Source organism: Triticum aestivum, chromosome 7A (assembly GCF_018294505.1).
Source record: "Triticum aestivum cultivar Chinese Spring chromosome 7A, IWGSC CS RefSeq v2.1, whole genome shotgun sequence".
NCBI lineage: Eukaryota > Viridiplantae > Streptophyta > Magnoliopsida > Poales > Poaceae > Triticum > Triticum aestivum.
In genome coordinates, this window is record NC_057812.1 from 8,384,880 (window position 1) to 8,456,233 (window position 71,354).

Here is a 71,354-nt window from a genome sequence, read left to right on the forward strand (position 1 = left end):
GTAACACTTAAACTCGATGGTCGTCTGCTACTTATTTGCTACCTTGTGATGCAAAGATAAATTCCGCATGTGCGACGATAAATTCCGCACTTAGATCATTTTGCAGACGTCCATTTTCCATTATGCATGTCATTATCTTCACATACCTTCACATGCATAATGGATTGTCATCATAAGTTGAAGAGGATCTCCACAAGTACAACCTGCCATGTGCATTTGCATTCCAAAAGCAAATTACTTATATGCACATCTTCAGGGGGAGCCCTTACAACTTATGAAGACAATTCCTTATCCTTTACAATTTCACATATTATATTCCCCGTTGAAAACTTCAACTAGTTTATCATCAATCACCAAAAAGGGGGAGATTGTAAGTGCATCTAGTGCCACCCCTAGTTGGTTTTGGAGTATTGACGACAAACCTAGTTGAGGGACTAATGTGTTTGTGAGAATTGCAGGATAACACAGGTAGAAGTCCCTCATTGATTCGGTTTTCCTACCAGAGGTGACCCCTAAAAATGTATGAAGACATTGAAGTCAAAGGTGGTATGTGAAGATATTCACATTGAAGACTATGACAAGAGAAGACATCGCATGAAGCCTATGGAGCTCGAAGACTCAGATCTTTCATAGTTCTTTTTCTTCTTTATTGAGTCATAGGAACCACCGTACTGTTAAGTGGGGTCCAAGAGAACCAGTCAGAATGACTGAAGTGATGCTTAACCAAAACCTATGTCTTCGAGTGAAGACTATGAGAGCGAATCTTGTCCAGAGTCGGACAAGTCAGCTTTGCTTGTAGCCCAAGTAAAGTTGCCGTGTGTGTTTGAAATCTGACCGTTGGAACACGTGTCAGTTCCTTAGTGACCCAGGGTCATTTCGGACAAATCAGGTCGGGTTGCCTAGTAGGTATAAATAGCCCACCCCCTACAACCAGAAACGGTTGGCTGCTCAGAGTTAGAATACGGCTTTGTCATTTGAGAGCAACCCACCTCGAAGCCTTTGAGAGAGAATTCCTTGCGAGGATAAAGCCCTAACCATCCAGAGCCAAAGAGTGTTAGGCATCACTTAAGTCTTCTTGTCTGTGTGATCTGAAGACTTATTACACTTGAGGACTGTGAATCCTCCAGCCGGTTAGGCGTCGCGTTCTGAGCATCCAAGAGCCATTGTGGATCGCCGGTGAACGAAGTCTGTGAAGGTTTGGGAGTCTACCTTAAAGACTTACCAGAGTGATTGGGCGAGGTCTGTGTGACCTTAGCTCAAGGGGTATACGGTGAGGACTGGGTGTCCTGAGCTGCGTGTTCAGGACTGGGTGTCCGGGACTATGTGTCCTCAGATTTAAATACCTAGCCGCCCTAACCAGACGTACAGTTGTCACAGCAACTGGAACTGGTCCAACAAATCATTGTCTTCAACGAGTCACTGGTTTCATCCTTCCCTTCCCTTTACTTACTGTTGCTCCTTGTGAAGTCATCATATGATTGCACTATCTTTTGTCTTCACTGAGTGACTGCTTGTTCTGATTAGCTTCATAATATCTTCCTACCTGATCCTTACTACCTAGCTGCTATTAGTCATTGTGCTTTCACTTCATTGAATACTTGACTATGGTTTGCCTACTGTAGTCTACCTTCCGCTGCATGGTAATAGCTTTATTTCTATCGTTTGTCTTCGAAACTTCCACGTTTTGAAGACTTTCATAAAAATCGCCTATTCACCCCCCTCTAGTCGATATAACGCACTTTCACTAACAAGACTTGTATGGTCAATAAGATACATAACTAATCTCTCTCATTGCTAATTGACCTTTCATGTCGGATTTTTTTATTAGCTAGCACTTTTAGATATAGTACATGTCAACATGCATGATAGAGAGATTGTACTGTTTTTCCCATTGATATGCGTTTGGGACTTCTACAAATAGAATATATTTCTTAGTCCCAGCTTTAATCATGCTGTATTTTATACTGTTTCCATGTGAAGCAAGTTCATTAGTACTATGCTAATTAGCACTAAAATCCACGAATGGCTGCCCAAACCTTGTCCACATGGCCACGTCCATGAGCCCACAACGACAAATGCCAAAGCCCACGCTAAAAACATCTCTGGTCGCAGCAGGAAGCACAACACTTCTCTTCCTTTAGTCCCACCTCGCTAACCGAGGAGGCATTCGACCAGCTTAAATACCTGTCTCCACTCTCTTCACTCGCTGAGCTCAGTTGCGAGAGCTTGTAACCCGAGTGGGGGCATTAAGGTGATGTGGACGCTGTTGTAGTGTTGCGGGCCTGGTCTGGGTGTGCTATTGCTGGCCCGCCCGTTCCAAGTTGCGTAGTGGACTCGTTGGGGCCTATGCGAAAGCCGGGCCTCACGATCCATAATGTGGTAGGCACAGCGTGAGGCTGGCTTCACAGAGCACCTTGCAGCCTACTCCAACGAACCATCACTTTTTTTAGGTTATCTTTTTTCCAATCATCAAGGCGGTGGTTGTGAGGTTGAGTTTCGCCTAGTTAGTGTTTCATGTTTCAACTTTCCGTGCTTCTGATCTTCTTCTTGTTACACCTTCATTATAATGTTTTGTTCATCACTCACACTCAGCTTTCCTGGTTCATGGAATGCAAATGATTAGCATAAATGTGACACCTCAAGAAAAATGCAGAGGTCCTATGACCAATCACAGAAGACAGCCATGCATTAAATTTTCACCAAAAAAAATTGTAGAGCACAGGTGTTCAGCCAAAGACCAGTCAAGGCCAACCACCAGACTGCAGCACCCACTTCATTGGACAGGAAATAGCAAATGATTAGCAGCAAGCATGAGACAGGAACCTTCTTACCGCCCCCAATTTACAAGCATAATCACAAAATCAACAATCATAATCACATATGCTTCTTCATGGACAGATTAATACTCTAGATCCGGAGACATGACAGGTTGGCAGCCATTCTCTGCTCTGCACATGTACGTCATACATGTACTAGACACCACAGGTGTCCAAAATTGGCAAATCATTTGGCCTGGCAGGTGCATAGTGTTTCAAGAGTCAAAGATTGGCAGATAACACAGGGACAAACAGCCCCAAATCATGAATGGAACAAAACACATCAACAGAAGCTTTCCCATACCAACAGACAGACACTAGAGTCTACATGCAGGGTTGCATTTAAAAAACGAACATCTTCAAATACAGTCGATGGCAAAGGAGCAACAATCTAGCTGGCATGTCTTGGATCCGGATACAACTCCCTGAAGCTTTATAAGTAGACCACCACGCAGGGAGCAAAGAGCAGGCAAGCAAGCAACCAAGGAAACTCACAGAAAGACAACTTCACCACCATGGGCGAGAAAGTTTGCGCCGGCGATCTCATCGGAGTCTACAAGGGTGAAAGGCGCAGCGAGGTTCGGCCGCGGCCGCGTCGCGGGCAGATAAAGCTGAGGATAGTGCACATCATGATGCACTCCGTCGCTTCGGCGCTCCTCAAGACTACATCGCAGCTTTCAGTTCTGGATTACAAGTGAATGTGACTGACTTTGTACATATTAGGATTCGTTGTAAACTGCTCATCACAGTGTGACTATATTGATCTGCTTGAGAAATTTCCTCCTCTTCTGCACATGACGGTGTGGGCTTCATGGATGATGGTCTGGTTCCTTCTCACTTTCCGTCAGTTGCTCGTCTTGCATCCTTTTGGTCCTCATTCCGATCACCACCAGACTCCCGATTCACTCTCGTCGTCAGATGTTTCATCATCTGAACTCGACGACGCCTCGTTCATAAGACTCGTCGATGGCTTCATACCGGCATCTGATGGTGTACCAGTCAAATATGTAGAGGCAGCTTTACATGCCGTAAGAATCTCCTTTTTTTTGCTTGTCTGAACTGTTTGGAGAGGATTGGAGAAGAAGAGAGACTAGTGAACAATGAGGTGGACGCGGCTGTCATTAATCTCTCTCTTCACTAATTAACCTTCCGCATCGAATATTTTACTAGCAGAAGCACACCACTTTTGGATATAGTACACGCTACCAAGTGAAATATGCACTGTTTATCGCAGTTCATATATTGATTCCCTTTCTGCTAAGCAAGTTCGATGTGGTAATTTTTTTCAGGGGGTTCGCTGTGCTAATTAGCACTCTGTTCGAAAACCAGCAATTGACTGCCCAAACCATGTCCACATGGGCACATAGCCACGTTCACGAGCCCAAAACGACAAAGGCCGAAGGCAGAGAAGCCCACGCTAAAAAAGCTTCTTTCAGCCCACAACGCTCCGCCTCATTCCGCAGCTGAATCACTACACTTCACTTGTTTTAGTCCCATCTCGCCAACCGAGGAGGTGTTCGACCAGCTTAAATACCTGTCTCCTCTCTCTTCACTCGCCGAGCTTAGTTGCGTGAGCTTATAACCCGTGTGGGGGCATTAAGGTGATGTGGACGCTGTTGTAGTGTTGCGGGCCTGGTCTGGGTGTGCTATTGATGGCCTGCCCGTTCCAAGTTGCATAATGGACCGCTTGGGGCCTATGCGAAAGCTGAGCCTCACGATCCATAATGTGGCAGGCACAGCATGAGGCTGGCTTCACAGAGCAGCGACAACTGCCCGCTTCTAACGGTGGAAGGATAACAGGCCGCTGCACTCCGGGACCATCATTTTTTTCTTTGTGATGCGTATAAAGTATCCTCCTACATACTCTTTTGGCTCTTGAATATAAACCGCGGGTGTTTCTTCTTTTTTGTGCAGCACGTAATAGGTTTATTTGCTTACTCTTTTGCCTTGAGTGTAAACTGTCAGTTTTTGTGTGTTGCACATTAAAGATTTCTTTGCTTCTTTTTTTTGGCGGGTGAGAAATTTATTTGCTTCTTACAATTTTCACTCTTCAGTATAAATTTGACTCAAGAATATAAAATGTGAGTATTCTTTTTTTGTGTGTGTGCGCTGAACATGCATAGGAGTAATATTTGTTTGCACTTTTCACTCTTGAATATAAATTGTGAAAAAAAAAATCTTGCTGCACATAACAAGTTTATTTGCTTAACTTTTTGTGCTTCTGATCATTTTATCCGATAATACAGGAACAAAGCAGCAGTTCGACGGTCTGCCTTGCAATGCCTAGGATAAACATTGATGATTACAACAAAGCGACAATTCTGAATTTGCAATTCTTTTTGCATTGAAACAGTAAGTATGTTACCCACAACGACCTTTTTTACTTCTAAAGTTATCAAGGCAGACACTCGACAACACGCTCCTTATTGTTACAGTTGTCACTTAGAGATCCAATAGCCTCATCACTTGGTGCAGCAAGAAGCTCGATACTATATAGTTGAGCTACTCTGTCCCAGCCACTGAAGAAGCAGCCGGTGCGATCGAGTATGAGCACTGTTGCAGTGTGATCTGGTTGACGGCGAGCGTGTCGGTGGGGAATGGGCAGGCGCCGCCGTGGCTGCCCTGCAGCAGCGCGCATGGCGCCGGGGTGACGCCGGCCGAGACGCCCTCGACGTCAGCGCAGTTCCATGACACCTTCTCTGATCCTTGGTCATCTCTGCGGTGACGTTGGCCATGCAAATGCCCTTGAAGGGCGCGCCCTGGATGCCCTGCATCCTCGCCGCCTCCTTCCATACGTCGGTGGCCACCACGTCCTGGTAGCTGATGTTCTCCACCACGGGCACGGCCGTCTTGACTCGGGGTGGGACTTGTAGTCGCCGGTCATCCAGAAGACGCTCTACACCGGGTGGATGTTCCACGCCGGCGAGTTCAGGAGCGTGAGGTTGGAGATGAAGACGCCGTCGGTGTTCATAAAATGCAGATGATTGATCTATCATCAGAAGGTTGACTGGACTGGAATGTCATCCATACAGATACAGGTGTTGAACCAAGAGCAGTCAGTGCAAATGATTAGCAACAAAGTGCTGGGTGCATAACAAGCATAAGCACAGATTACTTACTAATGCTCTGGATCTGGGGACATCACAGGTTGGCAATCAGCAGAAGCTTCTTCTACCAAAAATGCATCTGATAAGCTGCTTGTTGAGCCACCTGCAACCGATGGTGTACTTGACGATGCATCACTCAAATATGTGGAGGCAGCTTTACATGCAGTAAAAATATCTTTTTTTTTTCTTTTTGCTTGTTTGGGCTGTTTGGAGAGGGTTGCAGAAGAGAAGACTACTCAACAAGGCGGAAAAAATATCCCAGCTTTCAACATGCAGCAATTTATATTTCTTTCCATTCCTGCTAAGCAAGTTCACTATGCTAATTAGCACTAAAACCCACGAATGGCTGCCAAAGCCTTGCCCACATGGCCACGTCCATGAGCCCAAAACGACAAATGCTAAAGCTGCCAAAGCCCATGCTAAAAACATCTCCCACACAGCACTCCTCTTTCTTTAGTCCCACCTCGCCAACCGAGGAGGCACTCGACCAGCTTAAATAGCCACCTCCACTTGCTTCATTCGCCGAGCTCAGTTGCGAGAGCTTGTAACTCGAGTGGGGGCATTAAGGTGATGTGAACGCTGTTGTAGTGCTGCGGGTTTGGTCTAGGTGTGCTACTGCTGGCCCGCCCGTTCCAAGTTGTGTAGTGGACCACCTGGGGCCTATGCGAAAGCTGGGCCTCACGGTCCATGGGCCTCACGGTCCATAATGTGGCAGGCACAGCGTGAGGCTGGCTTCCAGTGGACCATCACTTTTTTGTGCGTGTCTTTTTTCCAACCATCACGACAGTGGTTGTGAGGTTGATTTTGACCTAGTTAGTGTTTCTTCTATTTCACCTTCTTGTGCTTTGGATCTTTTTCTTTTTACACTCTGTTTAAAAAGAGTCTACTTTGTTAGACCAGAGTAAGCATTCTCCTTACTGTTACAGTTCTCACTTAGAGATCCAGTAGCCTCGTCACTTGGTACAGCAAGAAGCTGGATACAATCTAATTGAGCTACTTTGTCCCAGCCTTTATCATAATTTCTTGTTTCATCACTCGCACTCAGCTTTCCTGGTTCATGGAATACAAATGATTAGCATAAATATGACACCTCAAGAAAAATGCATTAATTTTTCAACAGAATGTTGACCAAAAAAATTGCCTTCCATTGCTACAATAGCACAGCACAAGTGTTCAGCCAAGACCAGTCAGGGCCAACCACCAGACTGCAGCACCCACTTTGTCAGACAGGAAATTAAAACTGATTAGCAGCAAGCATGAGACAGGAACCTTCTGACAGCCCCCAATTAACAAGCATAATCACACAATCAACAAACATAATCACAGATGCTTCTTCATGGACAGATTAATACTCTGGATCTGGGGACATCACAGGTTGGCAACCATTCTCTGCTCTGCACATATACATGATACATGTACTACACACCACAGGTGTCCAAAATTGGCGAATCATTTGGCCTGGCAGGTGCATAGTGTTTCAAGAGTCAAAGATTTGCAGATAACACAGGGACAAACAGCCCCAAATCATGAATGGAACAAAACGCATCAACAGAAGCTTCTCATACCAACAGACAGACACTGGAGTCTATTACAGGGTTGCATTTAAAAAATGAACATCATCCAAATACATTCGATGGCAAAGGAGCAACAATCTAGCTGGCATGTCTTGGATCCGGATACAACTCCCTGAAGCTTTATAAATAGACCACCACGCAGGGAGCAGACATCAAGCATAAGTGCAAGCAAGCAACCAAGGAAGCTCACAGAAAGACATCTCCTTCACTACCATGGGCGAGAAAGTTTGTGCCGGCGATCTCGTCAGAGTCTACAAGGGTGAAAGGCGGAGCGAGGTTCGGCCGCTGCCACGTCGTGGGCAGATAAAGCTGAGGATCGCACACATCGTGATGCACTCCGTCGCTTCGGCGCTCCTCCTCAGGACTACTACGTCGCAGCTTCCAGTTCTTGATTACAAGTGAATGTAACTGACTCTGTACATGTTAGGATTTGTTCTAAACCGCTCCCACTTGTAACCATTTTTATCGGTTCAAGAAAGTTGCTTCTCTTTCTGCACATCATGGTGTGGGCTTCATGAATGATGATTGGGCGGTTTGTTCTCGCTTTTCGTGCCTTGATCTTCTTGTCTTGCATCCTTTTCGCCCTCATTTTGATCCCTACCAGGCTGTTTACCATCTGTTTCGCTCTTGTCATCAGATGTTTCATCATCTGAACTTGACGATGCATCATTCATAAGGCTCTTCGATGGCTTCATACTGATGCCAATAATGCTTCTGATCCATGCCCCCTCGAAAAGAGTATTGCTTGCTGAGCCAGCTGTATCATCCGCATCTGATGGTGTACTCGAAGGCGAACCAGTCAAATATGTGGATGCAGCTTTGCATGCAGTAAAAATCTCCTTTTTCGCCTGTTTGAGCTGTTTGAAAGATCAAAAGGTCAGCATCTAATCAATGTATGCGTCTCAATACATAAAGTGACAACACTCAGATTGTATCCAAGCCGGCACAGCAGATAAGGCTATTGCTATTGTTCCTAGGTCTGAAGCTTTCGTCAGAAGTACCTTTCTGAACCTGAGTGACGGAGAACAACAATTTCAAAAAGAAATTCTTCTTTCCGACACATAACATGAATATTTATTCTTTGTTCAGTGTTCCACAGTGTTTCTGATTTAAAATGGCCATATTCAGTGATTTATTTAAAGGTTGATTAACAGGGTCATACGATTCTTGCTGTGAAGTTGCCCAGCTATGAGGTTCTGAAAAATTCTAGTAATACATGGGACTAGGGAGACTTACGAGGGCAAACATGACAAATTCTAGTGATAGTGCAAGTAGCTAGAAAATCCTAGACAGGACATAAAACTAGCAGAAAATCCCAGAAGGTATGCACACCTTTTCCGCTGTAGTTTCAGCAGCCTCCAGAGCTGCGTCTCCAGCATTAGCAAAGCGATTGACCCAACCTGAACATGTACATAGTTAGAACTTTGTTGCAAAATCTGAAGCAATTGACTAGAATTTTTTTAAATCATTCTTCATCATAAACATGAGTATAGTAAGGTAATCACTTGGATTAATACATAAGTTGAAGACAACACAGCATTAGAATTCTAGCTTCGACAGGTTATCTTTGGCTACAGAGTTTTCCTAAAAGGATCTTTTGCTTTCGGCAACCATCATCAAACAGGAACAAGTGCGTAATGTATCTGAGAATAAATAAATCATCAAACAAAAGAAAAGAACCTGGAAGTTTTGGCACGCCGAGCTTGTCGCAAAACTCGTTGCAGAAGTGGTTGCAGTTCCTCGAGAGGAGCTCGTATGAGGCTCCAGGCCATTCCCGGCTGAGCTCCCGTGCTATCTGATTTACTGTGCGTGGCGAGCAGCTCGTCTTCCCCAGCACAATGGACTCGCGGAATGTGTACATGGGGTTCTTGGCCGGGGGGCAGCTGAAAACCCCGCTGCCGTTCTCGCAGTAGCCGAATGACCATTCCTCGTTACCATAGACCTGTTGGCGACACGCAGCAAGTTGATCAATAACTAGGCCTAGCGCACGACTTATCTATGAGCCTCGGGTAACCAAGAACCAACATGCAGTAAGGTACTATTAACCAAGACTTGATTGCACATTATAGCTGCTCTGAATCAGAAGATTTCATAAAAGTAGCAGCAAGTAGATCAATGTATATTTCTGTCCAAAGATGACAGGTAAAATGTTTTCCGCGTGATCCCTATCAGACTGACACTTGTTCCACCAATAAACTCAATGTTTTCTGCATTTCTGACTGAAAATGTTTTCTGCATTTCTGACTGACTGAACATAAAACCTCAAAGTTCCCATTGAGCAATTCAATTTATGAAAACACGCATCAAGTAAATCTGTCACGGCCACATATATCAACGAATTCCATACCAAGAAACCACCCAGGTTGTGCAGAACCTGTACAGTTTTTTTGGGACGGACTGTACCAAGAAACAACAGTTTAGGCGGCGGATGGATTCGCCTGAGATCCAATCTCCTTGGCACCGGAGACAGCGCGGAGGAGAAAGAAACGAAGAGGGGAGATGCGGCGGCGGCGGGGAACGGAATGGGGACGGACCTGGATGGCGGTGTGGAAGATGCCGCCGAGGCCGATGCCGTCCTTGAAGATGCGGTTGATCTGGAGGACGGTGGCGCCGCCGCCCCCGGCGCCGTCGGGGCCGCTGCAGGCGACATCGTAGACGTGCGCCACCACCTCCTGCTCCTGCCCTGTCTCCGGCTCCGGCTCCTTGCCGGAGACGACCGCGGATCGCTGCAGCTGCAACGTCATGCCGGTGGCGGGGTCCGCCCGTCGGTGACTGGCCGGGTCCGGCTCCGGCCCCGTGTGGCTCTCTGCACATTCTGTTTTGTTCGCCATTTAATTTTGCACTGGCTGTAAGTAACCCCTACAAATTTATCTGCAGTTAACCACCCCTGTAAGGGGAATTTGAGGATTTGCCACACCTTATTTTGCAGTTTGAGGATTTGCCCCTATTTTAACTGTAACCCAGAATTCGCCACATCTTTGCTGAAAGATTGAGGATTTGCCCCTGATGTATTGTTTGAATCATTTGGCACATTATAGTACAAATTCTGTGACCAAAATACACCCAACCCAATCTGTTTTAGTTATCCTCATCAATCGGGCATGAGCTCGCTGTTCCCGTACTCTGTTCGCCCTGGCGGCTGGCTACCACGCAACGTCGGCGGCGTGCAACCTCACCGTGGCTACACCGGCGTTGGCAGTCTCCCCCGAGTTCCTACTGTGCCTCCCCGAGCTTGCTGATGACGCATCGTGTTATGCCTTGTTTTAGTGTGCATTTGTTCTAACTTGTGAACTAGTAAGGGCTAATGTACCTTCTGATGTCACTAAAAAATGCAACTGTAATTTGTGATGTTGTGAACTAAGAAGTGTGAATGTACTTTGTGATTAAAAGAAAAGGTGATGAAACTTTCCCAGAAGAATACTCACTAGTTTTTTTTTTGAAACGGAACTCACTGTAATATTCTTCAGTGTGTCTTCAGTCTATATGTTCACTATGAAGTGTGAATGTAATCTCTAAATTTTTTTAGATTTTCTCCATACGTTCAGGAGCGGGAGGTGGTCGAAGGAACGTAGGGTAGTAGCCGATCTTACCAGGTTGCCGCCGTCAGGGAGATCGAGGTCGCTGTCGTCGTAGCCGCCGCAGATCGCCGACGCCGACACAGGTACAGGCAGGATGAGATGGGAGAGTTATCGGGGACAACATTTGGACCGGGTTCCTCTCACGTAGGTAAACACAAGGGCATTTTGGTCATGTTGTTGTGGGCCAGTCGTGTTAGGGGCAAATCCTCAATCTTTCAGCAAAGATGTGGCAAATCCTGGGTTACAGCCAAAACAGGGGCAAATCCTCAAACTGCAAAATAAGGTGTGGCAAATCCTCAAATTCCCCCTGTAGTAACTGCAAGAAGTTTAAGTGGTGGTGTGGCCTCTATCCTTTTCATTCAGAAGACTGAATAGAATGGAATTTTTTCTTCTTCTTTTTTTACTCCTCTATACCACATGACACAAACATAAACACGGTGCATCAACTAAAAATCAATCGGGCCGGTAGCCGTCTGATCCGCCAGTAACCATTAGATGGGGATCAATGCACCATTATTCCTCTCTCAAGTCAGCGAACACAATATCACACGATGAAACTAGTACCATGGCAGCATGGCCCACGATGTAGCGTCGCCCTGTTTGGTCGTTTGGTGGAGTATTGGTCATTCGCTCGCAGCAGCCCGCCATACTCTAGTTGCTTCGTAGTAGCCGACCTTGCAGCAGCAGACCACCACCGACAGGGGCGCGGCTCCGGCCTGCGAGCACTGTGATATCGCCGCCCGCCCCACAGCATCGCCGATGCTGGCGTGTGTTGCATGGCAGCACCGATAGCCGTAGACAATAGATGCATCGTACCACCAGTGACCCGCTGCGGCGTCCCGGTCCCATATGGCTTGCGGCCATCGGCGAGTGTTGCATCATAGCACTGGTGACCCTGTAGCCGCCGCTGACTACTGCATCGCCGATGCCTCTCTGCATGTTGCGACCCATCAAGCTTAAAGCCCTCAGCCTCACAACATAGGCGACACCGATGAATGATGGAGCGACGCAGGGTGCTTGAGGAAACAACACTCATGGCAGCGTGGTCGGGCTTGGAGCACTGTCGTCATCTTTCTTTTGCGGCAAACCCCAACCCACTCCCCCCCGGCACATCTCTCTCTTTTGTGCCACGAGATTTTTGCAGCAGAGCTATGTATTTGGATGGTGTGTGGCGTGCTTGTGGAGTTGGGAGAGTGGGTGAGAGGGATGGTTTTGACGGAGGCCGCAGCCATGTGATGGTGATTATTTTCGTTGAGAGAAAGGTGAGAAGAGATGGGATGGAGGGCGCGCACCAGGAAAGAAGTGGAGAAGATGGGATAGTTCTAGTGTGGATATAAGGTTGGATGATGCGGGATCATGTGGGTCCCATTCGATACGTGGCAAGCTACGAAGTCGGTTGACAACGCGAGTGATTAATCAGTCGAATGTAATCGAGAGTTTTCTAAAACATAAAGGAAGTGCACATGCCAAAATATATGGCAGTAGAGAATAATCCACAAAAAAATTCCTTTCTCTTTTTTCAAAAAATAGTTTACTGTGTGTGCAACATTGCTAAACTAATTTTTGGTTACATATAATTATACAAGTCGTACTCTCTTGGATACATATAAATGGCGAACAATCTTGGCTCTTTTGTCAAATTTGACAAAAGGTGACGGAATTATTGTCATGCTCTTCTAGAAAACTTGATATCCAATGAAAGGTTTTCACACTAATGGCATGTTCTGATCTCCTCCAGCTCCATGCTTCACAAACTCCACAGATGAAATTGTCCCGAACGTTTGGACTGTGAGAAGTTGGCTTCTCGAAGCTACGCCCGATGGCAGTGCAAAATCGTGAAGCAGCCTCGACCCAGCTCCACCGATACGGAAAGCTGGAGTTAGCCAATATTAAAATTGAACTGCCACCGCCAAGTCAAGCCTTCGAACCGGTACGCTCGCTGGGACATATCCCTCCTCGTTCCCTCGCTCGTGCCCCCTCACTGTTACTGCAGGTGGCTCGATTTGGGCTGCCTCTAGTCGGCCCAACTAGCCCGAGCAGGCCACAACCCTCCCAGTTGGGCTGTAGCACTGGGAGAAGCTGCAAATCGAGCCGAACAGATTTTTCATCGCCGCTTGGAGTTAGAAACCACTGTGAGAAGCTGGATTTGTGAAGTTTTGAGAAGCTAGAGGAGATCAGAAGATGCCCTAAATGTAAACTTTAAATGAAAACTGTGTAACTTGTATAGATTCGGTTTTCCATACAAACACAAGGAATCTTTTCGTCCCCAGTCTGGCAACCATTCAAAAGAGAGAGAAAGATGAAGTTGGCCGAGTTGTAAAGGCACAATTGTACGTAAAAAAACAAATCTTGACGTTCAAATTTACACATATACAACTACATTCAGTAAAGTAAAAAATAATGAATATACCTTGAACCTCTGGCTTAGGTGGTCAGAAAACACATAAACACAATTATGTATCATGCGTCCATGGTGTATGCACCCGAATGCATATACCTTATAACCGAAAGTAAAAAAAATACAACGAGTGGCCTGGCAAGATAAAAAAATGTGTTGGGAGAAAATAAAATAATGAAATATCTGCCTACCAAACAAGAATGTAAAAGAATTGTGCATTTGTTTGAATGGAAAAAAAAAGAGGAAAAGAGAAAACAAGACTTGTGCTAGGTTGGGTTGGGGTTGGATACTTGGAGTGTTGGACAGTGCAACCACCCTCACGCGCCCAGCACGTGCCCCCACCCGGACCCCAAAATTCCCCAATCCGCCCAGCGGCCCCGGTCTCCGCAGCTTCTCCGTACCCGCACCGCCAAATCCTCCTCGAATTCCGCCGATCCGGTCGCCCCCTCGTCGGAACCGCCCGCCCCGCGCACCTACGATCCCCGCCGCCGGTGGTCGCCCGCGAGGCGAGTCCAGGCGAGTCGGCGGTCCGTCACCCGCCCCCGCGCCGTCGCCGGCTCTACCAAGGTAATCTCCTCGCTCCGTACGGGCCTAATTCGTACAGATCGATGGGTAGTTTCACTGAATTAGCGGGGAATTTCATCGGAATCTTGCCGTCTTCGTTCCAGATTTCCGTTTTCCACGCCAGATTCTCTGTGGACCGTGGAAAGGCGCGGTCTTCGCGCGGTTTCGCCGCTGATCTGCTCGCCTGTCTGGCCGATCTGATGGGCTTAGATGCCGTATCGTGTGGCAATTAGATTGTTTTGTTCCTGCCCCGGATCAACATGGTTTGAACTCCACGGGTGCCAATTGCCTGATCAACTTCGGCTTCTAACCGTCAATCTAGAGGACTTTGGGTTGATCTGTTGTTAAGGAATGATGATGATACGTATGTTCCTGTATATTGATATGCAATTAGACAGCATGAAAAGCTTATGATGCCGTTTGCACGACAAATCGGTGTGCTACCGTGGAGCTTTCGTTCTGATCTAATCGGTGCCGCTAGATTCACAAACGGGCAACGTTTGTAAACTTGTAGGGAGAGTCCAGCATTTGCCACGGTAGCCATGAGCCATTTTCAGGAGTTTTCCATAGGGATGCAAGTGGCTCGCTGCATATCCTGCATCCTCATACTACACATTAGTGTGTTGGTTTTTGCGGCCGTTAGCGCACTAATAGGAGTGTTTTGTGGGCCAAGCACACTTGCATCCCCAGTTTTCCACTTTGGACTAGTTTGCACTTATAACTTGTGTTGTAGCAAATGCAGAATTTTGCTGTTAATTGCACAGAAAGGCCACTTTGTTCAGTGCTGTTCACTTTGCCGCTAAGTTTGGCCGTTTACTAGTGGATCAGATTATCTTTATTACTGTATGCCACGTTTTTAATTGGATGAGACCGGACTGCAAAATACTCTGTATAGTTATGTTATGTCTGCTATTGAACTATACGATGCTTTGATCTTTCTGAGTTATTTTCTGCAAAATGGATCATCATCCATGTTTTTACTATAAGTTTACTTGATTTACTTATATATTCCTTGGATTACCGAGAAGGGAATATGTCTTGCGTGCATTGAATCTTCGTTTCTAACCTGAACTTTCTTCTTTTCTCGATACAGGAGAAGATCCTTATGAGTTGGTTGGCTGTGAATTCATATAAATTCTGGTACTGTGAAAATGGGTCAAAAGGTGGCAGGAAGTTCGTGACGAGATTAACCATAGACGATTGAGGCCTGAGTGGATTTAGGTATTCTGTTGTGACAGCTTAAGTGGCTCTTCAACTTGAAGACGTTGCTGTTGCCTTAGGATATGCTCTTTTCAGCGAGGAGTACAGCCACACACTCTTAGATTGTAATTTTTCTTAATTGGATTAGTACAGGAAGATCAGATACAGTGAAAAGGGAGCGCAGTCGTGATGGACAGAGCTGGCGGTAACCAAGCAGGCCAAGTGTCGAAGAAAGGAAAGAAGAAGCACGCGAAAGACGAGTCAGACCGGCAGAAGCAGGCTGAGAAGAAGAGGCGCCGGCTGGAGAAAGCGCTCGCAAACTCTGCTGCCATCATCTCGGAGCTGGAGAAGAAGCGGCAGCAGAAACAGGAGGAGCAGAGGAGGCTGGACGATGAAGGGGCCGCGATAGCCGAGGCGGTGGCCCTTCATGTCCTCATAGGCGAAGACTGCGATGAACCCCGTCAGCTGAGGTGGAACGGCCATAGAGGCCGCGGCCATCGGGACGATTTCGTGGACCACGAACCGGCTCTAGGCGCGCAAGGAGCAGGAGCAGATACCTATCCATATGGAAGCCGGTCGCCGCTGGCACGGGCCTCTCGTTCCCACATGCCCCAGTGGAGGCTCACCGACTGTGGCATGTCCGGGCCGTTCTCGTTCTCATCGTGGGAGCGAATGGGAGATTTTGAGGGGCTATACTGCAAAGGGACACCCTGCCAGACAGACCAAGACACTTACTGCCATGGCCTGGTAGCAGCAACCCAGGCCGCCTCTCCATTCGGATACGGTTCGGAGGATCCATTCCCTGCCCATGGAACGGAGGGGGCTTCCTCCATCAACATCATGCTGGGCGGTGGCACCAGCAACAGCCTGAACATCTACAGAAGACAATTCTAGATCATAGTTACTTTCTTTTTACACCAAAGGTCGATCTTTTCATTTGCTGTGATACTTAGCTTTTCGTCGAGAAACCGAAAGTGGATATAGGGAATATAGGAGAGCCGTCTTACTGTCGAGTCGAAGAAGCGGTGTGTATTTGGCGTCAGTTACAGACAGTGGGTTTTTGTGATGAATTATTAAATATATGTTTTTGCTTTTACCAGAGGCTGCTTGATGTGTATGTGTAGGTCAATTTGTTGTTGCATGCTCCAGTCCCAGTGTGTTTGCACCGGATGGAGATGAGATTTGGTTGTGGTAGTGCAGGTCGGTCACAAGTTGTTCTGCGTTTGGCTGGTCGCCACCTCAGTGTGGTGGTATTATTATTGTTGTTCTTTTTGCAGTGTGAGATCTGAATGGTGTGAGTGTGTGTGTGGTACCAGTTGATCTCTTTTTGCCCACCTTTTCTGTGGATTAGCCCATTGTGGATTGGATGGGGTCTCCCCAAACTTGGCACCACCATTGCTGTCATGAGCATGCATGCATGAAAAGTAAGTTGTGTCGCGCGTGTGTAGGACGAGCTGGAGTTGCATGCCTGTTAGATTCTCACTGAAGCATTAGAAGTAGGCCATCCATGTGTTTGCCATTGCTGAATTTTGTTCGATTTTCTGAATTTTGTGTTGATTTGGAGAAGTGATCTCCTTGTCTGCTCGATGTTCCAAATTTTGTTTGTTTTGGTTCTGTTGTACGCTTGTGCTGTTAATGTGTAAGTGCAAGTTATGTTTTTGCTGCGTACTCCCTCCGAATTTGAACTAAAACCATGACATTTATTTTGTATCGGAGGGAGTACTGCATTGTGCACTATAATGTTTTTTTTTGAGAGCATGCAAATTGCATGTCTTAGCATTATAAAAGGCCGAGGGTAAATTGCAAGAAAGACTGACAAGCTCCCACCGTAACCGGTGACAAGCAAATCCACTCCAACTTGAACCTCATAATTTTTTTCTCAGGAACCAACATAGCTCCGTCGTTGCTTGAGCGCCTAAAAGAGTTTGCAAGTGAGTGGCTGGACTCGGACAACCCTGAGAAAGCCATTTTCTTTGACTCACTTGTGATGGCGTACATAGTGTCCTTGAATCATAATCGAGAACAGCGGCGACCACCAAAGGAACGCAAAATACAACCACCAAGCCATGTCTCCGCAAACAATGCTTCCAACAAAGGGACGATGTTGAGGATGCCGCCATCGATGATCCAGAACCGAAGCTAGGCTTTCACCCTGAGATAACAAACCATGTGAGTGAGAGCGAGGTGTCGACCCAGCACATTGACACCTCCAAGAAGGGAACGATACCCCTGGGCATCGTCGCCGGTAGCACCGTCTGGAGACGCGCCGGACTTTCATCCATATCATCACATACCTACATCCCTGCCCACCGGAAAGGGCAACACCGCTAATGTTTGTTCACTTTGATGTCGTCGCCGCCGCACCACCACGTTGTTGAAGCCGCGTTGACATGTCCCTCCAGTACCACCAACACGTCGAGCCGAGCTACCTGCACCATCACAACGCCCATCATCCGCCGAGCCTCAGCGACACCACGTCAGCAACTATGGCATGCGCCTACGAGGTAACACCACACCCGCAGGCAACCACGTGGCGTGTTCCTCCAACCAACCCAGATCCAGATAGGGTGGATCGAGAGCTCCCAGCCGCTGCTGTAGTCAATGGAGGAGCCAGGAATTTCCCCCTTGGTATTCATTTGTGCAATGCAATAGTAATATGACAACAAATATACAATAAGTTAGCAACAATATATCAACAGATCGGCAATTCTTTGGTATTTCGTAGAATGCCCAGGAAGGCCCTTCGCGCCGCCACTGGGTGCAGTCGAGGGCTAGCCATTGGGCAGAGCTTGTCCCACCACCACCGCCACTGAGCAGCGTCGCCAAGACCGCCTCATCGTCGTCATAGAGAAGGAAGCCACATCCAGGAAGGTCTCGCTGCCGCCGTCACTGTCCAGGCTTCGCCTGATAGAGACCCTCGACTGCAGAAGGTGGGGGTTAGGGTTCCTTTGTGTTGCCACAGCAGGTTGGGGCGCGTGGTCGGTTTTCACTGACTGATCTCGATTTTTTGATTGACTGACACAGTGATGTACGGTTAAGTATACTTTCATCTAGAGAATCAGCAAAAGGGTTGGATTAAACTCAATCTATAGGGTGGGAAAATAAACACGTGATAGTTGGATTATATCAATAAAAAAATGTGCGCTGGTTGTGTTTGAAGGGAGCCCTCGGCAGAGTCCCTATCGTTGATAGGATGGGCAGTGGGCAGGTGCCGATGCCGGCGATGGCATTGTGCTAGATAATTGGAAAAGTCTTTTTAAACCATGAATTGGTAGATATCCGGTGAAATGAACCCCAACGTTCAAATCCCTATCGATTGCACCCTAATCTATTCGACCCCTGTCCAAATCAAACCTTGGGGTACTGTGCCAAACGAGGATTGTGACGTGGCAAGGCGTGGGCTGGATTAGTTGGCGCGCGAGATAGAAATATGGCCCACTGAGGCCGGCCCATTCGGCGGCCCAGGAGAAAGAGTACCCATATGTCAACCCTGCCAACAGGGCCCAACAGGGCCCAGGAGAAAGAGTACCCATATGTCACCTCGAGCATTCCGTGCCCTCCTGCCTTCCACCTCTCTCCCGCGACAACAATGGCGACTGATACGTCTCCAACGTATCTATAATTTTTGATTGTTTCATGCTATATTATATTCTGTTTTGGACATTATTGGGCTTTATTATACGCTTTTATATTATTTTTGGGACTAACCTATTAACCGGAGGCCCAGCCCAGAATTGTTGTTTTTTTGCCTATTTTAGGGTTTCGCAGAAAAAGAATATCAAACAGAGTCCAAACGGAATGAAACCTTCGGGAACGTGATTTTTGGAACGAACATGATCCAGAGGACTTGGACCCTACGTCAAGACATCAACCAGGAGGCCACGAGGTAGGGGCGCGCCTACCCCCCGGGCGCGCCCTCCACCCTCGTGGGCCCCCTGTTGCTCCACTCTGGTGCGGATCTTACTCTGGATTACCTACGAGATTCGGTAGTAACTTGATCTGAAGTTACATGATCATCATCATTAGCTTCCTCACTAATTGGTGTAGTAGTCACAAGAACAGATTTCTGTGATGAACTACTTTCCAACAAGGAAGAAGATACAATTACCTTATCAAGTTTTCTACTTTCCTCCCACTCACTTCTTTCGAGAGAAACTCCTTCTCTAGAAAGTTTCTGAATTTAGCAACAAAAGTCTTGCCTTCGGATCTGTGATAGAAGGTGTATCCAATAGTTTCCTTTGGATATCCTACGAAGACACATTTCTCCGATTTGGGTTTGAGCTTATCAGGTTGAAACTTTTTCACATAAGCATTGCAACCTCAAACTTTAAGAAACGACAGCTTAGGTTTCTTGCCAAACCATAGTTCATACGGTGTCATCTCAACGGATTTAGATGGTGCCCTATTTAACGTGAATGCAGCTGTCTTTAATGCATAACCCCAAAACGATAGTGGTAAATCGGTAAGAAATATCATAGGTCGCACCATATCTAATAAAGTATGGTTATGACGTTCGGACACACCATTACATTGCGGTGTTCCAGGTGGCGTGAATAGTGAAACTATTTCACATTGTTTTTAACTGAAGGCCAAACTCATAACTCAAATACTATTCTCTGCGATCAGATCGTAGAAACTTTATTTTCTTGTTACGATGATTTTTCACTTTACTCTGAAATTCTTTGAACTTTTCAAATGTTTCAGACTTATGTTTCATCAAGTAGATATACTCATATCTGCTCAAATCATCTGTGAAGATCAGAAAATAATGATACATGTCGCGAGCCTCAATATTCATCGGACCACATACATCAGTATGTATGATTTCCAACAAATCTGTTGCTCGCTCCATTGTTCCGAAGAACGGAGTCTTAGTCATCTTTCCCATGAGGCATGGTTCGCAAGCATCAACTTATTCATAATCAAGTGATTCCAAAAGCCCATCAGCATGGAGTTTCTTCATGCGCTTTACATCAATATGACCTAAACGGCAGTGCCACAAATAAGTTGCACTATCATTATTAACTTTGCATCTTTTGGTTTCAATATTATGATTATGTGTATCACTATGATCGAGATCCAACGAACTATTTTCATTGGGTGTGTAGCCATATAAGGTTTTATTCATGTAAACAGAACAACTATTTATTCTCTTACTTAAATGAATAACCGTATTACAATAAACATGATCAAATCATATTCATGCTCAACGCAAACACCAAATAACACTTATTTAGGTTCAACACTAATCCCGAAATTATAGGGAGTGTGCGATGATGATCATATCAATCTTGGAACCACTTCCAACACACATCGTCACTTCACTTCACCCTTAACTAGTCTCTGTTTATTCTGCAACTCCCGTTTTGAGTTACTAAACTTAGCAACTGAACTAGTATCAAATACTGAGGGGTTGCTATAAACACTTGTAAAGTACACATCAATAACATGTATATCAAATATACTTATGTTCACTTTGCCATCCTTCTTATCCGCCAATCACTTGGGGTAGTTCCGCTTCTAGTGACCAGTCCCTTTGCAGTAGAAGCACTTAGTCTCAGGCTTAGGACCAGACTTGGGCTTCTTCACTTGGGCAGCAACTTGCTTGCCGTTCTTCTTGAAGTTCCCCTTCTTCCCTTTGCCCTTTTCTTGAAACTAGTGGTCTTGTTAACCATCAACACTTGATGTTTTTCTTGATTTCTACCTTCGTCGATTTCAGCATCACGAAGAGCTTGGGAATTACTTTTGTCATCCCTTGCATATTATAGTTCATCACGAAGTTCTACTAACTTGGTGATGGTGACTAGAGAATTCTGTCAATCACTACTTTATCTGGAAGATTAACTCCCACCTGATTCAAGCGATTGTAGTACCCAGACAATCTGAGCACATGCTCACTAGTTGAGCGATTCTCCTCCATCTTTTAGCTATAGAACTTGTTGGAGACTTTATATCTCTCAACTCGGGTATTTGCTTGAAATATTAACTTCAAATCCTGGAACATCTCATATGGTCCATGACGTTCAAAACGTCTTTGAAGTCCCGATTCTAAGCTGTTAAGCATGGTGCACTAAACTATCAAGTAGTCATCATATTGAGCTAGCCAAACGTTCATAACGTCTGCATCTGCTCCTGCAATAGGCCCGTCACCTAGCGGTGCATCAAGGACATAATTCTTCTGTGCAGCAATGAGGATAAACCTCAGATCATGGATCCAATCCTCATCATTGCTACTAACATCTTTCAACACAATTTTCTCTAGGAACATATCAAAATAAACACAGGGAAGCAACAACGCGAGCTATTGATCTAAAACATAATTTGTAAAATACTACCAGGACTAAGTTCATGATAAATTTAAGTTCAATTTAATCATATTACTTAAGAACTCCCACTTAGATAGACATCCCTCTAATCCTCTAAGTGATCACGTGATCCAAATCAACTAAACCATGTCCGATCATCACGTGAGAGGGAGTAGTTTCATTGGTGAACATCACTATGTTGATCATATCTACTATATGATTCACGCTCGACCTTTCGGTCTCCGTGTTCCGAGGCCATATCTGTATATGCTTGGCTCGTCAAGTATAACCTGAGTATTCTGCGTGTGCAACTGTTTTGCACCCGTTGTATTTGAACGTAGAGCCTATCACACCCGATCATCACGTGGTGTCTCAGCACGAAGAACTTTCGCAACGGTGCATACTCAGGGAGAACACTTCTTGATAATTTAGTGAGAGGTCATCTTATAATGGTACCGTCAATCAAAGCAAGATAAGATGCATAAAAGATAAACATCACATGCAATCAATATAAGTGATATGATATGGCCATCATCATCTTGTGCCTGTGATCTCCATCTCCGAAGCACCGTCATGATCACCATCATCACCGGCGCGACACCTTGATCTCCATCATAGCATCGTTGTCGTCTCGCCAATCTTATGCTTCCACGACTATCGCTACCGCTTAGTGATAAAGTAAAGCATTACAGCGCGATTGCATTGCATACAATAAAGCGACAACCATATGGCTCCTGCCGGTTGCCGATAACTCAGTTACAAAACATGATCATCTCATACAATAAAATTTAGCATCATGTCTTGACCATATCACATCACAACATGCCCTGCAAAAACAAGTTAGATGTCCTCTACTTTGTTGTTGCAAGTTTTACGTGGCTGCTACGGGCTTAAGCAAGAACCAATCTTACCTACGCATCAAAACCACAACGATAGTTTGTCAAGTTGGTGCTGTTTTAACCTTCACAAGGACCGGGCGTAGCCACACTCGGTTCAACTAAAGTTGGAGAAACTGTCACCCGCAAGCCACCTCTGTGCAAAGCACGTCGGGGGAACCGGTCTCGCGTAAGCGTACGCGTAATGTTGGTCCGGGCCGCTTCGTCCAACAATACCACCGAACCAAAGTATGACATGCTGGTAAGTAGTATGACTTATATCGCCCACAACTCACTTGTGTTCTACTCGTGCATATAACATCAACATATAAAACCTATGCTCTGATACTACTGTTGGGTTTCGTAGCAATTTTAAAATTTTTCCTACGCACACGCAAGATCATGGTGATGCATAGCAACGAGAGGGGAGAGTGTTATCTACGTACCCTCGTAGACCGCAATGGAAGCGTTGACGCAACATAGAGGAAGTAGTCGTACGTCTTCCCGATCCGACCGATCCAAGCACCGTTACTCCGGGACCTCCGAGTTCTTAGCACACGTACAGCTCGATGACGCTCCCCGGGCTCCGATCCAGCAAAGCTTCGGGGATGAGTTCCGTCAGCACGACGGCGTGGTGACGATGATGATGTTCTACCGACACAGAGCTTCGCCTAAGCACTGCAACGATATGACCGAGGTGGAATATGGTGGAGGGGGGCACCGCACACGGCTAAGGAACGATCACGAAGATCAACTTGTGTGTTCTGGGGTGCCCCCTGCCTCCGTATATAAAGGATCCAAGGGGGGGTGCGGCCGGCCTAGATGAGGCGCGCAGGAGGAGTCCTACTCCTACCGGGAGTAGGACTCCCCTCCCGTTCCTTGTCCAACTAGGAGAGGTGGAGGGAGAAAAGGAAAGGGGGGGCGCCGCCCCTCCCTCCTTGTCCAATTCGGACTAGGGGGAGAGGGGGCGCGCGGCCTGCCCTGGCAGCCCCTTCCTCTTCTCCACATTAGGCCCATAAGGCCCATTAACCCCCCGGGGGGTTCCGGTAACCCCCCGGTGCTCCGGTTTTATCCGAAACTTCCCCCGAACCCTTCCGGTGTCCGAATATAGTCATCCAATATATCAATCTTTATGTCTCGACCATTTCGAGACTCCTCGTCATGTCCGTGATCACATCCGGGACTCCGAACTAACTTCGGTACATCAAAATGCATAAACTCATAATAACTGTCATCGTAACGTTAAGCGTGCGGACCCTACGGTTCGAGAACAATGTAGACATGACTGAGACAAATCTCCGGTCAATAACCAATAGCGGGACCTGGATGCCCATATTGGCTCCTACATATTCTACGAAGATCTTTATCGGTCAGACCGCATAACAACATACGTTGTTCCCTTTGCCATCGGTATGTTACTTGCCCGAGATTCGATCGTCGGTATCCAATACCTAGTTCAATCTCGTTACCGGCAAGTCTCTTTACTCGTTCTGTAATACATCATCCCGCAACTGACTCATTAGTTGCATTGCTTGCAAGGCTTAAGTGATGTGCATTACCGAGAGGGCCCAGAGATACCTCTCCGACAATCGGAGTGACAAATCCTAATCTCAAAATACGCCAACCCAACATCTACCTTTGGAGACACCTGTAGAGCACCTTTATAATCACCCATTTACGTTGTGACATTTGGTAGCACACAAAGTGTTCCTCCAGCAAACGGGAATTGCATAATCTCATATTCATAGGAACATGTATAAGTCATGAAGAAAGCAATAGCAACATACTAAACGATCGGGTGCTAAGCTAATGGAATGGGTCATGTCAATCAGATCATTCACCTAATGATGTGATCCCGTTAATCAAATAACAACTCTTTGTTCATGGTTAGGAAACATAACCACCTTTAATTAACGAGCTAGTCAAGTAGAGGCATACTAGTGACACTCTGTTTGTCTATGTATTCACACATGTATTATGTTTCCGGTTAATACAATTCTAGCATGAATAATAAACATTTATCATGATATAAGGAAATAAATAATCACTTTATTATTGCCTCTAGGGCATATTTCCTTCAGGTACAAGGGACTCGTGCGTGGCCTCCTACTGGATTGATACCTTGGTTCTCAAAAACTGAGGGAAATACTTATGCTACTCTGCTGCATCACCCTTTCCTCTTTAAGGGAAAACCAACGCAAGTGCTCAAGAGGTAGCAGCGACCGACGGATGATTGACGAGGCGACGACGATCGTGACGGCACGGTGGCGTGAACATCTGAAGGTAATCATCTAGTGCCATCCTAGTCCGATGCCCGTAGTTTAGCCCGTGATTGCGCCAGTATGGTTAGGGTTTTACCGAGATTGTGGTGGTGATTTTGCTTGCGAAAATATATGATATTTGTGTGATTTAGCCATAGATTTATTCCTAGGCAAGAAAGATTGGTTAATTTGGTTCTGCTTATTTGTCTATTTCAGTGAAATCATGGACCCAACCAAGATTTTGAATGTCTGTTTTCCGTTTGGGTGGCGAGTTCATCTGAATTGGTCCTAGTTTGCAGTATGTTGGGGGAAAGGAAGCTATGTTAGAGATAGAAAGAGACAAACTGTTGCTGTAGGAAGTGAAGGGCCATTTGAAGGATCACATGGCACTGAAGGAATCAAGGAAGTTCAATTTTCTGATTCCTGGTCAAGAACTTATCAATGGTTTGATGTTTCTGAATGATGACAACAAGTGTGTGCAGATGGCAGATTATGTATGTGTTGGTGCAGTTGCAGATCGCCAATTCCATGATGCTCCCCACCAGGAGTGAGTAATTCCTTCGTAGGCTCACTGGTCGGTGAGGAGTTGGATGAGATTCATCATGTAATCGAGTTAGTTTTGTTAGGGCTTGATCCCTAGTATCCACTATGTTCTGAGATTGATGTTACTATGACTTTGCCATGCTTAATGCTTGTCACTTTGGCCCCGGGTGCCATGATTTCAGATCTAAACCGTTTATGTTATCACCATTATATCTATGTTCTAGATCCGATCTTGCAAATTATAGTCACCTACTACGTGTTATGATTCGGCAACCCCGGAGTGACAATAGTTGGGCCCACTCCCGGTGATGACCGTAGTTTGAGGAGTTCATGTATTCACCATGTGTTAATTCTTTGTTCCGGTTCTCTATTAAAAGGAGACCTTAATATCCCTTAGTTTCCAATTGGACCCCGCTGCCACGGGAGGGTAGGACAAAAGATGTCATGCAAGTTCTTTCCATGAGCACGTATGACTATTTACGGAATACATGCCTACATTATATTTATGAACTGGAGCTAGTGCCGTATCGCCCTAGGTTATGGCTGTTACATGATGAATATCATACAACAAATTACCGATCCAATGCCTACAAAATTATCTTATGTTGCTTCTGCTAAGTTACTACTGCTATCGCTACTATTGCACTTGTTACAAAATCACTGCTATCACTGTTACCGTTACTATTGCTGCTGTTACTATTATCAAAACTATCACACTACTTTGCTACCGCTCACTTTTCTGCAGATAATTAATCTTCAGGTGTGGTTGAATTGACAACTCAGCTGCTAATACTTGCAAATATTCTTTGGCTCCCTCTGTGTCGAATCTATAAATTTGGGTTGAATACTCTACCCTCGAAAACTGTTGCGATCCAGAGAGTGATTTTGAGTACATTCCACATAGTGATGATAGTGGAGAAGGTTCATAGGTGGTGGAGCTAAGGAGGCATGCTAGAAAGTTCAAGAAAAGAATGAAACAGAGCATGAGCTGGATTGGAAGAGATGCGTCTGGTCCAGTACCAATTGAGCTCATTGCCAACATGGAGCAACAAATAGCAGGAGAAGAAGAGGATTGGAAGTACGACTCTTCTGATGAGGACTACAGTTATAAGGAAGATTATGATGGAGAGGTAGTTAAGAGAAAGAGCATATTTCCAAGGTATAACAATGACACTGAGATACCACATTTTGCATTGTCCATGGTTTTCAGAAGCAAGAACCAGCTTTGTAAAGCTCTGACAAGGTATGGTCTGGTTACTAAGAGGAGCATCAGGTTCATCAAATCAGAAAGTGACAGAGTTAGGGCCAAGTGTGGATGGGATGGTTGCCCTTGGCTTATCTATGCAGCCAAAAGATCAAGAACATCCACATTCCAAGTTATTACTTTCAATGATGAGCATGAATGTGCACAAAATAGGTGCAACAGGCTTGTGACTGCTAAGTTGATTGCATAGAGGTATGAGCACTTCATACTAGCTAAGACTATGTGGAAAATATAAAGCATGAAAGCCACTGTATTGCAAGACATGTTTCCTGATGTTTGAACCTCAAACTGCAAACATGCAAAGGCAATTGTGATGTACAGATTGATGAGTGGTATGAAGAGTGAGTATACCAGAGTGTTTGATTACCAATTAGAGCTGCTTAGGAGCAACCCTGGAAGCACTGTTATTGTGTGTTTGGATCCAACAAACATGGTTCAAAATATATTTGAGGGTTTCTGTGTTTTCTTCAATGCAATGAAATAAGGATTCAAGGCTGGATGCAGGAAAGTGATAGGCCTTGATGGATGTTTCTTCAAAGGGGCAGTGAAGGGTGAGCTCTCGTGTGCCATAGGTAGGGATGCTAACAATCAAATGTATCCACTAGCTTGGGTTGTAGTTGAGCAGGAAACCAATGCAACTTGGAAATGGTTTGTTGGGCTACTCATCAAGGATCTTGACATCAACAACAATGGAGCTGGCTGGGTGTTTATCTCTGATCAACAAAAGTGCATACTCAATGCCATGCAGGACTATCTACCAGCTGCAGAGCACAGGATGTGTGCTAGGCACATATATGGTAACTGGAGGAAGAAGCACAAAGCTCATGATTGGCAGAAAAATTGTTGGGCTGTTGCCAAAGCTTCCAATAAGCAAGATTTCAACTATTACAGAGCCAAGCTTGCCCAATAGACACCTGAAGGGGCTAAGGACATGATGAGGACAGAGCCTGTGCATTGGGCAAGGGTTTTCTTTCCAATGTGACCATGCCATTTTTTATGCTAGGTTCTATCCAATTATTTCTATGCGAGAGAATATTAGGAAGAAAAAATTGGTGAGAATTCAAGAACAGAAAGAGAAGGGTGAGAAAATGACATGGAAAATATGCCCTGGTATATTTAAAAAGATCAAGAAATATATTGCTTGGACACAATATCTTGAGTTGCTTTGGAATGGAGAAAATGGGTTTGAAGTGTAGCATATCAATGGTAGGGGAAGGCAGTACACTGTTGATCTGGAAAAAAGGACATGGTCCTGTGGCTATTTCCAGTTGGCTGGTCTATCACCATGCCATTAGTGCTATCTACAAGTGTAAGAAGAATATTGAAGATTTCATTCATCCTTGCTACTCTGTTGAGGTGTTCAAAAAATATATGAGCATTGCTTGTAGCCTGTAGAAGGTGAAGAGATGTGGCCTGTGTCTGCAAATCCTAGGCCTGTAGCTCCTAAATATGTGAGAATGCCATGAAGTCCTAAGATAAATGACAGGCAAAGAGAAGAAAAAAAACTCCTAAGGGAAAGAAAATGAGCAAGCATGGATCCATAATTAAATGCTCTATGTGTGGAAATCCTGGACACAACAAGACATGGTGCAAGAAGAACCCTGAGAGAGGCAAGAAGAAGAATGCACATCTCACCAAGACTAGCAAGGAAAAGAGCACAACTGAGGTATTCCATAATTTTACATGATTGCACATGATTACTTGGTCATTTTAGTTGATTTTAAATGCTTACACATGATATATTTCCTCACTATTCTCTCCTTTTCTGCCTTGGAAAATGCCAGCAAACTGCAACAGCTAGAACCAGTGCTTGTGGCTCTGCATCTCAAGCTCAATCACAACCAGCTCCTAGAACCAGTTCTTGTGGCTCTGCATCTCAAGCTCAATCACAAGTAGCTTCTAGAACCATTGCTTCTGGCTCTACATCTCAAGTTCCACAAGCCTCTACACCTGGTACCAATGCCAGCAACTTCAAGCCTCCAAGAAAGAGAGCTGCAACTGCTGAAGCTGGATCATCTTCTTTAGTGAGAGGAACTGGAGCTAAGAGAGTAAGAAGAAAGACTGCATCCTCAGTGCCAAGCTACAAATACTTCACTTGCAGTGGAAACTACTAGTTATGGATCCAACTTGCCAGTTCTAGTACTTTTGTTGATGTTGCAGTGTTTAAAACATTTTCAATGTAATGGTGCAAATATCTCTTTTGCGAATGCCCAAAAACAATAATGTATCAGGTTTTCTACATGTTGCAAACACTTGTGTTGCAAACATGCCCAGGTTTATCTATGGAATTCATTTGGTATGGATGCTATATCTCCAGGTTTATGTGTTATTTTGTTTGCCAGTTTGATTTGAGTTAGATGGATTCAGTAAACAAATGCCATTAAGCAAGAACTTAAGACAACTCATTTGCAATGATTTCATAATTCAAACTTTCTGAAAAGATTCAAACCATTTACCACAAACTCAATCTCATTGCATACAAAAGACAACTTAACTGATCCATTACACATTAAGCAAGAGCTAACTTAACTTGTCCAGTACACATTCAACTAAACCAGACACTCAATTGCAATTAGATTTGGCTGCAACTAAACCAAGAACTAACTTAACATCTTGCTTGCAACTAAACCAAGCACAAATATAGTAAAAAGAAACACCACATTATGATATTTGGCCCTAATCCCAGCTATCTCTTCATTCTTCTCTCTTAGTTGATCTAGCAGAGACAGAACCGTGGCCTCCCTTGTGGCTTGATCTTCACTGGGAGCTACCATTGCAAATTGACCTTCAGATCGAGCAACGGTTGCAGCGCCTTTAAGCCTCCAGACTTCATCACGCAGATCCCCAATCAGCTCACTCCAAAATTTCGGCAAAGGATCATCATGCCACTCCACAAATCCACAACCACCATGCTGTTAAGATGCACAAAATATTTCCAAAAAAGAAATCATTTCACAGAGGAGAAGAAATACGAGAAGAATTCAATTACACAGAAGAAAATTAGGAAAAAATTGATTCTCACCATAGCATCCACGCAGCAATAGTACCTCCTGCCAGGGTTCTGCCGGCTCCAGGAGATCCATCTTGGCGCCTTCCTCGGAGGATTGCAGTGGCACATTGGATTCTCGCGGTAGCGCACCGGCGAGCGCGACTCCTCCCCCCTCCTTCCTGCAGCTCGACGGTATCCGGGAGCGGACGCGACACTCGACGACCACGACATCCCCCTCTCTGTCGCCACACTCAGATTTCTCCTCCGCTCCACTCTGATTTCACACAGCGCGAACGAACCCTAGTTTCGTTCCCCACTCGCCCGATACATGCGGGCCGATGCCATTAAGACTTGGTCTTCGTCAACGATAGCGGCCCCACCAGTCAGAATCCTGGTTGACCACTGCCACGTCAGCGCCTATTAGCATAAAACCACCCCAAGGTTTGATTTGGACCGGGATCGAATAGATTAGGGTGCAATCGGCAGGGATTTGGACGTTGGGGTTCATTTCGCCGGATCTCTACCAATTCAGAGTTTGAAATAGACTTTTTCCTAGATAATTTGGACGTGGAGCCTCGGCGACACTGCGTCAGCAGCTATTGCATGAGCCCCGCAGGCAGCAAAGCCCCAAGCCGCAGCCGGTGCTGCAACGAGGCAACATCACACCCGTAGGCAACCACGTGTTGAGTTCCTCCGGCCAACGCAGATCCAGATCGGGTGGATCGAGAGCTCCTAGCCACCGCTTCAGTCAGCGGCGGAGCCAGGATCTCCCCCCTTGGCACTCATTTGTGCAATGCAATAGCAATATACACAGCAAGCTAGCAATAGTGTACCAATGGGTCAACAATTCTTTGGTATTCCATGGAATGCCCAGGAAGACTCCCGGCGTCGTCACAGGTGGCTGCGTTGAGGGCGAACCACCGAGCATAGCTTCTTCCACCACCATCGCCAAGACCACAGCGTCATCATCATGGAGAGGGAAGCCGCATCGAGGGGAGGTCTAGCCGCTGCCGTCACTGTCCGGGCTTCATCCGATAGCGACCCTCGACGGCGGCGGCGAGGGAAGCAGCGGGTGGGGGTTAGGTCCCCTTGTGACCCCACAGCAGGGCGGGGCGCGTGGTCAGTTTTCACTGACTAATCTTGTTTTTCGATTGACCGACACAGTGATGTACGGTTAATTATGCTTCCGTCTGTACTGTTTGATATGTTTTAAGCTAGAGAAACAGCAAAAGGGTTTAGTGGTTCAGTTAAAGTCAATCTATATGGGGTAGATAAACACCTGATAGTTGGATTATATCAATTCAAATACACGCTATGTGTGTATGAAGAAAGGGTGTGGTTGGATCTCAATCGACTAAAACTTAATCAAGCCTCGGTCAAGCGACACAACATATAAAAAAATAAAAAGAGAAATTTGCACGAATCTCCACGTAAGATCCCGTCGAAGGAAAGGACACGATGTGTCGTGGGCCGGTGCCGGTGGCGTTGTCGTGGATAATTTGGACGTGGACGGAGTGTGTGGCACCGCTGTGCTCCTCGTGACCCTCCCCGCTTGTAAAACGTGACCATCGGCGGGGGCGGGGGCACAAGAGAGGCAGTACGCGCGCACTGATGGCACTAGAGCTGTGGCCACCCGTGAAGTTGAAGCCAAATCGAAGTGCATGCGCCCGTGACGACGAGGAAGAGGACGACAGGCCATGAGCAGCAGTGCAGCACTGCCTTCCTTGGCTGCATTGCATGGATCAAGATTAAGATTAGGCGGCGAAAAAGGCAAAAGAGGTAGAGGTACTAGTAGGCGACTCGCCCGTAGAGGGGAGCGATAACGCAGCAGGAAACTAGTTAATGTCGGCTATTTATTTCATATATAAATAAATATAAATAGCACCATAATGAGAATAAAATAATGGAAAGATTTGTAAAGTGCAATTCGTGCATTAAGATCGTGTCTCCTAGCTCAGCGCCACCCCAAGGCAATGCTGGTCTGGATTGGATGGATCTTCTTCTTCCTCTCCTCCTCCTATAAATAGAGCGAGATGGGGTGGATCCTAGTCTCACAACCCAATCCGCCAATCCCTTCCGGCTTCCGCTCCGTCCTCCGGAGACAGGGGCAGAGATCCCCGTCTCGATTCTCGAGGGAGCAGCAGCAGCAGCAGCAATGGCGTCGCCGCAGGCGCCACCCCTCCTCCTCCAGGTATGTGCTTATGCTGTACCACCACCACCACCACCAACCTCGCCTCTGCTATTCATCCATCGCCGCCCATTCATGGCTTCCCTTTCGGTTTAATTTCTCCTACCACCGCTCGCTACTCTTCTTCCTTTCTTTATGCCTGTCCGGTCCGGCCCTGCAATTAAAAGCTTCACGCTGTTTCAGTACCACAAGTCACCACTGCAGCGCGTTTCTTCCTTGGTTTCTGTTTGATTTCCCCCCCTTGTTATACTTTCGCCTCTTCTTCTTTCTCCATCGATCGCTTGGTTAGGATGCACCTTGGCGCGCATCCTGATGTGCTCTAATGGCCATGAAGATACAAGGAGAAAACGACATCCTTTCTGCTCTGGCAGGCACACACAAATGCCCATGCTTTCGGACTTTCTGCTCTGGCTCGAATCAGCGGCGAAAATCACAGTTGATTCATCGTTCCCCATTTGTCTTCCTGCACTCTGTTCCTGTTTCAAGTTTCAACACTTGGTCGCAGATCTCTGAGTGAGCTTCCCTCATGTGCAATCACTTGCAGATCCTCTGCTTCGCCGTCCTCCTGGCGGCGACGGCGGTGTCGGCACGCCGGCACGCGCCGCCGCAAGCGGGCGCGGCGGGGCAGAGCACCTACATGGCGCCCAGCTGCCGGGAGCACACGGCGTCGCTGCTGGACTTCGGCGGGGTGGGCGACGGCAACACCTCCAACACGGCGGCGTTCCGCAAGGCGGTGGAGCACCTGTCGCAGTACTCTGGCGAGGGCGGCGGCGGCGGCATGCTCTACGTGCCCGCCGGCCGGTGGCTCACCGCGCCCTTCAACCTCACCAGCCACTTCACGCTCTTCCTCCACGCCGACGCCGTCATCCTCGGGACACAGGACGTGGCCCAGTGGCCGGTCATCGACCCGCTGCCCTCCTACGGCCGCGGCCGGGACCACGCCGGCGGCCGGTACGCGAGCCTCGTGTCCGGGTCCAACCTCACGGACGTGGTGATCACCGGCAACAACGGCACCATCGACGGGCAGGGCGCCACGTGGTGGTCCAAGTACAAGTCCGGCAAGCTCAAGTACACGCGCGGCTACCTCATCGAGCTCATGCACACCGACGGCGTCTTCATCTCCAACGTCACGCTGGTGAACTCGCCGGCGTGGAACATCCATCCGGTCTACAGCCGCAACATCGTGGTGTCCGGGGTGACCATCCTGGCGCCCACCAAGTCGCCCAACACGGACGGCATCAACCCGGACTCGTGCTCCCAGGTGCGCATCGAGGACTGCTACGTCGTCTCCGGCGACGACTGCGTGGCCATCAAGAGCGGCTGGGACGAGTACGGCATCGCCGTCGGCATGCCCAGCGAGCACATCGTGGTCCGCCGCCTCACCTGCGTGTCGCCCACCAGCGCGGTGATCGCGCTCGGCAGCGAGATGTCCGGGGGCATCCGGGACGTGCGCGCCGAGGACATCACCGCCATCGGGACCGAGTCGGCCGTGCGGATCAAGACGGCGGTCGGCCGCGGCGCGTACGTGCGCGACGTCTACGCGCGCCGGATGAGGCTCGACGGCATGAAGCGCGTCTTCTGGATGACCGGCGACTACAAGTCCCACCCCGACGATGGCTACGACAAGACGGCCGTGCCCGTCGTCGAGAACATCAGCTACCAGGACGTGGTGGCCACCGGCGTGTGGAAGGAGGCAGCGAGGATGCAGGGCATCCAGGGCGCGCCCTTCAAGGGCATTTGCATGGCCAACGTCACCGCAGAGATGACCAAGGAGAGGAAGGTGTCGTGGAACTGCGCCGACGTCGAGGGCGTGTCGACCGGCGTCACCCCGGCGCCATGCGAGCCGCTGCAGGGCACCCACACCGGCTCCTGCCCGTTCCCCACCGACACGCTCGCCGTCGACCAGATCACCGTGCAGCAGTGCTCTTACTCTATCGGCACCCCCGCATCCCCTGGTTCTGCAGCAGCAGCAGGGATGGCCAACTAGCAGCTAGCCTGGCTAATTAAGCTCACTGGCTTAATCAGCTTCTTAAATATGTATTTCCCAAGTAAGTAAGCAGTAGATCGAGACTACTCTCCAATGAAATGAAATACAACAACAATAACAATCTTCGAGCTCAAGTTGTATGTCAACTTGGTGTTTCAACACCTTTTTGCAATGTTGTTTGATGACCTCTGGCACTCTTTACAGTGGCTGGGACAGAGCAGTTGTAGGGTAGCTTAATCAGGGCATCTCTAGCCGAATCTTTATCGTATAACTCTCTAAACACTCGCTTAAATCTTAACTCAAATATAAGAAGTTAAGAAAGTGACCGGACCTAATCGAACCTTTATATTGGACTCACTAAAATTTTATTTGTCTAATTATTTCATCCTTAGGGACATACATTTGAAACAAATGCATGTTTATTTCACCAACAATTTGAATGAAACAAATGCACCAATATGCATCAATTCAACTACAAATGTACATATAGTTGGCCCAATTCAATAATTTGACCAAATTTGACCTCACTACCATTGCCTTAATAGTCTGAGAAAGTGAGAAGAGATAACCATAGTTGACACACAAATTCGACCTCGCTACCACCACCTTAATAGTTTGAGAAGAGATAACCATAGTTGACACACAAACTCAACCTCGCTACCACTGCCTTAATAGTCTGAAAAGAGACAACCATAGATGGCACAAAAAACTTGACCTCGCCACCACCGTTCCGATAGTCCGAAAAGAGAGAAACCATAGTCACAATTAGTACCCAAGCCAAAAGATTAATCAAATCAACTGCTTATGGACAACAAAAAAGAGGGACAAAGCAAATCAACCTCATGTGTGGAAAAGATGGTATGACAAAAAAATAAGCAATGGTCTCAATTAATATTCAAGAGTCAAAAGATTAATCAAATCAATCTCTCATTGACATGGAAAAAATTAATAAAGAAAGAAAATTAACCTCATGTGCAGAAAAGAAAAAAGTGATGGTTCGCTAGAGTAGGCTGCTGAGGCCCAAGTGACCTAGGAGTGTAGCGGTCGGTTATCCTTCCACCGTTGGCCCAATTCAATAATTTGACCAAATTCGACCTCACTACCATTGCCTTAATAGTCTGAGAAAGTGAGAAGAGATAACCATAGTTGACACACAAATTCGACCTCGCTACCACCACCTTAATAGTTCGAGAAGAGATAACCAGAGTTGACACACAAACTCAACCTCGCTACCACTGCCTTAATAGTCTGAAAAGAGACAACCATAGATGGCACAAAAAACTCGACCTCGCCACCACCGTTCCGATAGTCCGAAAAGAGAGAAACCATAGTCACAATTAGTACCCAAGCCAAAAGATTAATCAAATCAACTGCTTATGGACAACAAAAAAGAGGGAAAAAGCAAATCAACCTCATGTGTGGAAAAGATGGTATGACAAAAAAAATAAGCAATGGTCTCAATTAATATTCAAGAGTCAAAAGATTAGTCAAATCAATCTCTCATTGACATGGAAAAAATTAATAAAGAAAGAAAATTAACCTCATGTGCAGAAAAGAAAAAAGTGATGGTTCGCTAGAGTAGGCTGCTGAGGCCCAAGTCTAGGAGTGTAGCGGCCCGTTATCCTTCCACCGTTGGAAGGAGGCAGTTGTCGCTACTCTGTGAAGCCAGCCTCACACTGTGGCTGCCACATTATGAACCGTGAGGCCCAGCTTTCGCATAGGCCTCAAGCGGTCCACTACTCAACTTGGTACAGGCGGGCCAGCGGTAGCACAACTAGACCAGGCCCGCAGCACTACAACAGCATCCACATCACTTTATTGCCTCCACTCGGGTTACAAGCTCACGCAACTGAGCTCGGCAAGTGAAATGAGTGAAGACAGGTATTTAAGCTGGTCAAACACCTCCTCGGGTGGCCAGGTGGGACTAAAACTAGTGGAGTGCTGTGCTTTCTGTTGGGGAATGAGGTGGAGCGTTCTGGACTGAAAGAAGTTTTTGGCGTGGGCTTCTGTGGCTACGGCCTTTGTCGTTTTGGGCCATATGGACATGGATATGGAACTGAGTGCTAATTAGCACAATGAACTTGCTTAACAGAAATGGAAACAATATTAAATACAGTATTTTATTTGTAAAATCCCAAACGCATATCAATGGGACAAACAGTACAATCTTTCTATCATCGATTTGATTTTTTACTCGGTAGCATGTACTGTATCCGAAGGTTAATTAGTGAAGACTGAAGACAGGATTAATGACTGGCTCGATCCTTGTCTTCTCCTTCTCCAACTCTTCCCAGACAGCTCAAACGAGCAAAAGAAAAAAAAGAGGAGATTCTTACTACATGTAAAGCTGCCTTCACATATTTGACTGGTGCATCGACAAGTATGAAGCCATCGACAAGTCTTACGAAGGATGCATCATTGAGTTCAAATGATGAAACATCTGACGACGAGACCGAATCGGATGGTAAACAGTCTGGTAGTGATCAGAATGAGGACCAAAAAGATTCAAGACAAGAGCAAACAACGAAAAGTAAGAACGAATCAGACAATCATCCATGCATGAAACGCACACCGTGATGTGCAGAAAGAGGAGCAACTTTCTCAAAAACCGATAAAAACAGTTACACATGGGGAGCAGTTTACAACGAATCCTAATATGTACAGAGTCAGTCTCAGTCACATTCACTTGTGATCCAGAACTTGGTCGCGGCCGCGGCCAAACTGCGCTCCACCTTTCACCCTTGTAAACTACGACGTGTACGCGCCGGATGAGGCTCGAGGGCATGAAGCGCGTCTTCTGGATGACCGGCAACTACAAGTTCCACCCCGAAAACGGCGGTACCGGTGGTGGAGAACATTAGCTACCAGGACATGGTGGCCACCGGCGTGTGGAAGGAGGCGGTGAGGATGCAGAGCATACCCGGGCACGCCCTTCACGGGGTTCTGCATGGCCAACGTCACCGCCAAGATGACCAAGGAGAGGAAGGTGTCGTGGAAGTGCGCCGATGTCAAGGGCGTGTCGGCTGGCGTCACCCCAGCGCCCCGCAGGGCAGCCATGCCGGCTCCTGCCCATTCCCCACCGACACACTCGCCGTCGACCAGATCACCATGCAGCAGTGCTCTTACTCCATCGCACCTGCTACATCAGTGGCTGGGACAGAGTACTATCCAGCTTCTTGCTGCATCAAATGATGAGGCTATTGGATCCCTAAGCGAGAACTGTAACTATAAGTAGCGTGTTGTCGAGTGGCTTACTGTTTCAATGCATAGAGAGTTGTTGTGAGTAACGTTAGAAGTAAAAGTTGTTTGTGAGCAACTTACTGTTTCAATGCATACAGAGTCACAAATTCAGAATTGTCACTTTGTTGTTCATCAGTGTTTATCCTAGGCTTGCAAGGCAGACTGTCAAACCGCTGCTTTGTTGCCATATTATTGGATAGAAAAAATGCAAAGCTTTGTTGCCATATTATTGGATAGAAAAAATGCAAAGCACAGTTTATATTGAAGACTCAAAAGAGCAAGCAAATGGACCTCTTATGTGCAACACAAAAAGAATAATACTCACAAATTATATTCAAGAGTCAAAAGAGTAAGCAAATAAGCGTCTTATGTTCACCCAAAAACATACTCGCCATTTATATTCAGAGTCACAATTTCTACTGAAGAGTAAACAATGTAAGCAAATAAACCTCCTGTGTTCAGGAAAAAAAGGAATACTCGTAATTTATATTCGAGAACACAATTTATATTGAAGAGTCAAAATTGCATTCAATTAAAATTTTAATGTAAACCTCTTACATGCAGCACAAAAAATGGAGTGAGCAAATAAACCTCTTACATGCAGCACAAAAAATGGAAATACTCTCCGTCTACATTCCAGAGCCAAAAGAGTAAGCAAAAAATATATTTATACACAGAAAAAAGTGAAAATTCCAGAGCCAAAAGAGTAAGCAAAAAATACATTTATACACAGAATAAAGAAAAAAGCGAAAATACATTTATACACTGAATAAAGAAAAAAAATGATGGTTCGCTGGAGTAGGCTACGAGGCCCAAGCGGCCTAGGAGTGCTGCGGCCCGTTATCCTTCCACCGTTGGAAGCGGGCAGTTGTCGCTGCTCTGTGAAGCCAGCCTCACGCGGTGCCTGCCACATTATGGACCGTGAGGCCCAACTTTCGGGTAGGCCCCAAGCGGTCCACTACTCAACTTGGAACGGGCGGGCCAACAGTAGCACACCTAGACCAGGCTTGCAGCGCTACAACAGCGTCCACACCACCTTAATGCCCCCACTTGGGTTACAAGCTCTCGCAACTGAGCTCGGCAAGAGAAGAGAGTGGAGACGGGTATTTAAGCTGGTTGAACGCCTCCTCGGCTGGCGAGGTGGGACTAAAATAAGTGGAGTGTTGTGCTTAGCTGGGGAATGAGGCGGAGCGTTGTGGACTGATAGAAGATTTTAGCGTGGGCTTCTGTGGCTTCGGCCTTTGTCCTTTTGGGCTCATGGACGTGTCCATGCGGACATGGTTTGGGCAGCCATTCGCTGGTTTTGCAACGAGTGCTAATTAGCACAGAGAACTTACTTAGCAGAAGTGGAAACAATATAAATGTCCTCCTTTCCATCCGTTTCTTCTCTGCCTTGTTGATTAGTCTTCTCTTCTTTTCCGACCCTCTCCAAACAGATCAAACAAGCAAAAAAAGAAAAGAAAAAGAGGAGATTCTTACTGCATGTAAAGCTGCCTCCACAGATTTTATTGGTGCATCATCAAGCACACACCATCAGATGCCGGTATGAAGCCATCAACGAGTCTTATGAACGCGGCATCGGCAAGTTCAAATGATGAAACATCTGAACCGCGCACCGCCTTTCACCCTTGTGAACTCCAACAATATCGCCGGCGCAAACTCTCTCGCCCATGCTGGTGAAGGATATGTTTGTCTCTGTGAGCTGCCTTGGTTGCTTGCATGCACTTATGCTTAATGTCTGCTACCTGGGTGGTCTATTTATAAGGCTTCAGAGAGTTCTATCCGGATCCAATACACGACAGCTACATTGTTGCTCCTTTGCCATCGACTGTATTTGGATGATGTTCATTTTCTTAATGTAGCCTTGTATGTAGACTGTAGTGTCTGTCTGTTGGTATGGGAAACTTCTGTTGATGTGTGCTGTTCCATTCTTAATTTGGGGTTGTTTATCCATGTGTTATCTGCAAATCTTTGACTCTTGAACAGACACTGTATGCATCTGTCAGGCCAACTGATTTGCCAATTTTGGACACATGTGGTATCTAGTACATGTATCATGTATATGTGCAGAGTAGAGAATGGTTGCCAACCTGTGATGTCCCCAGATCCAGAGTATTAGTTTGCCCATGAAGAAGCATATGTGATTATGCTTGCTAACTGTGTGATTAATTATGTCTCATGCTTGCTGCTAATCATTTGTGTTAATTGTCCTCTCTGATGATGTAGCTGCTGCAGTCTGGTGGTTGGCCTTGACCGGTCTTGGTTCAACACATGTGTTAGACACAGATTCTTGGCCATCCTTTTGTTAATAAATTAATCCATGGCCGACTCCTGTAATTGATCATAAGCCTCTGCATTTTTCTTGAGATGGCAATTTTATGCTAATCATTTGCATTCCATAAGCCAAGAAAGCAAAGTCCGAGGGTGATTAAACAAGACATTACGATAAAAGCTGGGACAAAGTAGATCAATTATGTAGTACCCAGTTTCTTGTTGTATGAAGTGATGTGGCTATTGGATCTCTAAGTGAGAACCGATTGGCTGTCTTGGTAACTTCGAAAATCAAATTGTTTTGAGTAGCTTGCAATTTCAATGTTTAGAAACTTACAAATTCAGAAATGTTACTTTGATAGTCCGAAAAGAACCATAATGGCAATTTGTAGTCAATAGATAAAGAAAAGGAAAAAATAAAAATAAAATGATGGTCCACTAGAGTAGGTTGTGAGGCCCAAGTGGCCTACTCGACCTCGGTACCATCTCCTTGATAATCCGAAAAGAACCATAATGGCAATTTGTAGTCAACAGTCATAAAAAAAGGAAAGAAAATGATGGTTCGCTGAAGTAGCCTACTCGACCTCGCACCATCTCCTTGATAGTCCCAAAATAACTATAATGGCACTTTGTAGTCAATAGTCAAAAGAAAAGAAAAAAAATGATGGTTCGCTGGAGTAGGCTGCAAGGACCAAACGGCCTACTCGAGCTGGGCACCATCTCCTTGATAGTCCAAAAAAACCATAATGACAATTTGTAGTGAATAGTCAAAAGAAAAGGGGAAAAAATGATGGTTCGCGGGAGTAGTCTACTCGACCTCGGTATCATCTCCTTGATAGTCCAAAAATAACCATAATGGCAATTTGTAGTCAATAGTCAAAAGAAAAGAAAAAAAATGATGGTTCACTGGAGTAGGCTGCGAGACCCAAGCGACCTAAGAGTGCAGCGGCTCGTTATCCTTCCACCGTTGGAAGTGGGCAGTTGTCGCTGCTCTGTGAAGCCAGCCTCACGCTGTGCCTGCCACCTTATGGACCGTGAGGCCCAGCTTTCGCATAGGCCACATCACTTTAATGCCCCCACTCAGGTTACAAGCTCTCGCAACTGAGCTCGGCGAATGAAGTAAGTGGAGGCTGCTATTTAAGCTGGTCAAATGCGTCCTCGGTTGGCGAGGTGGGACTAAACAAGGTGGGGTGATGTGCTTCCTGGTGGAAGGTGGCGCGTTGTGCTTTCTGCTGGAGCTGGGACTGAGATTAGAGTGGGCTTTGGCAGCTTAATTAGGCCTTTGTCATTTTGGGTTCATGAACGTGGCCATGCGGACAAGGCTTTGGTAGCTCAAAAAAATGTGCTGGTATTGAAATTAAGGTGGGTTTTTGAACTACTTGTAATTAGCACAATGCACTAGTGCTAAAAAAATTAGTACAATGTAATCGCTTCACAGAATTAGCTCAAAAACAACTTGCTTCACAGAAATGGAAACAATATAGAACTGCAGCGTGATTAGTTCTGTATGAGTGTCATTACATAAACCAAGGCGGATTAGTGACTCGACTTGAGTCCCATGGTTTCTGCGGCATCATTTTGGTAGTTACACTTGAGGATGTCTGCCACCAGCAACCGACCCATTTTGCATCACTGACCTCATCGCCAAGTTGACAATGAAGCCATCGAGGAGTCTTATGAACCATGCATCCTCAAGTTCAGATGATGAAGCATCCGACAACGAGAGCAAAACGGATGGTAAACATCCTGGTGGAGATCAGAACGAGGATGCAAAATAAGAGCAGACGGCGCGAGAACTAACCACACCATCATAATCCATGAAAGTCACACCCTGATCTGCAGAAAAAGGAGGGACTTTCTCAAACTGATAACAACAGTTATACAGGGGGAGTGGTTTACAGCAAACCCTACTACTCAAATTTACAGAGTCGTCGGTAACATTCACTTGTGATCCAGAACGGGAAGCTGCGACGTAGTCCTGAGGAGGAGCGCCGAAGCGACGGAGTGCATCACGATGTGTGCCATCCTCAGCTTTATTTGCCCACGACGCGGCAGCGGCCGAACCTCGCTCCGCCTTTCTCCCTTATAAACTCTGATGAGACCGCCGGCACAAACTCTCTCGCCCATGCTGCTGAAGGAGATGGCTGTGAATGTTGAGCTTTCTTGGTTGCTTGTACTTATGCTTAGTGTTTGCTCCTTGCCTCCTTGGTGGTCTATTTATAAGGCTTCAAAGAGTTGTATCCGGATGCAAGATATGAGTGGTCTTCATTTCTTTAATGTAACCCTGCAGAGTAGTGTCTGTTGTTGGTATGAGAAGCTGTTGTTGATCTGTTTTGTCCCACGCATGGTTTTGGGGCTGTTTGTCTATCCCTATGCTATCTGCTGCAAATCTTTGATTCCTGAATAGACACACTGTTAGACCAATGATTTGCCAATGGAGTACATATGTTTGTGCAGAGCAAAATATGGTTGCCAATCTGTAATGTCCCAGAACCAGATTATTAGTAATCTGTCTATAGAGAAACATATGCCATTATGCTTGTTCATTGTGTGATTATGCCTGTTAATTGGCGGCAGTCAGAAGGTTCTTGTCTCACGCTTGCTGCTAAGAGCATCTCCAGCCGTGCCCCCAACAACCTCCCCGGCGATTTTTCTGCGCCGGCACCCAAAAATCGGCCCAGTCGTGCCTCCAGGAGCCTGTTTTTTGCCGGTTTGGGCCGAAACTGGTGCCGGCGGATCCAGGCCGAACCTGGCGCGCTAGGGGCGCCCGGGGGCGCCGGGGCGAGCGGTTTTGGCGAAAGAGCTGCGGGCCCGCCGAGTCAGTGACACTCGCCTCGTCATCCTCACAACGCCTCGATTTCCCACGGGGAATCAATGGCAAGGCTGTCGCCGGTTAGCCTTGCCATTGATTCCTCATGGGCGGCGCGGTGACGCCTCCCCTCCCGCCACGCGTACACACGGCGCGCGGCTATAAAAGCAAGGCCTCCCCTCGCCTCTGGCCACACCCGCCCACAGCCGCCGCCGAGCTCTGCCTCTCTCCCCATGCGCAGCCGCCGCCGACGTTCCTCCCCTTCCCTTTCTCCCCAAGCCCATCTGATGGCCGAGCGATTCCCGGCGATGGGCTGCCGCTCGCTCCACGAGTGGGAGGCCTATCTTTTCTTTGAGGCGAACATCCCGGCGCCATCGGACATGCGCGCTGGGCCGACGGGGTGGAGGCTTAGCACCGGTGGCGTCCCCATTCCCCCGGTGCCCGATGTCGAGGCGCGCCCCGACCTCTTCGCCGCCGAGGTCGACCGCATGCGGGAGTCGCTGACAGAGGAGCAGCGAGCCCTCCCGCAGTACGCCGCCGAAAACCACGCGTCGTGGGCGGTGTACTTCCAGCGCCGGCAGGCGCAGCGGCTGGCGTCCACCAACGGGGCGCGGGTGGTGGGGCAAGAACAGCGAGGGGCGCTGCCTATGGTGGGGTGCCCCCGGCCGCACGCTCCACGAGGTACTTGCTACCTCTTTTAGCACTGCGTTGGTTTTCCCCGAAGAGGAAGGGATGATGCAGCAAAGTAGCGTAAGTATTTCCCTCAGTTTTTATGAACCAAGGTATCAATCCAGTAGGAGGCTACGCGCGAGTCCTTCGCACCTGCATAAAACAAATAAATCCTCGCAACCAACGCAAATAGGGGTTGTCAATCCCTATAGGGCCACTTACAAGAGTGAGATCTGGTAGATATGATAAGATAATATTTTTGGTATTTTTATGATAAAGATGCAAAGTAAAATTCAAATTTTTCCTACGAATCACCAAGATCTATCTATGGAGAAACCAGCAACGAGGGGAAGGAGAGTGCATCTACATACCCTTGTAGATCGCTAAGCGGAAGCGTTCAAGTGAACGAGGTTGATGGAGTCGTACTCGTCGTGATCCAAATCACCGATGATCCTAGTGCCGAACGGACGGCACCTCCGTGTTCAACACACGTACAGCCCGGTGACGTCTCCCATGCCTTGATCCAGCAAGGAGAGAGGGAGAGGTTGAGGAAGACTCCATCCAGCAGCAGCACAACGGCGTGGTGGTGATGGAGGAGCGTGGCAATCTTGCAGAGCTTCGCCAAGCACCGCGAGATGTGAGGAGAAATAGAGGGAGGGCTGCGCCAACGAGAGAGATCAAATCGCGTGTGTTGAGAGGCCCTCCTTCCCCACTATATATAGGGAGCCAAGGGGGGGGGCGCCGGCCCTAGGAGATCCAATCTCCTAGAGGGGCGGCGGCCAAGGGAGGATTCCCTCCCCCCCAAGGCACCTAGGGGGTGCCTTCCCCTTGTGGGACTCTTCCCTTCTTGAAACCCTAGGCGCATGGGCCTCTTGGGGCTGGTGCCCTTGGCCCATGTAGGCCAAGGAGCACCCCCTACAGCCCATGTGGCCCTCCGGGGCTGGTGGCCCCACTTGGTGGACCCCGGGACCCTCCCGGTGGTCCCGGTACGTTACCGATAAAACCCGAAACTTTTCCGGTGACCAAAACAGGACTTCCTATATATAAATCTTTACCTCCGGACCAATCCGGAACTCCTCGTGACGTCCGGGATCTCATCCGGGACTCCGAACAATATTCGGTAACCACATACAAACTTCCTTTATAACCCTAGCGTCATCGAACCTTAAGTGTGTAGACCCTACGGGTTCGGGAGACATGCAGACATGACCGAGACGTTCTCCGGTCAATAACCAACAGCGGGATCTAGATACCCATGTTGGCTCCCACATGTTCCACAATGATCTCATCGGATGAACCACGATGTCAAGGACTTAATCAATCCCGTATACAATTCCCTTTGTCTATCGGTACGATACTTGCCCGAGATTCGATCGTCGATATCCCGATACCTTGTTCAATCTCGTTACCAGCAAGTCTCTTTACTCGTTCCGTAACACATCATCCCGTGATCAACTCCTTGATCACATTGTGCACATTATGATGATGTCCTACCGAGTGGGCCCAGAGATACCTCTCCGTCACACGGAGTGACAAATCCCAGTCTCGATTCGTGCCAACCCAACAGACACTTTCGGAGATACCCGTAGTGCACCTTTATAGTCACCCAGTTACGTTGTGACGTTTGGCACACCCAAAGTATTCCTACGGTATCCGGGAGTTGCACAATCTCATGGTCTAAGGAAATGATACTTGACATTAGAAAAGCTTTAGCATACGAACTACACGATCTTGTGCTATGCTTAGGATTGGGTCTTGTCCATCACATCATTCTCCTAATGATGTGATCCCGTTATCAACGACATCCAATGTCCATGGTCAGGAAACCGTAACCATCTATTGATCAACGAGCTAGTCAACTAGAGGCTTACTAGGGACATGGTGTTGTCTACGTATCCACACATGTATCTGAGTTTCCTATCAATACAATTATAGCATGGATAATAAACGATTATCGTGAACAAGGAAATATAATAATAACCAATTTATTATTGCCTCTAGGGCATATTTCCAACAGTCTCCCACTTGCACTAGAGTCAATAATCTAGTTCACATCGCCATGTGATTAACACTCACGGGTCACATCGCCATGTGACCAACATCGAAAGAGTTTACTAGAGTCAATAATCTAGTTCACATCACTATGTGATTAACACTCAATGAGTTCTGGGTTTGATCATGTTATGCTTGTGAGAGAGGTTTTAGTCAACGGGTCTGCAACATTCAGATCCGTATGTACTTCGCAAATCTCTACGCTATATTTGGAGCCATTTCAAATAACTGTTCTACTTGGAGCTATTCCAAATTGTTGCTCCATTATACGTATCCGGTATCTCTACTCAGAGCTATCCGGATAGGTGTTAAGCTTGCATCGACGTAAGCCTTTACGACGAACTCTTTTACCACCTCCATAATCGAGAAAATTCCTTAGTCCACTAGTTACTAAGGATAACTTTGACCGCTGTTCTGTGATCCATTCTTGGATCACTCTTGTACCCCTTGACTGACTCATGGCAAGGCACACTTCAGGTGCGGTACACAGCATAGCATACTGTAGAGCCTACGTCTTAAGCATAGGGGACGACCTTCGTCCTTTCTCTCTATTCTGCCATGGTCGAGCTTTAAGTCTTAACTTCATACCTTAAAACTCAGGCAAGAACTCCTTCTTTGACTGATCCATCTTGAACACCTTCAAGATCATGTCAAGATATGTGCTCATTTGAAAGTACCATTAAGCGTTTTAATCTATCCTTATAGATCTTGATGCTCAATGCTCAAGTAGCTTAATCCAGGCTTTCCATTGAAAAACACTTTCCAAATAACCCTATATGCTTTCTAGAAATTCTACATCATTTCTGATCAACAATATGTCAACAACATATACTCATCAGAAATTCTATAGTGCTCCCACTCACTTCTTTGGAAATACAAGTTCCTCATAAACTTTATATAAACCCAAAATCTTTGATCATCTCATCAAAGCGTACATTCCAACTCCGAGATGCTTACTCCAGTCCTCAGAAGGATTGCTGGAGCTTTGCATACTTATTAGCATCTTTCAGGATTGACAAAACCTTCCGGTTGTATCACATACAACCTTTCCTCAAGAAAATCGTCGAGGAAACAATGTTTTGACATCCTATCTGCAAGATTTCACAAATAATGCAGTAATCGCTAATATAATTCCAACAGACTCTTAGCATCGCTACGAGTGAGAAAGTCTCACCGTAGTCAACTCCTTGAACTTGTCGGGAAACACCTTAACGACAAGTCGAGCTTTCTCAATGGTGACACTTACCATCATTGTCTGTCTTCCTTTTAAAATCCATCTGTACTCAACAGCCTTACGACCATCAAGTAGTTCTTCCCAAAGTCTACACTTTGTTTTCATACATGGATCCTACCTCGGATTTTATGGCCTCGAGCCATTTATCGGAATCCGGGCCCACCATCGCTTCTCCATGGCTCGTAGGTTCATTGTTTTCTAGCAACATGACTTCTAAGACAGGATCACGTACCACTATGAAGTAGTACGCATCCTTGTCATCCCACGAGGTTTGGTAGTGACTTGATCTGAAGTTTCATGATCACTATCATAAGCTTCCACTTCAATTGGTGTAGGTGCCACAGGAACAACTCCCTGTGCCCTGCCACACACTAGTTGAAGAGACGGTTCAATAACCTCATCAAGTCTCCACCATCCTCCCACTCAATTCTTTCGAGAGAAACTTCTCCTCGAGAAAGGACCCGAAAAACAATCCCTTATTGCTTTCGGATCTGAGACAGGAGGTATACCCAACTGTTTTGGGTGTCCTATGAAGATGCATTTATCTGCTTTGGGTTCGAGCTTATCAGCCTGAAACTTTTTCACATAAGCGTCGCAGCCCCAAACTTTTAAGAAATGACAGCTTAGGTTTCTCTAAACCATAGTTCATATGGTGTCATCTCATCGAAATTACGTGGTGCCCTATTTAAAGTGAATGTGGTTGTCTCTAATGCCTAACCCATAAACTATCGTGGTAATTCGGTAAGAGACATCATGGTATGCATCATATCCAATAGGGTGCAGTTATGATGTTCGGACACACCATCACACTATGGTGTTCCAGGCTGTATTAGTTGTGAAACAATTTCCACAATGTCTAAATTCTGTGCCAAACTCGTAATTCAGATATTCATCTCTATGACCATATCATAAATATTTTATCCTCTTGTCACGACGATCTTTCAACTTCACCCTGAAATTACTTGAACCTTTCATTAATTCAGACTCGTGATTCATCAAGTAAATATACTCAACATCTACTCAAATCATCTGTGAAGTAAGAACATAACGATATCCACTACACGCCTCAGCACTCATTGGACTGCACACATCAAAATGTATTACTTCCAGCAAGTTGCTTTCTGGTTCCATTTTACTGAAACCGAGGCTTTCAGTCATCTTGCCCATGTGGTATGATTTGCATGTATCAAGTGATTCAAAATCAAGTGAGTCCAAATGGTCCATTTGCATGGAGTTTCTTTATGCATATACACCAATAGACATGGTTCGCATGTCTCAAACTTTTCAAAAATGAGTGAGTCCAAAGATCCATCAACATGGAGCTTCTTCATGCGTTTTATACCGATATGACTTAAGTGGCAGTGCCACAAGTAGGTGGTACTATCATTACTATCTTATATCTTTTGGCATGAACATGTGTATCACTACGATCGAGATCCAATAAACCATTTATTTTAGGTGCAAGACCATTGAAGGTATTATTCAAATAAACAGAGTAACCATTATTCTCCTTAAATGAATAACCGTATTGCGATAGACATAATCCAATCATGTCTATGCTCAACGCAAACCAAACAATTTAGGTTAACACCAATCTCGATGGTAGAGGGAGCGTGCGATGCTTGATCATATCAACATTGGAAACACTTCCAACACATATCGTCAGCTCACCTTTAGCTAGTCTCCGTTTATTCCGTAGCTTTTATTTCGAGTTACTAACACTTAGCAACCGAACCACTATCTAATACCCTGGCGCTACTAGGAGTACTAGTAAAGTAAACATCAACACAATGTATATCCAATATACTACTATCGACCTTGCCAGCCTTCTAATCTACCAAGTATCTAGGGTAATCCTGCTCCAGTGGCTGTTCCCCTTATTACAGAAGCACTTAGTCTCGGGTTTGGGTTCCACCTTGGGTTTCTTCACTAGAGCAGCAGCTGAATTGCCGTTTCATGAAGTATCCCTTCTTGCCCTTGCCCTTCTTGAAACTAGTGGTTTCACCAACCATCAACAATTGATGCTCCTTCTTGACTTCTACTTTTGTGGTGTCAAACATCGCGAATATCTCAAGGATCATCATATATGTCCCTGATATATTATAGTTCATCACGAAGCTCTAGCAGCTTGGTGGTAATGACTTTGGAGAAACATCACTATCTCATCTGGAAGATCAACTCCCACTTGATTCAAGCGATTGTTGTACTCAGACAATCTGAGCACAAGCTCAATAATTGAGCTTTTCTTCCTTAGTTTGCAGGCTAAGAAACTCGTCGGAGGTCTTATACCTCTTGACGTGGGCACGAGCCTGAAATCCCAATTTCAGCCCTCGAAACATCTCATATGTTCCGCGACGTTTCAAAACGTCTTCGGTGCCTCAACTCTAAACCGTTTAACTGAACTATCACGTAGTTATCAAAACGTGTATGTCAGATGTTCGCAACATCCACAGACGACGTTCGAGGTTCAGCACACTGAGCGGTGCATTAAGGACATAAGCCTTCTATTAAGCAATGAGGACAATCCTCAGTTTACGGACCTAGTCCGCATAATTGCTACTATCAACTTTCAACTAAATTTTCTCTAGGAACATATCTAAACAGTAGAACTATAGCGTGAGTTATGACATAATTTGCAAAATCCTTTTGACTATGTTCAGGATAAGCAAGTTCATCTTATGAACTCCCACTCAGATAGACATCCCTCTAGTCATCTAAGTGATTACATGATCCGAGTCAACTAGGCCGTGTCCGATCATCACGTGAGACGGACTAGTCAACATCGGTGAACATCTTCATGTTGATCGTATCTACCATACGACTCATGCTCGACCTTTCGGTCTCTTGTGTTCCGAGGCCATGTCTGTACATGCTAGGCTCGTCAAGTTAACCTAAGTGTTTCGCATGTGTTCCGAGGTCATGTCTGTACATGCTAGGCTCGTCAACACCTGTTGTATTCGAACATAAGAATCTATACACCCGATCATCACGTGGTGCTTCGAAACAACGAACTGTCGCAACGGTGCACAGTTAGGGGGAACACTTTCTTGAAATTATTAATGAGGGATCATCTTATTTACTACCGTCGTTCTAAGAAAATAAGATGTATAAACATGATAAACATCACATGCAATCAAATAGTGACATGATATGGCCAATATCATATTGCTCCTTTTGATCTCCATCTTCGGGGCTCCATGATCATCATCGTCACCGGCATGACACCATGATCTCCATCATCATGATCTCCATCATTGTGTCTCCATGAAGTTGTCTCGCCAACTTATTACTTCTACTACTACAGCTAACGATTAGCAATAAAGTAAAGTAATTACATGACGTTTATGTTGACACGCAGGTCATAAATAAATTAAGACAACTCCTATGGCTCCTGCCGGTTGTCTTACTCATCGACATGCAAGTCGTGATTCCTATTACAAGAACATGATCAATCTCATACATCACATATATCATTCATCACATCCTTTGGCCATATCACATCACATAGCATATCCTGCAAAAACAAGTTAGACGTCCTCTAATTGTTGTTTGCATGTTTTACGTGGCTGCTATGGGTTTCTAGCAAGAACGTTTCTTACCTACGCAAAAACCACAACGTGATATGCCAATTGCTATTTACCCTTCATAAGGACCCTTTTCATCGAATCCGATCCGACTAAAGTGGGAGAGACAGACACCCGCCAGCCACCTTATGCAACTAGTGCATGTCAGTCGGTGGAACCGGTCTCACGTAAGCGTACGTGTAAGGTTGGTCCGGGCCGCTTCATCCCACAATACCGTCAAAACAAGATTGGACTAGTAACGGTAAGCATATTGAACAAAATCAACGCCCACAACTACTTTGTGTTCTACTCGTGCATAGAATCTACGCAATAGACCTAGCTCATGATGCCACTGTTGGGGAACGTAACAGAAATTCAAAATTTTCCTACGAATCACCAAGATCTATCTATGGAGAAACCAGCAACGAGGGGAAGGAGAGTGCATCTACATACCCTTGTAGATCGCTAAGCGGAAGCGTTCAAGTGAACGAGGTTGATGGAGTCGTACTCGTCGTGATCCAAATCACCGATGATCCTAGTGCCGAACGGACGGCACCTCCGTGTTCAACACACGTACAGCCCGGTGACGTCTCCCATGCCTTGATCCAGCAAGGAGAGAGGGAGAGGTTGAGGAAGACTCCATCCAGCAGCAGCACAATGGCGTGGTGGTGATGGAGGAGCGTGGCAATCTTGCAGAGCTTCGCCAAGCACCGCGAGATGTGAGGAGAAATAGAGGGAGGGCTGCACCAACGAGAGAGATCAAATCGCGTGTGTTGAGAGGCCCTCCTTCCCCACTATATATAGGGAGCCCAAGGGGGGGTGCCGGCCCTAGGAGATCCAATCTCCTAGGGGGGCAGCGGCCAAGGGAGGATTCCCTCCCCCCAAGGCACCTAGGGGGTGCCTTCCCCTTGTGGGACTCTTCCCTTCTTGAAACCCTAGGCGCATGGGCCTCTTGGGGCTGGTGCCCTTGGCCCATGTAGGCCAAGGAGCACCCCCTACAGCCCATGTGGCCCTCCGGGGCTGGTGGCCCCACTTGGTGGACCCTCGGGACCCTCCCGGTGGTCCCGGTACGTTACCGATAAAACCCGAAACTTTTCCGGTGACCAAAACAGGACTTCCTATATATAAATCTTTACCTCCGGACCATTCCGGAACTCCTCGTGACGTCTGGGATCTCATCCGGGACTCCGAACAACATTCGGTAACCACATACAAACTTCCTTTATAACCCTAGAGTCATCGAACCTTAAGTGTGTAGACCCTACGGGTTCGGGAGACATGCAGACATGACCGAGACGTTCTCCGGTCAATAACCAACAGCGGGATCTGGATACCCATGTTGGCTCCCACATGTTCCACGATGATCTCATCGGATGAACCACGATGTCAAGGACTTAATCAATCCCGTATACAATTCCCTTTGTCTATCGGTACGATACTTGCCCGAGATTCGATCATCGGTATCCCGATACCTTGTTCAATCTCGTTACCAGCAAGTCTCTTTACTCGTTCCGTAACACATCATCCCGTGATCAACTCCTTGATCACATTGTGCACATTATGATGATGTCCTACCGAGTGGGCCCAGAGATACCTCTCCGTCACACGGAGTGACAAATCCCAGTCTCGATTCGTGCCAACCCAACAGACACTTTCGGAGATACCCGTAGTGCACCTTTATAGTCACCCAGTTACGTTGTGATGTTTGGCACACCCAAAGTATTCCTACGGTATCCGGGAGTTGCACAATCTCATGGTCTAAGGAAATGATACTTGACATTAAAAAAGCTTTAGCATACGAACTACACGATCTTGTGCTATGCTTAGGATTGGGTCTTGTCCATCACATCATTCTCCTAATGATGTGATCCCGTTATCAACGACATCCAATGTCCATGGTCAGGAAACCGTAACCATCTATTGATCAACGAGCTAGTCAACTAGAGGCTTACTAGGGACATGGTGTTGTCTACGTATCCACACATGTATCTGAGTTTCCTATCAATACAATTATAGCATGGATAATAAACGATTATCATGAACAAGGAAATATAATAATAACCAATTTATTATTGCCTCTAGGGCATATTTCCAACAAATTCATCGGTCTCAACAAACACACCGCAAAAAGAAGATCACATCGAATAAATCTCCACAAGAGAGGGGGAGAACATTGTATTGAGATCCAAAAAGAGAGAAGAAGCCATCTAGCTACTAACTATGGACCCGTAGGTCTGAGGTAAACTACTCACACTTCATCGGAGGGGCTATGGTGTTGATGAAGAAGCCCTCCGTGATCGATGCCCCCTCCGGCGGAGCTCCGGAACAGGCCCCAAGATGGGATCTCGTGGATACAGAAAGTTACGGCGGTGGAATTAGGGTTTTGGCTCCATATCTGATCGTTTGGGGGTACGTGGGTATATATAGGAGGAAGAAGTACGTTGGTGGAGCAACATGGGGCCCACGAGGGTGGAGGGCATGCCTGGGGGGGGGGGGGTAGGAGCGCCCCCCTACCTCGTGGCTTCCTGTTACGTGTCTTGACGTAGGGTCCAAGTCTCCTGAGTTGTATTCGATGAGAAAATCACGTTCCCGAAGGTTGCATTCCGTTTGGACTCCGTTTGATATTCCTTTTTTTTGAAACCCTAAAACAGGCAAAAAACATCAATTCTGGGCTGGGCCTCCAGTTAATAGGTTAGTCCCAAAAATAATATAAAAGTGGATAATAAAGCCCAATAATGTCCAAAATAGTATATAATATAGCATGGAGCAATCAAAAATTATAGATACATTGGAGACGTATCAAGCATCCCCAAGCTTAATTCCTGCTCGTCCTCGAGTAGGTAAATGATAAAAATATAATTTTTTGATGCGGAGTGCTACTTGGCATAATTTTAATGCAATTCTTCTTAATTGTGGTATGAATATTCAGATCCGAAAGATTCAAGACAAAAGTTCATATTGACATAAAAATGATAATACTTCAAGCATACTAACAAAGCAATTATGTCTTCTCAAAATAACATGGCTAAAGAAAGTTATCCCTACAAAATCATATAGTCTGGCTATGCTCTATCTTCACCACACAAAATATTTAAATCATGCACAACCCCGATGACAAGCCAAGCAATTGTTTCATACTTTTGACAATCTCAAAACTTTTTCAATTTTCACGCAATACATGAGCGTGAGCCATGGATATAGCACTACAGGTGGAATAGAGTGGTGGTTGTGGAGAAGACAAAAAGGAGAAGATAGTCTCACATCAACTGGGCATATCAATGGGCTATGGAGATGCCCATCAATAGATATCAATGTGAGTGAGTAGGGATTTCCATGCAACGGATGCACTAGAGCTATAAGTATATGAAAGCTCAAAAAGAAACTAAGTGGGTGTGCATCCAACTTGCTTGCTCATGAAGACCTAGGGCAATTTGAGGAAGCCCATCATTGGAATATACAAGCCAAGTTCTATAATAAAAAATTTCCACTAGTATATGAAAGTGATAACATGAGAGACTCTCTACTATGAAGATCATGGTGCTACTTTGAAGCACAAGTGTGGTAAAAGGATAGTAACATTGTCCCTTCTCTCTTTTTCTCTCCTTTTTTTATTTGGGCCTTTTCTCTTTTTTTATGGCCTCTTTTCTTTCTCTTTTTTTATTTGGGCCTCTTTGGCCTCTTTTATTTATTTTTCGTCCGGAGTCTCATCCTGACTTGTGGGGGAATCATAGTCTCCATCATCCTTTCCTCACTGGGACAATGCTCTAATAATGATGATCATCACACTTTTATTTTTCTTACAACTCAACAATTACAACTCGATACTTAGAACAAAATATGACTCTATATGAATGCCTCCGGCGGTGTACCAGGATATGCAATGATGCATGAGTGACAAGTATGAAAGAATTATGAACGGTGGCTTTGCCACAAATACTATGTCAACTACATGCTCATGCTAAGCAATATGACGATGATGGAGTGTGTCATAAACGAAACGGTGGAAAGTTGCATGGCAATATATCTTGGAATGGCTATGGAAATGCCATAATAGGTAGGTATGGTGGCTGTTTTGAGGAAGGTATATGGTAGGTGTATGATACCGGCGAAAGGTGCGCGGTATTAGAGAGGCTAGCAAAAGTGGAAGGCTGAGAGTGCGTATAATCCATGGACTCAACATTAGTCATAAATAACGCATATACTTATTGCAAAAAGCTACAAGTTATCAAAGCAAAGTATTACGCTCATGCTCCTAGGGGTATAGATTGGTAGGAAAAGACCATCGCTCGTCCCCGACCGCCACTCATAAGGAAGACAATCAATAAATAAATCATGCTCCGACTTCATCACATAACGGTTCACCATACATGCATGCTACGGGAATCACAAGCTTCAACACAAGTATTTCTCAAATTCACAACTACTCAACTAGCATGACTTTAATATCACCATCTCCATATCTCAAAACAATATCAAGTATCAAACTTCTCATAGTATTCAACACACTCTTAAGAGAGTTTTATTATTAATCTTGCATGCCAAGCATATTAGGATTTTAAGCAAATTACCATGCTATTAAGACTCTCAAAATAATCTAAGTGAAGCATTAGAGATCAATAGTTTCTATAAAACAAATCCACCACCGTGCTCTAAAATATATAAGTGAAGCACTAGAGCAAAATTATATAACTCAAAAGATATAAGCGAAGCACATAGAGTATTCTAACAAATTCCAAATCAAGTATGGCTCTCTAAAAAGGTGTGTACAGAAAGGATGATTGTGGTAAACTAACAAGCAAAGACTCAAATAATACAAGACGCTCCAATCAAAACACATATCATGTGGTAAATAAAAATATATTTCCAAGTAAAGTTACCGATAGAAGTAGACGAAAGAGGGGATGCCTTTCGGGGCACCCCCAAGCTTTGGATTTTAGGTGTCCTTAGATTATCTTGGGGGTGCCATGGGCACCCCCAAGCTTAGGCTCTTGCCACTCCTTGTTCCATAATCCATCAAATCTTTACCCAAAACTTGAAAACTTCACAACACAAAACTTAAAGTAGAAAATCTCGTGAGCTCCATTAGCGAAAGAAAACAAAAGACCACTTCAAGGTACTGTAATGAACTCATTATTTATTTATATGGGTGTTATACCTACTGTATTACAACTTCTCTATGGTTTATAAACTATTTTACTAACCATAGATTCATCAAAATAAGCAAACAACACACGAAAAACAGAATCTGTCAAAAACAGAACAGTCTGTAGTAATCTGTAGCTAGCGCAAGATCTGGAACCCCAAAAATTCTAAAATAAATTTCTGGACGTGAGGAATTTATCTATTAATCATCTTCAAAAATAATTAACTAAATATCACTTTCCAAATAAAAATGACAGCAGTTCTCGTGAGCGCTAAAGTTTCTGTTTTTTACAGCAAGTTCAACAAGACTTTCCCCAAGTCTTCCCAACGGTTCTACTTGGCACAAACACTAATTAAACACAAAAAACACAACCAAAACAGAGGCTAGATAAATTAATTATTACTAAACAGGAGGAAAAAGTAAGGAATAAAAATAAAATTGGGTTGCCTCCCAACAAGCGCTATCGTTTAACGCCCCTAGCTAGGCATAATATTTCAATGATGCTCACATGAAAGACAAGAATTGAAGCACAAAGAGAGGATCATAAAACACGTGACAAACACATCTAAGTCTAACATACTTCCTATGCATAGGCATCTTATAGGCAAACACATTATCAAGGCAAACAAAAACTAGCATATGCAAGGAAGCAGAAAGAAACAATATCAATCTCAACATAACGAGAGGTAATTTAGTAACATGAAAATTTCTACCACCATATTTTCCTCTCTCATAATAATTACATGTAGGATCATAAGCAAATTCAACAATATAGCTATCACAAAACATATTCTTAACAAGATCCACATGTATGCAAAGTTGAAACTCTTCCAAAATAGTGGGATTAACATTAACTAAAGTCATGACCTCTCCAAACCCACTTTCAATAATATTGCAAACACTATTATCAATCTCATATTCATCATGGGGATTAAATAAATTTTCAAGATCAAAAGTAGAATCACCCCAATCATGATCATTGCAACAAATAGTAGTCATAGCAAAACTAGCATCCCCAAGATTAGGGTTTTGCATATCATTAACACAATTGACATTAAGAGAATTTATAATAACATCATTGCAATCATGCTTTTCATCGAAGGAACTATCAAGTATGGGTGCAATAGCATCGATCTCATGTTTAACATAAGGAACTATAGCAAATTCATCTTCATAAATATTGGCATCATGGCCACAAGAATAGCAGGCATCATGCTCATCAAGGGATATTTCAACCAAATCATCGGAATCATCATTATCTATAGATTCATGCATATCATTATTTTCTTCCAAAGCAACGTTCATTCTTTCAATAAATTCTTGGACATAGACATTATGAGCAAAGTTTTCATTGCAATATTTAAGTATGACGGAATTTTCAGATTTATTGAGAGTAAAATCATACTTTTTAATCAAAGAAGCAACTTCATGAGCACCCTTAAAAATGACAAATTCTTCAATTTGTTCGATATCATAATAACTATAAACACCCTTTGCATAAGAAGATAGGATTTCATTATCATTGAACTCACATAGGTAGGGAAGGTGTTTTTTAGGGTTCTTAGAGCAACAAGTAAAATCACAAATTTCACAAAGATTCGAAGCATAGCATAGCAAACTATTTATATGATACCATAAGAGCTTCCCTTTTTTCAGACAACGATGACGCACAAAATGAGCATGCTCATCTAAAGATTTCCCTCAAACTAGGCTAGTGTTTTCAGACGAGCACTAAAGCGAATCGAAGATGATCCAAGTAGAACACTTTAAGTGGATCCTATATCAAATAGATTTTTAGCAAGCAAGATGCAGCAAAGAAGGCACCATGGGAAAACACAAACAAAGGATACATACGGGAAGAAGGCAACAAGAGGAGGCAAATAATTACGTTGAGGGTGAAAGTGGGGGGAGAGGAAAAACGGAGAGCAAATGGCAATAATGTAATGCGGAAAAATAAGGGTATGTGAGGGTACTTGGTATGTGGACTTTTGCGTAGACTCCTCGAACGACGCCAGAAATCGTTCTTGCTACCTCTTTTGCACTGCGTTGTTTTCCCGAAGAGGAGGGATGCATGCAGCAAAGTACGCGTTAATGTATTTCCCTCAGTTTGAGAACAAGTATCAATCCAGTAGGAGGCTACGCGCGAGTCCCTCGCACTTGCACAAAACAAATAAATCCTCGCAAGCAACGCAAACAGGGGTTGTCAATCCCTATAGGGCCACTTACGAGAGTGAGATCTGGTAGATATGATAAGATAATATTTTTGGTATTTTTATGATAAAGATGCAAAGTAAAATAAAGGAAAAGTAAATAGCAAAGTAAATAACTAAGTAGTAGGAGATTAATATGATGAAGATAGACCCGAGGGGCATAGGTTTCACTAGTGGCTTCTCTCGAGAGCATAAGTATTCTACGGTGGGTGAACAAATTACTGTTGAGCAATTGACAGAATTGAGCATAGTTATGAGAATATCTAGGTATGATCATGTATATAGGCATCACGTACGAGACAAGTAGACCGACTCCTGCCTGCATCTACTACTATTACTCCACTCATCGACCGCTATCCAGCATGCATCTAGAGTATTAAGTTAAAAACAGAGTAATGCCTTAAGCAAGATGACATGATGTAGAGGGATAGACGCATGCAGTATGAAGAAAACCCCATCTTGTTATCCTCGATGGCAACAATACAATACGTGCCTTGCTGCCCTTACTGTCACTGGGAAAGAACACCACAAGATTGAACCCAAAGCTAAGCACTTCTCCCATTGCAAGAAAGATCAATCTAGTAGGCCAAACCAAACTGATAATTCGAAGAGACTTGCAAAGATAACCAATCATACATAAAAGAATTCAGAGAAGATTCGAATATTATTCATAGATAGACTTGATCATAAACCCACAATTCATCAGTCTCAACAAACACACCGCAAAAAGAAGATTACATCGAATAGATCTCCACAAGAGAGGGGGAGAACATTGTATTGAGATCCAAAAAGAGAGAAGAAGCCATCTAGCTACTAACTATGGACCCGTAGGTCTGAGGTAAACTACTCACACTTCATCGGAGGGGTTATGGTGTTGATGAAGAAGCCCTTCGTGATCGATGCCCCCTCCGGCGGAGCTCCAAAACAGGCCCCAAGATGGGATCTCGTGGATACAGAAAGTTACGACGGTGGAATTAGGGTTTTGGCTCCGTATCTGATTGTTTGGGGGTACGTGGGTATATATAGGAGGAAGAAGTACGTTGGTGGAGCAACAGGGGGTCCACGAGGGTGGAGGGCGCGCCTGGGGGGGTAGGCGCGCCCCCCCTACCTCATGGCTTCCTGTTACGTGTCTTGACGTAGGGTCCAAGTCTCCTGAGTTGTATTCGATGAGAAAATCACGTTCCCGAAGGTTTCATTCCGTTTGGACTCCGTTTGATATTCCTTTTCTTCGAAACCCTAAAACAGGCAAAAAACAGCAATTCTGGGAGGTCGGCGGGCGCGCCTCCTGCTCGGCCCCTCTGCGCTACGTCAAACCGAAGACGGAGCCAGGGCTCGCGGCCGTGAAGACGAAGCCAGGGCTCGTTGGCGGCGTCAAGGAGGAGCTCGACGACGCGGCGGCCTTGAAGTAGGCGCGTGACGACTGGACGCGAACGGAGCTGGAGCGCCAGCACCTAGCCTAAGAGCGGTTCGCCGCTCGGCGCCATGGCTGGGATGAGGGAGGCGTTGTCGTCCTCGACGACAGCGACGATGACGCGCCGCCACCACCGGTCCGCCAGGGCGACGCCTGGCAGGGGTCCAGTAGGAGCAGCCGCGTGAAGGAGGAGAAGGATGACGAGGACAACGACGGCGGCGGCGGCGACGGCAGCGACTTCGCCTCTCTCAGCGCCTTATTCGGCCTGTAGTCGCATTTATTTTTTGAAGTCTTTTATCTATGTAAAAAACTATTTCAGTTTGCCAAATTAATGCACTGTTTCGCCGAATATTTGTCCTGTTCGCTGAATTTTAGTCAAATAAATGTTTAAAAAGTAATTAAAACAGGCGCTTGGGGCCGACCCTGGAGCTTCGACTGGGAACCCCATCGCCCCCAGGCCGATTTTACCGCCGGTTCGCCCCCAGGCGGCGATTTTTCGAGCCGCCTGGGGGGCCAATGGGGGGCCAACGGCTGGAGATGCTCTAATCATTTGCAGTCTGATGGTTGTCCTTGACTGGTCTTGGTTTAACACATGTACTGTACGCCTTGCCCATGAAACATTTTCACTTTATCAGTCAACCTTTTTGTTCATACATTTATATACGATTGTTAATTTTTGCAACTTCTTGAGGTGGCACTTTTCTGCTAATCATCTGCATTCCATGAATCAAGAACAATAGTCTGCATTAATCAAGACGAGCTGAAATGCATGCATCAGCACCAGCAGTCTGCATCTGGACTTTGTAGCCAAGGAAAAAAAGCTAGGAAACAGACATAATATTAAGACACTCAATGAGAAGAGGAGGATGGTCTAGCACCCCCGACGGGATTTGTTAAACTTAACGTTGATGCTTCTTTTGGGGGGGGGGGGGGATGGTAAGATTGACTGGTGCGCAGATGTGTTGATGGCTGAAGCTTTGGCGTTAAAATTCGGCCTATCGCTTGCGCAAAGGACGGGTTGTAATCGCATAATTATTAACTCGAATAATATGGAGGTGATCGAGACCATGAAGGTGGCCATGCGGACAAGGCTTTGGTAGCTCAAAAAAATGTGCTGGTATTGAAATTAACGTGGGGTTTTGAACTACTTGTAATTAGCACAATGCACTAGTGCTAAAAAAATAGTACAATGTACTCGCTTCACAGAATTGGCTCAAAAAAAAACTTGCTTCACAGAAATGGAAACAATATAGAACTGCAGCACGATTAGTTCTGTATGAGTCTCATTACGTAAACAATATAGATGGCGGATTAGTGACTCGACTTGAGTCCCATGGTTTCCGCGGCATCATTTTCGTAGTTACACTTGAGGATGTCTGCCACCAGCAACCGACCCATTTTGCATCACTGACCTCATCGCCAAGTTGACAATGAAGCCATCGAGGAGTCTTATGAACCATGCATCGTCAAGTTCAGATGATGAAGCATCCGACAACGAGAGCAAAACGGATGGTAAACATCCTGGTGGTGATTAGAATGAGGATGCAAAATAAGAGCAGACGGCGCGAGAACTAATTAACCACACCATCATAATCCATGAAGTCACACCCTGGTCTGCAGAAAAAGGAGGGACTTTCTCAAACTGATAACAACAGTTATACAGGGGGAGTGGTTGACAACAAACCCTACCACTCACATTTACAGAGTCGGTAACATTCACTTGTGATCCAGAACAGGAAGCTGCGACGTAGTCCTGAGGAGGAGCGCCGAAGCGATGGAATGCATCACGATGTGCGCCATCCTCAGCTTTATTTGCCCACAACGCGGCAGCGGCCGAACCTCGCTCCGCCTTTCGCCCTTGTAAACTCTAATGAGATCGCCGGCCCGTTTACTAATCAGGCCGTGCCTGGGCCAAGGAGCAGCACCCGTGGGCCGGCACGGCACGGCCCGACTATTAAACGTGCCATGGCGGGCCGTGCCGAGCCAGACACGATTAGCACAGGCCGGGCCGGCCCGTTTGGTCAGGTCTGGTCGATTTCGAGGTATGCCTCGGTTCCGGATAATGAGCGAATATTCCATTCCCTGGGACGACGGGTGGGTTCTGATTCGTTCGACTAACCATACGCGGGAATGAGCTGCGGGAATGGGTCGGACCCATGACATTCTATCTGGTCACAGCAACCAAACACACCCCAAGTCGCCCAACACGGACGGCCTCAACCCAGACTCGTGCTCCCAAGTGCGCATCGAGGACTGCTACGTCGTAACCGGCGACGACTGCATGGCCATCAAGAGCGGCTGGGACGAGTACGGCATAGTGGTCGACATGCCCAGCGAGCACATCGTGATGCGCCGCCTCACCCGTGTCTCCCCCACCAATGCGGCGATCGCGCTCGGCAGCGAGATGTCGGGGAGCATCCGGGACGTGCGCGCCGAGGACATCACCGCCATCGGGACTGAGTCAGCGGTGCAGATCAAGACGGCGGTCGGGCGCGGCGCGTACGTGCGCGACGTGTACGCGCGGAGGATGAGGCTCGACGGCATGAAGCGCGTCTTCTGGATGACCGGCGACTACAAGTCCCACCCCGACGATGACTATGACAAGACCGATGTGCCCGTCGTGGAGAACATCAGCTACCAGGACGTGGTGGCCACTGGTGTCTGGAAGGAGGCCGCCAGGATGCAGGGCATCCAGAGCGCGCCCTTCAAGGGCATCTGCATGGCCAATGTCACCGCCGAGATGATCAAGGAGAGGAAGGTGTCGTGGAACTGCGCCAACGTCGAGGGTGTCTTGGCCGGCGTCACCCCGGTGCCATGCACGCCGCTTCAAGGCACCCACGCCGGCTCCTGCCCGTTCCCCACTGACACGCTCACCGTCGACCAGATCACCGTGCAACAGTGCTCATACTCAGTCGCATCTGCTACCACTTCAATGGCTGGGACAGAGTAGCTCAACTATATAGTATCCAACTTCTTGCTGCACCAAGTGGTGAGGTCATTGGGTCTCTAAGTGAGAACAGTAACAATAAAGAGTGTGTTGTCAAGTGGCTGCTTTGGTAACTTTAGAAGTAAGAAAAGTTGTCGTGGGTAACTTCTTACTTACCTTTTCAATGCATACAAAGTTGCAAATTCAAAATTGTCACTTTGTTGCAATCATCGGTGCTTATCTTAGGCATTGCAAGGCAGGCCGTCAAACCGCTGCTCTTTTGCCGTATTATCCGATAAGAAGATCGGAAGCACAAAAGGTAAGCAAATAAACCTCTTATGTGCAGGAAAAATTCATAATTTATACTCAAGAGTCAAAAGTGTAAACAAATAAAACTCGTATGTTCAGCACAATAAAAAAAGAAGTACTCACAATTTATATTCAAGGTTCACAATTTATACCCAAGAATCAAAATTGTAAAAGCAAAAACGAAATTTAATGGCAACACAAAAAAGAAAATATGCAAAGTTTATTTTCAAGTCAAAAGAGTAATCAAATAAACCTGTTATGTGTACGTGCAACAGGAAAAAATGGAAATATTCTCAGTTTATATTCAAGAGCTAAAAGAGTAAGCAAAAGAAATACTTTTTTATGCAGCACAAAGAAAAAAGTGATGGTTCGCTAGAGTAGACTGCGAGGCCCAAGTGGCCTAGGAGTGCAGCGGCCCGTTATCCTTCCACCGTCGGAAGCGGGCAGCTGTCGCTACTCTGTGAAGCCAGCCTCACGATGTGCCTGCTATATTATGGACCGTGAGGCCCAGGTTTTGCATAGGCCCCAGGCGGTCCACTACGCAACTTGAACGGGCGGGCCCGCAACAGCACACCCAGACCAGGCCCGCAGCACTACAACAGCGTCCACATCACCTTAATACCGCGGCGCGTATGTGCGCGACGTCTACGCGCGCCGGATGAGGCTCGACGGCATGAAGCACGTCTTCTGGATGACCGGCGACTACAAGTCCCACCCCGACGATGGCTACAACAAGACCGGCGTGCCCGTCATGGAGAACATCAGCTACCAGGACGTGGTGGCCACCGGCGTCTGGAAGGAGGCCGCCAGGATGCAGGGCATCTAGGGCGTGCCCTTCAAGGGCATCTACATGGCCAACGTCACCGCCGAGATGACCAAGAAGAAGAAGGTGTCGTGGAACTGCGCCGATGTCGAGGGCGTGTCGGCCGGCGTCACCCCGACGCCATGCGCGCCGCTGCAGGGCACCCACGCCGGCTCCTGCCTGTTCCCTACGGACACGCTCGCCGTCGACCAGATCGCCGTGCAGCAATGCTCATACTCCATTGCACCATCTGCTTCTTCAGTGACTGGGACAGAGTAGCTCGACCATATTAGTAGTATCCAGCTTTTTGGGGCACCAAGTGATGAGGCCATTGGATCTCTAAGAGAGAACAATAACAATAAGGAGCGTGTTGTCAAGTGGCTACTTTGGTAACTTTAGAAGTAAAGATGTTGTGAGTAACTTGCTGAATGCATCCAGAGTTGCAAACTCAGAATTGTCACTTTGTTGTAATCATCAGTGTTTATCCTAGGCCTTGCAGGGTGGACCGTTAAGCTGCTGCTTTGTTGCAGTATTATAGGATAATGAAAAGACCGGAAGCAAAAGAAGGTAAACAAGAAAACCATCAACCATACCAAACTCTTACAATTTATATTCAAGATTCAAAAGAGTAAGCAAATAAACCTCTTATGAGCATCACCAAAAAAAAAAGGAATAATCACATTTTATATTTGAGACTCACAATTTATACCGAAGAGTCAAAATTGTAAGCAAATACTATTGTAATGTGCAACACAAGAATGAAATACTCATAATTTATACTCCAGTCAAAAGAGTAAGCAAATAAACCTGTTACTCTCAGTTTATATTGAAGAGCCGAAAGGGTAAGCAAAAAAAAAAAATACTGTTATACACAACACAAAGAAAAAAGTGATGGTTCGAGCGGGAAGTTGTCGCTGCTCTGTGAAGCCAACCTCACGCTGTGCCTGCCACATTATGGACCGTGAGGCCCAGCTTTCGCTTAGGCCCCAGCAGGTCCACTACGCAACTTGAAACGGGCGGGCCAGCACTAGCACACCCAAACCAGGCGCGCAGCGCTACAACAGCGTCCACATCACTTTAATGCCCCCATTCGGGTTACAAGCTCTCGTAACTGAGCTCGACGAATGAAGAGAGTGAAGACGGGTATTTAAGCTCGTCGAGAGCCTCCTCGGTTGGCGAGGTGGGACTAAAGAAGGAGGAGTGCTGTGCTTCCTGCTGGGAGTGGGAGATGTTTTCAGCGTGGGCTTTGGCAGCTTTGGCATTTGTGGTTTTGGGCTCATGGACGTGGCCATGTGGGCAAGGCTCTGGCAGCCATTCGTGGATTTTAGTACTAATTAGCATAGTGAACCTGCTTAGCAGAAATGGAAACAAGTATAAATTGCTGCATGGTTAAAGTTGGGACTAAGAAATATTTTAGTTGTACTATAAGAATCCCAAACGCATATCAGTTGGAAAAACAGTATACAGTCTCTATATCATGCATGCTCGAGTATAAGATATTAGCGTAATTAGCTAGTAAAATCCGACGGAAGGTATTAGCGAAGAGAGAGACTAGTTATGTATCTTGTTGATGATACAAGTCTCTGACTGATGCATCGTCATGTACACCATCGGATGCAGGTGGCTCAACAAGCAGTTCTCTTTTCGAGGGGACGTTTATGCACTACCGGAATCGCACCCTATGCCGACGGCCAGGGCCGTCGGCATAGCCCTGAAAGGCCGTCGGGACAGGCCTATGCCGACGGCACCCGTCGGCATAGGGCCGTCGGCAACATATCCGTCGGCGTAGCCAGGAATGCCGTAGGCATAGAAAGGCCGTCGGCATAGGACCTATCCCGACGGCGTCCGTACATCTATGCCGACGGCCCCGGCCATCGGCAACGTTATCGCCTAACGGCGGCCGCGGTCAAGTGCTGACCAATGCTTGCTCGCCACGTGGCAGGTCTGTGCCGACGGTCTGGCCGTCGGCATAGCTGTCGGCTTAGGTTGAAACTATGCCGACGGCTAGACCGTCGGCATAGACCTGCCACGTGGCAGCCACTGGGAGCTCCTGGAGCAGGCCTATGCCGACGGCTTAGCCGTCGGCTTAGTTTGAAACTATGCCGACGGCTAAGCCGTCGGCATAGACCTGCCACGTGGCAGCCACTGGGAGTTCACGGCAGCTCTATGCCGACGGCCTAGCCGTCGCATAGTTTCTGTTTTTTTTCTTTTTTCTGTTTTGTTTCAGCTCAATTCATTTGAATATATATAGCACACAACAAATATATGCATCACATAACAGCTGGCCCAGCAGCATCACAGAACAAATTCATCATCACACATCATAAGAAGCATCGCAAAGCATAAACATATAAGTATCATCACCACCAAGCATAAGAATATCACAAACAACAATAAGAAACATCACAAGCATATAAGTATCATCACCACCAAGACCGCCACAATGTGACCCAAAGGCTTAAGCGCCAGGACGTCGAGCACCACGGAGGTCGTCACCTCCAAGACCGCCGAAGCCCAGGTCATCACTGCTAGCGGCAGCGCTACCGCCAAGACCGCCTCCTCCTCCGCCTCCGCCTCCGTGGATCGGAGTGGTCGGGCTCCGTGTCTCCGGAGTGCTGCGAAGACCGTCGCCAACGGTAGATCCACCTGTTCCCTGGATGTTGAAAAGACATATGCACGGGATATATGACTGTGTTGAAAGGCATGACATGCTTTGGGTGAATAGATTGGGGATGAACTAACCGGCGAGGGGCCAGCGGTCTATGCCACAAACTCCTCAAAGCTCATCAGCACTGGTTGTGCTGGAGGGCATTGTGCTGGAGGGAACTGAGGACACCTGCCGGCCGCCATATCCTGAAAAGCCTGCTGCATCTGGCTATCCCTCTGCACTTGGTGTTCATAAAGCCTCTGATGCCACGCCATGGTCTCCTGGCGTGTGTACTCCATGTAGGCCTACAGTATGACATGATGGAACTCATAAAACTACTAAATGCGGAAAATGAAGTGAGAAATGAAGATAAGAGGGAAAATACTTACAGATTGTTGCTCCTGAAAGAGGTACTGTGTACTAGTCACTGGATGGCTCGTGCGCTGACTCAGGCTCGGGTCGATCCGACGAAGCTGTGTGTAGGAGATACTAGGAGTGATCACAGCATCGAGAACCGCCTCCCTACCGTGCTCCTTGGGCCCCATCCTCACCACCGCCATGTCGTCCAGAGGCGCCGCAATGGGGTTAGGTGTGTCAGGATGTAACTCCAGATACGCTTCGGAGTAGGCCTTCTTCCTCTCTGCGGTCTTCTTGCCGTAGTACTTGGGCTCGCCAGGCTTGGGGTCCTTCCGCGTATGGGCGATCTCCCACGCCTGCATGTGTGAGAGCGGCTGCTTCAGTTTCTCCTCCTGCACCACCAAACAGAGGTTAGTTATACATAAGAAAGTGATGGTAAATAGAAGAATAAGAATGTTTAATGGGGTTAGTCATACATTAACTGCCTTGTGGAGATAGTGGTTTCGGTTTCCCTGAGAATGTACTCCCTCCGTCCCTCGGTTAGCCTTATTTTTGGTTCTCATAGCCGCCCAGGCTCCAGCCTCATCACACCAAAGATCCACCAGTGCCGCCCAGGACTCGTCTTTTCCATAACACCAATTTGGACACACCTACATAATAAAAGCATAATGGCATGTAGGTGTGTCCAAATTGGTGTTATGGAAGCATAAAGCATAAAGCATAATGTACCACAAGGTAATGAAAGCATAATGAAAGCATAATATATGAAAGCATAATGAAAAATCTTTTATACTTACCGCCAAGAACTCGGGCCTCTCCAAGGTAATGCCCATCCTCCGCGCTTCTTCCTTGGTCATCTTCACACCAAGATAGTCGTGGTAGTATGTGGAGATGGCCACATAGCGCACCTCGTACTGCATCTGGCGGGCCTTCTTCTTGCATTGGCGCAGCAGAATCTGGTCCGCTCTAGCCCTGTGCTCCGGAAGAACTCGATAGAATTTCTACAATCATGCATGAAACAAGAATGGGAGAAGCCATGAGTTAAATCATTCATGAAACTAGAATGGACTTGTGCTTCTGAAGAGAACTCACCCAGAAATTAGTGATCACGGCCTTGGCATGGGTCTCATGGTCCGCGTGACGGGCCGCTTCCCAGTGGTCCCAGCTCGTGGCCAAAACCCGACGGTCCGGCTGCCTGACTGGATCAGGACAGTACAACCCCAGCCAATATAACTTCAGCAAGATGGTGATGAGGCCGTTGGGAATACGGACCCCTTTAGAATATATACAGTTGCTGCAAAAGAATGAACTATTAGCATGTCACAAGAAAAATAAATAACAACCGGAATAAGCATGTGACAAGCAACATAATGAACCACTTACTCTTTTCCCGTGGGCTCAATGAGCCACTTCTGCTCCTCAGTAGCAGGAACCTGCTTTGGTAGCTTTGCGTTGCCACGCAGCCACCCCTTCGTGTCAACCCCCTTCCTGTCACCACCATCATCCCCGCCACCACCCTCCTCCTCGCCTGCCTCCCCCTCCCCAACCTCCTCCTCCTCCTCGCCAGCCTCCTCCTCCACCTCCTCCTCCTCCTCCACGCCTGCCTCACTAGAGGAGGGTACCTCACTAGAGGAGGGCCTCGAAGACAACACCCCTAAGTCGGTGAGGGTGCGCTCTTTCTGGCCGTGACCGCCTATAGTGGCTCTCCCCCCAGCACCTCGTCCTGTAGAGGCTCTCCCCCCGCCCCCTCCTCCTCTAGGGGCACCTCTCGCTCGACCTCCCTGTGAGGAGTCATCGTCAAGTAGCCGAGGGGGAGGATTACGTGCTCGACCACTCCGACTAGGCAGGCCGACGACCTTGCGTAGGAAACCCACGCCGTCGGCCTTCCCCTTGCCCATGTTCCACGAACCTGCATTGAAAAGAGAAAAAGCAATTAGTAAATTAATGAAATGAAGGAAAAGGCATGATAATAAACACATTAATAAAAATGCATAAAAAGGCATATTCCTAAACTATAGAAAAAAAAATACTTGAAACGTACATCTGCTAGAACCCATATGAATCATCACTGTTGTAACCTCTTTCTCGGTCCGTCTCATCATCACTATCAATCATATCATCTTCGTTGTCCGACGGAGGTGGAGGCTCTTCCTCGTCGTCAGCGTCTTCGTTTAACTTTTCTAGCATAAGTATGTCATTTTCATTGACGATGGTCTCACCATCATTCCGTGCATCGTGGAAGTTTGGGTCCACATCATCATCACCCAATGGTCTAGCGTCATCGTTTCTAACCACATCATCATCATCATCATCATCAGGTTGCTCTTGATAGAACACTCCCTCGTATGTCATGGGGTTAATGTTGTAGTAATCTTCTTCATTTGGGTCTGGTAGCTTACCATGTGGCGACACCTTGAACACAACTTCCCAACCCTTTACATACACTTTATGGCATGGGTAAGGCAGAAAATATACTTGTGTAGCTTGGGTAGCCGCAATGAAGAGATTGGCTCCGGCATAGACGGTTGATGGTTTAACTTCGACCAAACCAATGGAAGGCGTATGTTTTACCCCCTCCCGCGGATCGAACCATCGTATATATTTTGTACCCTTCCGTAGTAGTCTACTGAATTTTGACCGGGGGTGTACACTCCAGTATTTATAGTTTTGGGATCGGGGTGGCTGTTTTGGTGCTCCTCTATATGGAAGCGATACCCATTCACATCATACTTTTTACATGTCATGTCGGCAGGGTCAAAACCCATGGAAACCCATCTCAATTCATCATCCATAGATATGTTCAGATCTTTTCCCTACAAGTATAATGGAAATTGTTGCGTGCATTAGTTCGGTTAACTAATAAATGTTGAAGTAGGTATTTAATAGGGGAGTGTGGAAAATTACTTTCTCCATGAACCAAGCAACAAAATTTTTACGTCCAGGGTTTCCATGACGGAGAAGAGTAAGTGCCTCCGCCTCAGTAGGAGGATTCACTCCCGTCCATTCCTCTTAAACGAAATCACTAAAAAAAGATAAGCGGTGTTAGACCGGGACTAAGTGAACATGAAACATGATGATGTGGAAGACATAAAGGAATGGTGTAGTGGTATTACCTCATCCACACTTCCTCAACTTCCTTGATGTTGTGCAAGATATAGAACATGAGGTCCTCCCACTCTTGTCGTGGCATGTTATAAGATTTCGAGGCCCCAGCCCTCCCACCTTGCGCGTTGAATAGATCGAGCCTGGGTTGATACTTGGGCTCTTCTATATTGTATCGAGGCACCTTGTTATGCAGATGGGGAACATGGTCTGGATAGTATGATGTCCTGAGGTCTGACACCTCCTCTAGGATAACTTCCTCAGCTATGGAAGCTTCAATCTTAGCTTTGTTTCCACATTCCGTCGGAGATGCTTGTTCTGCCTCTCAGGGCCGTACTGCCAGCATTTTGCACAGGGCCCCCCAACAATACCTCGTTCGCGAGGTGCAGAATGAGATGTGTCATCGGAGTAAAGAAGCCTGGCGGAAAGATCTTCTCTAGCTTGACTATCAACTCCGGTGCCTTCTTATGCAATTTTTCAATCACCTCTTTACTTACTTCTTTAGCACAGAGCGTGCGGAAGAAATGGCTAAGCTCGGCAAGCACTCGCCAGACATGCTCGGGGACATAGCCTCGAACCATCACCGGCATTATCCGCTCAATCCATACATGGTAGTCATGACTCTTCAGGCCGGTCACTTTGCCCGTTGAAAGATTGACTCCCTTACTTATATTCGATGCATAACCATCGGTGAACTTCAAAATTTGTTTCAGCCAGATAAGTACTTCTTTTTTTTTCTGGCGGTTTAAGGACAAAGTCAGCATCTGGCTTGAACCAGTTTTTTCGACCGCCTGTGGGAGGCTTCATGTTCAGGCGTGGTCTATCACAAATTCTCTGTTGATCGGCTCTAGCTTTTACGTTATCCTTCGTCTTATCAGGAATGTTGAGGATCGTGTGGAAAAGTGACTCTGCCACATTCTTTTTGGTGTGCATCACATCAATATTGTAAGGAAGTTTGAGGTCCTTGAAATAGGGAAGCTGCGAGAAGGGGGTAATGTGCGTCCAGTTGTGCGTCTCACCATATCCCTCGAAGCCTTTGGCTTTGGCTTTGGCTTTGCCTTTGACTTTAGGCTTGAGAGCTTTTAGCTGAGCAAGAACATCTGCCCCCGAAAATGTTGGAATCTCGGTTACTTCATGAACAACCCGACCTTTCGTGAAGTTCTTCTTGTCTTCCCTGTCTAGATGGTCTTGAGGGAGGAACTGTCGATGCAGGTCAAAGTCTACATACTTTCCACCCTTACTCAGCCAAATCATTCGCAGAGCCTGCATGCACACTGGGCATGGCATCTTACCACTTGTACACCATCCGCAGAATAGAGCATAGCCGGGAAAGTCATGCATGCAATAGTGCAACCAAACTTTCATCAAGAAATATCTCTGCAGATCCCGGTCGTATGTCAACCTCGGAAAGTACCAAGAATGGTGCAAAGCATCCACAAGCGGCTGCATAAACACACCCAATTGCTTCCCCGGGTAGTCAGGCCCCGGAATGATGAGCGACAAGAACATGGTCTTCCATTGCATTAGGGCACCGGGAGGAAGATTGAGCGGAATTACAAACACAGTTCAGCAGCTATATGGATTGGACGACATACCATATGGATTCAACCCATCACCTGATATGGCTATTCTGACATTCCCAGCCTCGGCTGCTTCCTCGGGGTATTCTTCATCGAATGACTTCCATGCTTCCCCTCCCGATGGATGTATGATTTTTTTAGATTGTACCTTATACCTTCCTTGTGCCACTTCATCATTTTGGCAGACTCCTTCGTGATGAAAAGGCGCTGCAGTCTTTTTATAAAATCAAGATACCGAAGAACCTTAACGGGGATGGTTAGCTACTTTTTCTCACCATCCTCACCGACCACCTCAATGTACCGAGACGAACCACACTTCCTACAGTACTTGTCATCCGCATACTCGTGCCTAAACAAAAGGCAATTCTTCGGGCAAACATCTATTTTCTCATAATCCATAGAGAGTGCCTTCATGATATTCTTTGTATCGTACATGCTTTTCGGCAGTTCATGACCCTCAGGGAGGCTGTTAGCCCATACTCCCAGGAATGCTTCAAAGCATTTCTGGCTACAGCCGTACTCAGCCTTCACTGCAATCAGTTGCGAGATGGCATCCAGCTGAGATATTTTCGCACCCGCATAAAGAGGTTTCTTCGACGAGGTCAAGACCTCCAAGAAGGCCTTTGCGGTTGCCTCTGGCTCCTCCGGTTCATTCTCTGAAGGTGTCGCATTTGCCGTTTCTGCAACAATGACATCATCTAGCATGTCCCTAACCCCGTCGTCCTCATATCCATCGATGCGTTGTCGCATCACCTCCTCTCTACCACGGTCCTGCTCGGCTATGTTTATCGGCGGCATGTCAAAGTTTGGCATATATCCGTGCGTGCGAAGGTGCTCACTCATGTCCGTCCGATTTCTACGGTGACGTCTGGCACATCTCGCACAGGGGCATGGTGGGATAATTCTCATTGGACGACGGAATATCTCCTTCAAATACACATCGGTTTTCGCGATCCACTCTGATGTTACTCGATTCCGACGGATAAAACCATTGTACATCCACTGATTATCTGCCATCCTATGCTTTTTTGCAACCCACACAACATAATTAAGGATTCACTTAAATTAATGGCATCAAAATTTTAGTTTCTACCGCGTTTAATCCACCTACATCTCTAATAGGTAAAGATGGGTCCTAATCCCACCTGAGGATGTGTAGATTGAGTACGTTCTCCATTCTACCCCGTTCCGAGACAAAATTTCGGCAGCACCTCCCCGCTGTTCTCCAGATACACGTCTTGGCAAATAGCCGAGAGAATGTGCTCCGGAGAACAATGGGGAGGCGCCGCCGAAATCCTGTCTCGGAACGGGGTAGAACATGGAGAACATACCCAATCTACACATCCTCGGGCTGTCTGTGGAAAACGCTGGACAATCCAA

At 46.3% G+C, this 71,354-nt stretch overlaps 5 protein-coding genes across 8 annotated transcripts; 3 read left to right on the plus strand and 2 right to left on the minus strand.

Annotated features, from left to right (window-relative positions):
• Nucleotides 1-7,450: 7,450 nt before the first annotated feature.
• On the minus strand, nucleotides 7,451-10,344 carry LOC123150052 (uncharacterized). The gene is made up of 4 exons (XM_044569847.1): nucleotides 10,032-10,344; nucleotides 9,178-9,439; nucleotides 8,830-8,897; nucleotides 7,451-8,354 (listed from the first exon to the last, which is right to left on the minus strand). Exons 1-4 carry the CDS (start codon nucleotides 10,326-10,328, stop codon nucleotides 8,010-8,012), a joined length of 972 nt encoding a protein of 323 aa, XP_044425782.1. The 5' UTR covers nucleotides 10,329-10,344; the 3' UTR covers nucleotides 7,451-8,009.
• A 3,424-nt stretch (nucleotides 10,345-13,768) lies between these two features.
• LOC123150127 (uncharacterized) lies at nucleotides 13,769-16,336 on the plus strand. Of its 3 annotated transcripts, none has more exons than XM_044569930.1 (3): nucleotides 13,769-14,040; nucleotides 15,131-15,258; nucleotides 15,386-16,336. In XM_044569930.1, the coding sequence occupies exon 3, from the start codon at nucleotides 15,427-15,429 to the stop codon at nucleotides 16,129-16,131; it is 705 nt and encodes a 234-aa protein (XP_044425865.1). In that variant the 5' UTR covers nucleotides 13,769-14,040; nucleotides 15,131-15,258; nucleotides 15,386-15,426; the 3' UTR covers nucleotides 16,132-16,336. The 3 variants fall into 3 exon arrangements, with proteins under 3 accessions (XP_044425865.1, XP_044425864.1, XP_044425863.1); XM_044569929.1 differs by having other exon boundaries at nucleotides 15,391-16,336; XM_044569928.1 differs by having other exon boundaries at nucleotides 15,131-16,336.
• Nucleotides 16,337-28,941: 12,605 nt separating this feature from the next.
• On the minus strand, nucleotides 28,942-29,942 carry LOC123147511 (uncharacterized). The gene is made up of 2 exons (XM_044566783.1): nucleotides 29,508-29,942; nucleotides 28,942-29,397 (listed from the first exon to the last, which is right to left on the minus strand). The coding sequence occupies exons 1-2, from the start codon at nucleotides 29,703-29,705 to the stop codon at nucleotides 29,086-29,088; spliced, it is 510 nt and encodes a 169-aa protein (XP_044422718.1). The 5' UTR covers nucleotides 29,706-29,942; the 3' UTR covers nucleotides 28,942-29,085.
• A 1,554-nt stretch (nucleotides 29,943-31,496) lies between these two features.
• LOC123149821 (probable polygalacturonase) lies at nucleotides 31,497-33,850 on the plus strand. 2 transcript variants are annotated; one of them, XM_044569561.1, is made up of 2 exons: nucleotides 31,497-31,665; nucleotides 32,207-33,850. In XM_044569561.1, exons 1-2 carry the CDS (start codon nucleotides 31,630-31,632, stop codon nucleotides 33,647-33,649), a joined length of 1,479 nt encoding a protein of 492 aa, XP_044425496.1. In that variant the 5' UTR covers nucleotides 31,497-31,629; the 3' UTR covers nucleotides 33,650-33,850. The 2 variants fall into 2 exon arrangements, with proteins under 2 accessions (XP_044425496.1, XP_044425495.1); XM_044569560.1 differs by lacking the exon at nucleotides 31,497-31,665 and adding an exon at nucleotides 31,673-32,097.
• Nucleotides 33,851-60,394: 26,544 nt separating this feature from the next.
• On the plus strand, nucleotides 60,395-61,201 carry LOC123152752 (probable polygalacturonase). The gene has a single exon (XM_044572219.1). The coding sequence runs from the start codon at nucleotides 60,395-60,397 to the stop codon at nucleotides 61,199-61,201; it is 807 nt and encodes a 268-aa protein (XP_044428154.1).
• The last annotated feature ends 10,153 nt before the right edge of the window (nucleotides 61,202-71,354 follow it).

What these genes read in the sequence shown, in the direction of transcription:
- LOC123147511 (XM_044566783.1), bottom strand. Translation starts at nt 29,705, where the DNA reads ATGTCGTGGTCGTCGAGTGTCGCGTCCGCTCCCGGATACCGTCGAGCT. An exon ending in ATTGCTGCGTGGATGCTATG is followed by an intron (nt 29,398 to 29,507) that starts GTGAGAATCAAT and finishes GCATCTTAACAG; the next exon opens with CATGGTGGTTGTGGATTTGT.
- LOC123150127 (XM_044569928.1), top strand. Translation starts at nt 15,427, where the DNA reads ATGGACAGAGCTGGCGGTAACCAAGCAGGCCAAGTGTCGAAGAAAGGA.
- LOC123152752 (XM_044572219.1), top strand. Translation starts at nt 60,395, where the DNA reads ATGGGTCGGACCCATGACATTCTATCTGGTCACAGCAACCAAACACAC.
- LOC123150052 (XM_044569847.1), bottom strand. Translation starts at nt 10,328, where the DNA reads ATGGCGAACAAAACAGAATGTGCAGAGAGCCACACGGGGCCGGAGCCG. An exon ending in CGGCGTGCCAAAACTTCCAG is followed by an intron (nt 8,898 to 9,177) that starts GTTCTTTTCTTT and finishes GTACATGTTCAG; the next exon opens with GTTGGGTCAATCGCTTTGCT. An exon ending in CTGAAACTACAGCGGAAAAG is followed by an intron (nt 8,355 to 8,829) that starts GTGTGCATACCT and finishes TCTTTCAAACAG; the next exon opens with CTCAAACAGGCGAAAAAGGA.
- LOC123149821 (XM_044569560.1), top strand. Translation starts at nt 31,975, where the DNA reads ATGTGCTCTAATGGCCATGAAGATACAAGGAGAAAACGACATCCTTTC. An exon ending in AATCAGCGGCGAAAATCACA is followed by an intron (nt 32,098 to 32,206) that starts GTTGATTCATCG and finishes AATCACTTGCAG; the next exon opens with ATCCTCTGCTTCGCCGTCCT.